The sequence below is a fragment of the Tenrec ecaudatus genome, chromosome 12, assembly GCF_050624435.1.
Source record: "Tenrec ecaudatus isolate mTenEca1 chromosome 12, mTenEca1.hap1, whole genome shotgun sequence".
In the NCBI taxonomy this organism is placed as follows: domain Eukaryota; kingdom Metazoa; phylum Chordata; class Mammalia; order Afrosoricida; family Tenrecidae; genus Tenrec; species Tenrec ecaudatus.
This window is the reverse complement of record NC_134541.1, coordinates 75,315,914-75,388,002: the sequence shown is the minus strand read 5'-3', so window position 1 is coordinate 75,388,002 and position 72,089 is coordinate 75,315,914. Positions and strand designations below refer to the sequence as shown.

Below are 72,089 nucleotides of genomic sequence, written 5' to 3'. Positions count from 1 at the left end.
GCCTAGCGCTGGAGGGAGGCACAGGTCCTGCAGTGTGCTGTTTCTCAGTGCAAGCTTGTCACTGTCTTCTCAGATCAGCCTGGTCCCGGAAGATTCCTTATTCTCATGAAAACTTTTTGTCCTGAAAATTCAGGTGTTTCACCACAAAGTTGCTCCTGAGGAATGCTGTTTCTCAGTTTGAGTGCCTCCAGCAGTCTTTTCTCTCAGATTACTATTGCCCCTAAAGATTTCTGTCTGTCCTGACACCTTTTGGTTCCACTTTATCCTTCAGAGATTCATGAGTCTAAGGGAAATGGTCCATCGCAGAGTTACCTGTGCTGCTCAATGGTATTGACTAACAAATTTATGTTACTACAAATAGACTTAAGGATAGAGATAGGGTTGGTGTTAGATTTAGGATTGGAGTTAGGGTTACATTTAGGGTTGGTGTTAGAAGTAGGGTTAGGGGTAGTGTTATGGAGGGGTAGAGTTTTGGTTAGGGTTGGTGTTAGACAGGGTTAGGGTAAGTTAGGGTTAAGGTAAGGGTTAGGGTTAGTGCTGTTTTAATGGTTACAGTTAGGGTTTGGGTTACGACTAGGGTTGGTGCTAGACTTAGGGTTAGTGTTAGGGTTGGGGATAGGTTTCTTTTTAACAGGGTTAAGGTTGCTGTTAGACATAGAATTAGGGTAGTGGTTGGTGTTAGACATAGAGCTAGGGTTAGGGCAAGAGGTTGGTGTTAGATTTAGGATTAGGGTAAAAGTTCAGGTTGGTGATAGACTTTAGGATAAGGTTTGTGTTATACTTAGTATTAGGGTTAGGGTTGGAGTTAGGCTTAAAGTGAGAATTATGGTTAGGGTAAGAGATATGGGTATTTTAAAGTTAGTGTTGGGGTTAGGGTTAGTGTTAAGCTTGGTGACAGATTTAGGATTAAGGTTGGTGTAAGATTTAGGGTTTGGAATAGGGTTGGTGTTAGACCTCAGGTTAGGCTTAAAGTTAGGGTTAGAGTTACAGTTAGGGTTAGGGTTAGGGCTAGAGTTTAGGGTTAGGGTTAGGGTTAGAGTTAGGATTAAGGCAAAGGTTGGTGTTAGATTTGGGGTTAGGGAAAGGGTTAGTGTTAGGCTTAAAATTAGGGTTAAGGATAGGTTTAGGGTTAGTTTTAGGTATAGGCTTGAAGTTAGAGTTAGGATTAGGCTTGGTGTTAGACTTAGGGTTAGTGTTAGGGTTCAGGTTTGTATTAGATTTAGGGTTAGAGTTAGGGTTGATGTTAGTCTTAGAGTTAGAGTTGGTGTTAGACTTAGGGTTAGTGTTAGGCTTAAAGTTATGGTTAGATTTAGGTAAAGTTTAGGGTTATGGTAAGGTTAGGGTTAGAGTTAGGGATAGGTTTAGGGTTAGTTTTAGGGTTAGCCTTCAAGATAAATTTAGGATTAGGGCTGGTGTTAGACTTAGGTTTTGGGTTAGGGTTATGTGTGGTGTTTGACTATGGTTAGGGTAGGGTTAGGGTAACAAGTTTGCTGTTAGGGTTAGGGTTAGACAGGGTTATAGTTAATGTCAGATTAGAGTTAGGCTTGGTGTTAAACATAAGCTTAGGGTTAGGGTTAGGTTATTGTTTGTGTTTGACTTGGGGTTAGGTTTAGGGTTGGTGATAGACTTAAGGGTATGGTTAGGGTTAGGGTTGGTTTACACTTTGAGTAAGGGTTAGGGTTATCTATTTCTATAGGGTTATCTATTGGTGTTAGAATTAGGGTTAGAGTAAGGGTTAGCGACAAGTTTAGGGTTATACAGTTATTGTTAGACTTATGGTTAAGGTGAGGGTTAGGTCTTGACTTCCAGTTAGGTTTAGGGTTAGGTGAGGGATAGATTTAGGGTTAGGGATAGTATTCGAGTTAGGGTTAGAGTTAGGATTAGCGTTAGATTTAGGGTCAGGGTTGGTGGTAGACAGGGTTAGGCTTTTTGTCAATTTTAGAATTAGGGTTAGGTTTTTTGTAGTACTTAAGGTTAGGTTTATAGGGTTAGGTTTAGGCTTGGTGTTAGACTTATGGTTAGGGTTAGCGTTGGTGGTAGATTTAGGGTTTGGGCTAGGATTAGGGTTAGGGTTGGTGTTAGACATAGATTTTTGGTTTGGGTTAGGGTTAGAGTGGGTGTTAGACTTATAGTGAGGGTTAGGATTAGGGTTGGTGTTAGACTTAAGGTTACGCTTAGGGTTAGGACAGATTTATACTTAGCGTTAGAGTTATGGTTAGAGGTGGTGTTAAGCTTAAAAGTTAGGGTTAGGGTTTGGTCAGTGTTAGGATTAGACCTAAGGTTAGGGTTAGGTTTAGGTTTCTGTTTAGTGTTAGAATTAGACTTGCTGTTAGACTAAGGATTTGTTTGGTGTTAGACTTAGGGTTAGGGATAGAGTTGGTGTTAGACATAGGGTTAGAAGTTAATGTTAGGGTTAATGTTGGTGTTAGATTTAGGGTTATGTTTAGAGTTGATCTTAGGATCCAGTTAGGGTTAGGGTTATGGTAGGGGTTAGGGTTAGACTTAAGGTTAGGTTTAGTGTTAGAGATTGGCTTGGTTTTAGACTTTGGGTTGTTTTTGGTTTTAGATTTAGGGTTAGGGGTAGGGTCTGGGTTGGTGTTAGACTTGGTGTAAGGCTAAGCCTAACACCAACCTAATCCTAACCCTACATCTCACCTAAAGTCTAACAGCAACCCAACTCTAACCTCAACCCTAACCATAACCCTAAGTCTAACTCCAACACTGACCCTTACTTGACTATAACTCTAATACTAACCCAAATTCAAAACCTAACCCTAATCCTAAAATTAACCCTAACCCTGAGTCTAAAACGAACCCTAACCCTAACCATAATGCTAACCCCAAGTATCACACAAACCGTAACCCTAAACATAACCCTAATCCTAACACTAACTCTAACACCAAACTTAACCATAATCCCACCATAGGTCTAACACCAAGCTTAACCTTAAACCTAACCCTAAACTTAAGTAAAACACTAACCCTAAACCAAAGTCAAACACCAAACCTAACTCCAACCCTAAGTCTAACACCAGCAGTAACCCTAACTCTAACCTTAATCCTAAAGCTAACACCAACCCTAAACCTAACTGAAAAACTACCTTAGCCCTAAGTCTAAAACAAACCTGAACACGAACCCTAAGTCTAACACAAACTGTAATCGTAAAACTAACCATAACCATAACCCTAAATCTGTAAACTTCACCCTAACCCTAAGTCTAACTCTAACCCTAACCCTAAGTCTAACACCAACCCTAAACCTATTGGTAAGTCTAACACCAAATGTAATCCTAACCCTAAACCTTACCCAATGACTAACAGCAGCCCTAACTCTAACCATAACCATAACACTAAGTCTAACTCCAACACTAACCATAACTGTAATGCTCAGTCTAACACCAAATCGAAACTTTACCCTAATACTAAGTCTAACTCCAAGCCTAACCTTATCCCTAATCCTAACCTAACATTAACCTTAACCCTAAATCTAATATCAAGCCTACCCCTACCCCTAATCCTAACCCTGACCCTAAACCTCAGTCTAACACCAACCATAAACCTAACCCTAACCCTAATTCTAACACCAACTTTAAGCCTTGGCCTAATGCTAAACTTAATCCTAAACCTAACCCTAACTCTAAGTCTAACACCAAAACTAACCCTAAACCTAAACCTAATCCTAAATCTAAAATCAACCCTACCCCTAAACATAACCCTAACCCTAAGTCGAACACAAACCATAACCCTAAACCTAACTGTAACCCTAACCCTAACTCTAACACTAACCGTAACCCTAACCTTAAGCCTAAAAACAAGTTTAGACCTAACTCTAATCCAAACTCTAACATGAACCCTAAACTTAAGCGCAAAAGTAATCCTTAACCTTAAGTCAAGCAACAAACCTAACCCTAACCGTAAATCTAATACCAAGCCTAATTATAACCTTAAATCTAACTCCAAACCTAATCCTAAACCTAACCCTCAAACTATATAAAACCAACCCTAACCCCAAGTCTACCACAAACTGTAACCCTAACACTAACCATAACCATTACCTTAAATCTAACATCAACCCTAACCCTATATCTAACCCTAACCATAAGTAACACCAAGCCTACCCCTAACCCTAAAGGTAACGCTAAACCTAAAACGAAGACTAACAGACACCATAATCCTAAACCTAACCCTAAGTCTAACACCAACTTTAAGCCTAGACCTAATGCTAAACCTAAACCTAACTCTACTCCTCCCCCTAAGTCTAATACCAAACCTAACCCTAACTCTAACATCAAGCTTAACCCTAACCCTAAGCCTAAACCTAACCCTAATGCTAACCTAACCTGAACCCTAATCTTAAATCCCAAAGCAACCCTAAACCTAAGTCAAACACCAACCCTAAACCTAACCCTAAGTCTAATACCAACCCTAACTCTAAACTTAACCCTAACCCTATATCTAACAGCAAACCCTAACCCTTAACCAACACTAACCTGAAAGCTAACCCTAAGTCTAAAGCCAACCCTAAACCTTACCCTAACCCTAAACCTAAGTCTAACACAAAACATAACACTATGTATACCACTAACAGTAACCCTCAACCTAACCCAACCCTAATACCAACCCTAACCCTAAATCTAACACCAAACCTAACCCCATTCCTAATCCTAGCTCTAAGACAAATACCAAAACTAACCCTAACTCTAACTCCTACCCTAATCCTAAATCTAACACCTAGCCTGACTATAACCATAACCCTAACCCGAAGACTAAGTCAAACCCTAACCATTAAACTAACCCTAAGCCTAACACCAACCTTAACCCTAACACTGACCCTACCCCTAAGTCTAACTGTAACCCTAAATTTAACCCAAGCCTAACCCTAACCTTAAGTCTAACACCAACCCTACCCTAACACTTACCATAAACTTAAGCCTAACCCTAAGTGTAGCACCAACCCTAAATCTAACCCTACATTTAATTCTAGCACCAACCCTACACCTAATCATAATGCTAACCCTAATCCTAAATCGAACACCAACACTAAATCTAATAACAGCCTAAATCTAACACCAATGCTAATCCCAACCCAAAACCTAATTTAAAACCTAATTCTAACACTAACCCTAACCCTAACCCCAACCATAACTCTAAACTTATCCCTAAGTCTAGCATGAAAAGTAACCCTAACCTTAAATCAATTTAGCGTTAGGGATAAGGTTATGACTAGGGTTAGGCTTAGGGTTAGTGCTAGTGTTGGTGTTAAAATTAGGTTAGGTTTAGGGTTTGTGTTAGATTTAGGGTTACCATTAGATATAGGGTTAGGGTTGGTGTTAGATTTAGGGTTAGGTTTAGGATAAGGATTAGATTTATAGGGTTAGGGTTAGGATTAGGGTTAGATTTAGGGGTAGTGATATAGTTAGAGGTAGGATTAGTGTTAGGGTTAAGGTTTGGGAAGTATATGGGTTAGTGACAGACAGGTTTAGGGTTAGGTTTATGGTTGCTGTTAGACTTAAGGTTAGGGTTAGGGATAGAATTATGGTGAGGGTTAGGTTTGGTTATGACCTAGGTTTTAGGATTATGTTTGGGGTTATGGTTTGTGTTAGATTTAGGGTTAGGATTAGGGTTATTCTTAGGGTTAGGGTTAGGTTTAGAATTAGTTTTATGGTTAGGGGTAGAAGTAGGGGTAGGGTTACAGTTGGGTTTTATTTAGACTTAGGGTTAGTTTTAGGTTTAGGGTTAGTGCTAGACTTAGGTTTAGTGTTAGGTTTAGGGTTAGTGTTTGTGTAGGACGACGGGTTAGGATTAGCCTTGGGGTTAGTTTTAGGGTTACTATTAGGCTTAGATTTAAGGTTGGTGTTAGAATTAGGTGTAGGATTAGGGTTGGTGTTAAATTAGGGTTAGGATTAGGATTAGGGTTAGGTTTAACCTTGGGTTTAGCCTTAAAATTGTTTTTAGGCTTAAAGTTAGGTTTAGGGTTGGTGTTAGAGTTAGGATTTAGCTCAGGCTAAGGGTTAGGGTTAGAGTTGGAGTAGAGTTAGAGTTTTAGACTTTGGGTTAGGGTTAGGATTCGAGTTAGGGTTGTAGTTAGGGGCAGGGTTACTTTTTGTGCTAGACTAAGGGTTAGGGTTAGAGTTATGGTAGATGTCAAGCGTAGGGTTAGGGTTAGGGCTAGGGTTGGTGTTAGACTTAGGTTTAGGGTTGGTGTTAGACTTAGGGTTAGGGTTATTGTTAGACTTAGAATTGGGGTTAGGGTTAGGTTTGGTGTTAGAATTAGATTTAGGGTTAGAGTTAGGGTTGGTGCTAGATTTAGGGTTAGATTTAAGCTTAGGTTTGGTATTAGGGTAGAGTTTGTATTAGACTTAGGGTTAGGGTTGTCTTTGGTTTAGGTTTATGGTTACAGTTAGATTTACGGTTAACATTAGTGTTAGTATTAGGCTTAGTCTTATGGTTACGGTTAGGCTTGCTGTTAGACTTAGAAGTTGGATTTATGGTTAGTGTTAGGGTCAAGGTTAGGGTTAGTGTTTGAATTAGTCTTAGGCTTAGATTTAGGGTTATGGTTAGACTAGGTGTTAGATTTAAGGTTAGGTTAGGGTTTGGGTAGGTGTTAAGGTTAAATTTGGGTTAGGGTTACTTTTGGTGTTAGTCTTAGGGTTAGGGTTAGGAATAGTGTTAAGGTTGATATAAGATTTAGGCTTAGGGTTAGTTTTAGGTTTAGGGTTGGTGTTGGTGTTAGACATAGGGTTAGGGTGAGGGTTAGAGTTAGGATTATGTTTTGTGTTAGATTTAGTATTAGGGTGTAGGGTAACATTTAGGGTAGGTTTTAGACCTATGGTTAGGGTTAGCTTTCAGGTTAGGGGTAGATTTAAGTAAGTGTTGGTGTTGGTGTTAGACTTAGAGTTAGGGTTGGTGTTAGAATTAAGGTTAAGGTTAGGGTTAGGGTTTGGCTTAGTTTTAGACTTATTGTTATGGTTAGGGTTGATGTTAAATTTAGGGTTATGATTAGGGTTAGCTTTAGGCTTTGGCTTAAAATTGGTGTCAGGCTTAGGGTTAGGTTTAGGATAAGGGAGATTGTTAATTTAGACTTAGATTTGAACTTAGTGTTGGTGTTAGAGTTAGGGTTAGGCTTATGGTTAGCCTTAGAGTTATGGTTAGGTTAGGTGTTAGACTTGGGTTTAGGTTTTGGATTAGGTTTGGTGTTAGATTTAGGGTTTGGGTTAGTTTAGGTGTTTGACTTTGTTCTAGGGTTTGTGTTACACTTAAATTTAGAGTTAGGGTTAGGGTTAAGATTAAGCTTGGTGTTAGACTTATGGTTGGGTGAGGGTTAGGTTTGGTGTGGGAGTTAGTGTTACGGTTAGGGTTATGATCACAGTTACCATTATGATTACATTTTGTGCTAGATTTAGGGTTGGCATTATGGTTATGGTTAGGTTCGTTTTAGACTTAGAGTTAGGGTTAATTTTAGGGTAGGGATAGGGTTTGTATGGTGTTAGACTTATTCTTAGGGTAGGGTTATGTTTGGATTTGGGTTAGGATTAGGGTTAGTGTTGGAGTTAGACAAAATTAGGGTTAGAGTTAGGGTTGGTTTTACACTTTAGGTGAAATTTTAGGGTTAGGATTAGGTTTGGTGTTAGACTTAACTTTAGGTTTAGGGTTGGTGTTAGACTTAGCGTTATGGTTGAGGTTAGAGTTAGGGTTAGGGTGGGGGTAAGGGTTACATTTACGGGTAGCCTTAGGGTTGGTGTTAGACTTAGGATTAGGTTTAGGGTTAGGTTATAGTTAGACTTGGGCGTAGGGGTCAGGTTAGGGTTTGGCTTGGTGTTAGATTTATGGTTAGGGTTAGTTTTAGGTTTGGTGGTAGAGTTAGGGCTAGGGTTGGGTGTAAGTTTAGGGTGGGTGTTAGCTTTAGCGTTAGCATTAAGGTTATGATTAGTGTTATGATTATGGTTTTTGTTAGACTTAGGGTTCGGGTTAGCCTTGGTTTTAGACTTAGGTTTAAGGTAGTGAGGTAGTTATTTTATTGTGACAACCTGGCTGATAAACACATGGGATTAATTGAAGGGTGGAGAGAGTAATGGCTCGGTGAGCCTTGCCTTTCTTATCTATTGCTCTTTGATCATCAGACCAGTGTGTGGCTGCTTTGCTTGTTCTATGCCTCAATTTGAAAGCTACACTACCTGTGAAACACCTAACTTGTGGACTGTGTAACTGTAATTTGAGGTTCCTTCAAGACCTGCTTCACCCCATTGGAATTTACTTCTCTTGAGCTGGGGACTGTTGGACCCTGTCATCTGGCTGACTTTTGGTGACCTGCCTTGTTGCTGTTTGCTGCCTGTGCCCGGATAGCCTGAATTGCTCTACAGAGGACTATCTGGCACTCTCAAGACTTGAAGGACTGCCAGTGTCTCACAACTGTCTCACAGGAATGAGTTGCACTGAACCATTTGTGCTACTTTATAATTTAATTAACTGTTTATGTTATCTATCTGTATAAATATATATATAAAAGTATTAGCATTCTGGTTTTGTTTCTCTGGAGAACCCTGTCTAACATATTTGGTACCAGGAGTGCTTCTAGAAAAATAAAATCCTAAATATGGGCTTTTAAAATTGGCTCTCCAGCCTGATTAGTTTTAACAGCACTAATAATGCTACTTCAATGCCCCAAAGCATGGACAAGTCTGCTGCTCTTACTAATCCATGGTGTGAAATAGCAAAGCTAGTACCTACAGTAGCACCATCGATAGATGAGGTGCTGGTTAAAGGACAGGCTCTGAGTGATCATATCTTTGATATTTTCCAGGAGTTTTGTCAGGATGACATGTATAGGGAAGCTGGTTGGCTGGTCCTTCTTACAATGGAAAGTGTGATTAAGGAGAGGGATGGTCTCACAGCTTCAGAAGAGCGCCTCAGGTGCAGACTAACAGATTTGAAAGCTTCCATTTGTGCTACAAAGGAGAGCCTTCTCTCCTCTAGTAAAAGACCTGACATTGCTGTGAACCAGATCCAGAGTCTCATTATGTTAGTGGCTGAATTACAACATCAGCTGAATTGCAGACCTAGAGCAGTGTCTGATACCAAAGTGAAGGCATTGATTGGAAAAGTTGGGACCCTGAAACATGGGATGGGGACACATGGGCTGATGATCCAGAAAAGGAGGATATTGAGGCCCTAGAAACAATTGACCCACCCCAGTCAATAGATCCCCCCCTCCCAGCTGAAGGTATTAATTCACTATCAGTAAAACAAACCACACCTGACCAGATTAGCCAAACTCTTCAAGTTGATATGACAGGTGGGGCTGCATCAGTAGCATTGCTTGAGGGAGATGCCTTACAAGATATTGCTGAGAGCACCCGGGAAACACCCTCACCATCAATTATTTCCACTAGACTGGCACTAAAATTAAGTCTCAGAAAGTTGCTAAAGGTGAGGTTGAGATGATTACCCAAGAAGAGGCACACTATACTCGCAAAGATCTGTTCAAGTTTTCAAACACATACAAGAAAAAACCTGGAGAATATCCCTGGGATTGGTTACTAAGGATGTGGGATACTAGTGCATGGAATGTAATATTAGACCGGTCTGAGTTTCTGGATATGGGATCCCTAAGCACAGACTCTTCTTTCAATGTCTCTGCGAGAGAAGCTAAGAGAGGATCTAATTCTTTATTCGCTTGGTTCGCTGAAGCATGGACTGCCAGATGGCCTACATTAGACCATCTTGAAGTACCTGACCTACCTTGGTACACTGTAGAGGAAGGCATTCAAAAGCTTAGAGAATTTGATATGTTGGAATGGATCTATCAGGATATTCCTATAGACGACCCCAAAAAGGGGGGATGTCCTGAGGACATACCCTTTACCACAACCATAAGAAACAAGTTTGTGAGGCGGGCTTCAGCATCTCTTAAGACTCCTGTAATTGCAATTTATGTGCACCAGGATTAACAGTGGGCACTGCCCTAAGCGAACTCCGACATTTGCCCACAATGGGGCTGATTGGTCCCCATGGTGGTAGAGGGCAGGTGTCAGCACTGAATCAACAGAGACAGGGTGGGCATGATAATAACAGACAAGAAGGTTCCGAAATAATCAAAGCAACCTGTCTCGTGTGGAATTATATCACTGGCTACTTAGCCACGGTGTCCCTAGGAGTGAAATCATGGGAAACCTACTAAATATTTACATGATCTATACAGCCAGAAGAATGGTAGATCAGGTGAACAGCAGAATAGAAGTCACGATCACTCAATCAATTCCCAGACCTGAGCCAGTTTACAGATCCCCAACCCCTTGAATGTAGGGAAGGCTGAGTCCCTCTCAAGGAGTGTGCTGCTACATCACCAAAGGTTTTTACTGTCAGTCTTTCTTCTAACCTTCCCCAAAGGGACCTGCAGCCTTTCACAAGAGTAACTGTTTATTGGGGAAAAGGAAATAATCAAACTTTTTGGTGATTACTGGACATTGGCTCAGAATTGACACTAATCCCAGGAGACCCAAAATGTTTCGAAGGCCCACCAGTCAGCGTGGGGGCTTATGGAGGTCAAGTTGTCAATGGAATTTTAACTCAGGTATGCCTCACTGTGGGACCAGTGGGCTCCTGAACCCATCCTGTGGTTATTTCCCCAGTTCCAGAATGCATCATTGGAATAGACATACTTAGTAACTGGCAGACCCCCCATATTGGATCCTTGAAATGTGGGATAAGGGCTATCATGGTAGGAAAGGCCAAGTGGACACCATTAGACTGCCATTGCCTAGGGAAATAGTAAACCAAAAGCAGTACTGCATTCCTGGAGGGATTGCAGAGATCAGTACCATTGGTGTTCTACTTTGACCTATTTATCAAGTGAAATGAAAGGCCTCCAATTTTGAGTGGGGCCCAGAACAATAAAAGGCTCTGCAACAGGTTCAGGCTACCGTGCAAGCTGCTTTGCCACTGGGACCATATGATCCAGCTGACCCAGTGGTGCTAGAGGTGTCAGTCATAGATCAAGATGTAGTGTGGAGACTTTGGAAGGCCCCTATTTATGAATCACAGTGTAAAATCTTAGGATTTTAGAGTGAAGTCCTCTGCAGACAACTACTCCTCTTCTGAAAAACAGTTGTTGGCCTGTTGCTGGGCTTTAGTGGAGACTGAATGCTTCACGATGGGTTACCAAGTCACCATGAGACCTGATCTGTCCATTATAAACTGGGTATTGTCTGAACCAGAGAGTCATAAAATTGGATGTGCACAGCACCACTCTATTGTTAAATAGAAGTGGTATATACAAGATTGTGCAAGTGCAGGACCTGAAGGTACAAGTAAGCTGCATGAGGAAGTGGCCTAAATGCCCACACTCTCCACTCTGGTCATAGTACCTTCCTTCTCCTGGTCTGCACCTATGACCTACTGGGGAATTCCTTATGATAATTTAACGGAAGAATTGAAAATTCATGTTAGGTTTGCTGATGGCTCTGCATGATATGCAAGTGTCACTCATAAATGGACAGCAGCAGCACTACAGCCCCTTTCTGGAATCTCCCTAAAGAACAGTGGTGAACTTTGAGCAGTACTTTGAGCAGTACACCTGGCCATTCAGATTGCCTGGAAGGAGAAATGACCAAATATGACATTCTATAGGTTCATGGGCTGCGGCTAATGGCTTTAGGTGGATGGTCAGGGAATTGGAAGGGGCATGATTGGAAATGGGTGACAAGGAGGTGTGGGGAAGAGGTAATATGGATCTACCTCTCTGAATGGGCCAAGAAAGTAAAGATAATCATGTGTCATGTGAATGCTCACCAAAAGGTTACTTCTGAAGAGGAGGACATTAACACTCAACTGGATACGATGATACACACTGTGAAGACTAGTCCTTCTCTTTCCTCCACTGCTCCTGTCATTACCCAATTTTCACATGAACAAAGTGGACATGGTGGCAAGAATGGGTCTTATGCATGGGCACAGCTACATGGGCTTCCACTTACTAAGGCTGACTTGGCCACTTCCACTGCTGAGTGCTCCATCTGCCAGCAGCGGAAGCCAACATTGAGTCCAAGATATGGGACCATTCCTCGGGGAGATCAACCAGCAACCTGGTGGCAGTTTGATTACATAGGGTCACTTCTGTCATGGAGGGGCCAGCATTTTGTTCTTACTGGAATAGACACCTACTCTGGATATGGATTTGCCTTCCTCGCACACAGTGCCTCTGCCAAAACCACCATTCGTGGACTTACAGTATACTTTAACCACTGGTATTTCCTCCCACATAGTATTGCTTCAGATCAAGCAACTCACTTTACTGAGACTGAAGTGCGGCAATGGACCCATGCCCATGGAATTCACTGGTTGTATCATGTTCCTCATCATCCTGAAGCAGCTGGCTTGATATAATGAGGGAATGGGCTCCTAAAGACACAATACGGTGTCTTCTAGGTGGCAACAACTTGCAGGGCTGGGGCAATGTTCACCAGGAGTCTTTATATACTTTAAAGCAGCAGTCAATATATGGGGCTGGGTCTTCAATAGCCAGGATTCATGGGTTCAGGAACCAAGGGGTGGAATATGGCATGGCACCACTCACTATTAATTCTAGTGATCCATTTGCAGCATTTTTGCTTCCTGCCCCAGGAACCTTTATGGGCTTCAGGCCTGGGGATCCTAGTCCGGAAGGAAGGAATTCTCTCACCTGGAAACACAGCTCTTATTCCACTGAACTGGCAGCTGAGAATGCCCCCTGGCCACTTTGTATTCCTCATGCCTTTGGATCAACAGGTCAGGAGGGGGCCCCCAGACTGATTGGTGTGATTGATCCTGATTACCAAGGAGATATTGGACTGGTCCTACATAATGGAGGTAAAGAAGAATATGTCTGGAATCCAGGAGACCCCTTGCCTGTTTCTGATAACTACCATGCCCTGTGGTTAAAGTCAATGGTAAACTACAGCAACCCTATCCTGAGAGGACATCTAATGACCTAGACCCTCAGGAATGAAGGTCTGGGTCACCCCACCAGGCAAGCAACCACAGCCAACTAAGGTGCTGGTCAAGGGCAAAGATAATACAGAATGTGTAGTAGAAGAAGGTAGTTCTACCTATCAGGTAGGACCACATGATCAATTGCAAAATCAGGGTTTGTGATTGTCACTTTATCTTCTTTATATGTGCCTATTGAATATCTTTCCCTTATTCATGTTTGATGTACCAGATACAATTAGATTCAGTGTGTTTTCATATATATGTATAATAGGTGTATTATTTTAGGTATAAATGTGATTTCATTAATGTCTGGAAATTATATATGGCTAAAGAATTGTGTAGAGATGCCAACTGGTCAAGGGGTGTATTGTGATAGATAGGTTTATTGTGCCAACCTAGCCAATAGAAAACATATGGGATTAATCAGGTCACTGTTTGGAAGACAAAGAGATAAATGGCTTGGCAAGGTGTGCCCCTTGTTCTCTTGCTCTCTGGTGATTAGACCAGCATGTGGTTGCTTTAGCTGGTTTTCTACCTCAGCTTGTGAGTTACACTATGTGTCGGACAGCCAACCCATAAATCATGTGACTAGAGCTTGAGTTTCCTTCAAGACCTGCTTTGCCATGCTGCTGGCATATACATTGCTTGAGCTTTATGCTGTTGGATCTTGACATCTTGCATTGCTTGGGTTCGATATCACATCTAGGGCCTGCTTCCCTAAGCTCCTGAGTTGCTGATTGTTGGGGACCCACCCTGCTGTTTGCTGCTGGTGGACGGACTCTGCCGGTATTGCCTGAGGGAAGACTCAGATGTCTGCTTCCTTTACCTTGGTCCCAGCAGCCCTCATGAGTTAAAGGACTTCCAATACATTAACTATTCCACGGAATTGAGTTGAACTGAGCCCTCTGAACTTCTGTGTGGACTATTTAGCTGTTATATTCATATATATATATATATATATATAATCATAAGTGTCCTGGCTTTGTTTCTCTTGAGAACCCTGCCTAACACAAACCATGAAACACCCTATAACATGGAGGTATCTGGAAAACGTTATGTTGAGTGAAGTCAGTCAATCACAAAAGGAGAAATATGAGTTCACTGATGTAGGAACAAGCAACAAGACAGGCACAAGCTCATGTTTGCAGGACATCCAGTCTGTTGGCCAGGGTGGCTAGACAACCTTGTAGAGTGCCTAACTGGTGCCAATGAACCACACACCATCCTTTCTAGGTATGTATCTTGAAGGTCACTTTGGCAGAGGGCTCCTCATGTCAGTTGGGATCAAATTGTTAACAGAGTGGGAGGGGATGTTGTCTACTGAGTGACTGCATTGCAATACTATTACAAATTTTCCAGACAGGAAGACTCCCCTAACAGCGGGTTGAAGAATACTGATGGGAAAGTCAAGTTAGGTGAGGGGAAAGGGAGCAGACATGTGTGGAGAAGCACAAGCACTGTTGGTAGGAAAAGCTGGACGATCAATTTCCAGGTGGGGAAAAGAATGATTTAAAATATTTGGTGTGGTGTTATGCACTGAAAGGGCCACATTGACTTTGATTTCTGGACACATCCTGGGGCTCAAGGCTAGATGCTGTGGAACACTGGAACATTGAATCCTGGATCTTTGGGGTGCATGGCATGCTCCAGAGGCTTCATCAGTGAGATCCAATGTGGAAACTCCACTGGGAGAACTGGACTCTATGTCATACACACTTGTAACCTGAGGACTTAAGACTGAAAATTCATGGTGTTTGAAGAACTGTAAGACAGCTGTACCAAGATTGTTTGACTGTGGATAGGTGCACAATCATGAACTACCTACATCAATGCCCTATATGCTGCATTAAGATGTATATTATTCTGGCAAACTTGTTACTGACATTCTCAGTAAATATTATTATAAAATTTCCCTGACAATTAACCCCATTTTTTTGGTAAGTAATGTCCAGCCACAAGAGGATTGATTCTGTACAAGTGAATAATTCGAGTTCTGTGACATGGAGTTAACTTACATTGGCCGAATATCCCTCTCTCAATAGTACTTTAAAAATTTAGTACCAGGGACTAATCAATGATAATATTAATGGAAGATCTCATTGCCCTAGTGAAATGATCAATAAAACTCTCTAACATAAATTAGCAAGGAGGTTTCCAAAGGGAGCCAATACAAGATTTAAAAAAAACATAAATCTAGGAATGGGTTTGGGGCTCACACTAAATCCTACCTCCAATTTAAGAATCATTAGTTCTTAAACAATGGCCCTGCCAATAAGACACACCTTAAACTCAAAGTAAAATAAAAATCAAAGGATGACAAAAAAATTAATCAAGTCAATGGGAAGCATAAAAAGGTAGGAGTGGTGATAATAATCTCCGAGAAAATAGATTTCCAGGCAAGTAGCATAACGAGAGACAAGAATGGACACTGCATTTTGATTAAAGGAGCAGTAGAGCAGAAGCCCACTACTTTCTGTCAGACTGTCATACCGAGATGGCTTGTGTGCTGCTGTGATCCTGGAAGCTGTCACTGGTATTTCAAATGCCTGCAGGGTCATCCAAAGTGAATAGGTTTCAGCTGAGCTTCAGATGAAGAACAATGAAGGACTCAACCCCCCACTTTAGAGGAAGAAGCTGCTAACAAGCCCCTCTCTGTGTACATCTTAAAAACTGCTTTGACAGAGGAGACCTCACTTCAGCTGGTGTCAGCTTTACAAGATCAGGACAGGAGATGACCATTTTGTTGCTGCCATACAACATTGCGTTTAGGTTATCCCAAATCAAGCAGAGCATAACCAGACTACCAGATCTAATAAGGAAGCACACAGAGTGTATCCAAACACCCATCATCAGAAGATGCATTAAAAAAAAAACAACCTCTGGTACATCCACATAATGGACTGCTATGCATCCCTAAAAACACAGAAACAGAGAACAACAAAGCTGAATTAAGGTGTAGAGAGAGTAGAATTCTTATACACTGCTGGTGGGTTTGTAAACAAATACAACCACTGTGGAAAGTGATATGGTGATTCCTAAAATATCTGGCAATAGAAATAGCATATGATTCACAATATCATTGCTGAGAATATACCCCAAAGAAATAAGAGACAGATAGTGAACAGATGTATGCTTTCCCATATTCTTTGCAGCACCGTTAACAATAGCAAAAGGCTGGAAACATTTCAAATGTCCTTCAGCAGAAGAATGGATTAAAAAAAAAAAAACCAAAACCTCTGGTACATGCACACAATGGAATATTATGCATAAAACAAAACATCAATGAAACCATGAAACGCCTCATGACATGGAAGGACATGGAAACCATTATGCTGAGTAAAGTTAGTCAATCAAAAAGACAAATATTTTATGCACTCACTACTATAAGGGAAGGTGGGTTCCTACTCTCTGATCATGTTATCTTTGAATCTGGTCTCCCAGGTGACAAGATAAAGAGCCCACCTAGCTCCCAAAACCACATATCACTTCCTTGACACGTACATCTTTAAACCACCTTGACAAAGGGGACTTCACCCCAGGCGGGGTCAGTTTTTTAAGATGGGGGAGAAAGAGAGAAGATAATTCAGTTGTTGCTATATAACCTTCTAAAGTCAACCCAAATCAACAGAAACTCCTATAAGACTAATTAGCGAAATTGAAGGTGGGGGAAGGGGAGCATGCATGTCTTAGAGAAGCTGATTGTATTATTTGGTGGGTAAACTTACAGGATCAAGTCCCATCAGGATAAAAAGTTCAATACTTATTTAGAACTCAAGTGGAGTTTTCAATATACCTGGTACTATGTTCTTAATTTAACACTTTGACCTAAGCCACATCTATAGACTGTTGGAACTTCAGACTCTGTGCTTTCAAGGAACACAACATCTTTCCTAGGTCACACCAGATGGATGTGATATGGAAACCCCACTAAATGAACTGGGCTTTACCTCAAACTCACCTAAATCAGATTTGTAGAGCTTACACAGTCCTTTGAACTTAAAGCTGAAGTACCCTAGTGTGAAAAAAGTAGATGATTGTTATGCCAAGTTTATAGAATGGTGGTCATTGGACTTTGATTCATATCTCTTGCTTGTAGGATACCCAAAGAATGATGATCTGGGACTATCATATATTGATTATTTTAATCCTATACTTGCTTTATTTAAAAACAAAACAACATGTTATTGCCATATAATTCAATATCATACACTTCATTCATCCAGTCACATTAAAAGAGTTGAATAATAATCACTACAATCAGTTCTTAATTTCTTGCCGTCGTTGGTATTAGCTCTCCAATTCCCTTCAATCTCCCTCTCAAACCCACAATAAACCACTGATCCAGTGACTGTCTCTGCAGATTCACCTGTCTTGGATTTCATATACTAGAAATCACACACACACACACACACACACACACACACACACACAAAGAAAGCAACAATAACAAACCAGAGAAAAACTTCAATGGAAAATAAAGCAGGAAATATTAAAGGATCCTCTTTGCCTTCTTATTTCATGTATTTATCTTGTTGGCATCGTTTCTGCCTCCGTGAATGACTGTTACTGAAGAATTAGTCCTGTTACCAATTCCCTTCACTGTTTACCTAGTTTCCAGTCACTGAAGAGGCTAATCTGTAAACAATTCATGTATTGCAGCAGTCTGAAGCCAACCTGTTGTTATTTGCCAACAACTTGATTTCAACCCACAGCAACCCTGTGCACAACAGAAGGAAACACTGCGCGACCCTTGCAATTGTCCTTATGCTGGAGCCCATTGTTGGAGACAGAGGGTCAAACTGGAGCCAGAGTGGCCTTTCTTCTGTTGTTGGAGGGTTGATGTCGTTGCCTCTGTTCTATTTGTTGGAGGTGCTATGCTAAGGTATTGCTTTGTGATTACTCCTCTTTTTTCATGCGTGAGTTGATTGCTATAAATTGACCTCTGTATCCCAAAGGTTTTAGTATGATGTGTTTCACTCCTCATTTTTGCCAAGGAATTTTGAAATTCTTCCCTTGCTTTTGTTCAGTCTCCATTGGTTTGTCATTATGCTTCTCCTCTTTCTATTGTTGATTTCTACTTTTATAGCATTGTGATATGACAAAGTGGATGGTAAGATCTCAAAGTTTTAAATTTGTTGAGTATTGCTTTATGGCCTAAGAGACAATGTATTCTCAAGTATGTACCCTACGTCTTGGAGAAGAATGTCCATTGTACTGTTGTTAAGTGGAGTGCTCAGTATATGTCTAGACATTCCAGGTGGTTCATTGGGTTGTTTAGCACTTCTGTTTCTTTATTGACTTGCTTTCCTGAGGATTGCAGCCCATCGTATAACCACTTTACCACCAGGACTCCAAATGGAAAAGCAGGAGTAGCAATAGTATTCTCTGATAAAATAGACTTCAAGGTGAATAACACAAGGAGAGACAAGAATGAACACTATATGATACTTAAAGGAACAGTATACCAAGAACATACATTGATTAACATCTATAGAAGACCCTCATAATATGTCAACCAAATGCTTACAAAATTGAAAAAAAGAAATGAATAGCTTGAAAATAATGGGAAACTTGAACACACCGCTCTTTCAGGGAAAGATAAATCAGCAGGAAAGAAATGCAATCAAGAAATAAAACCGCTAATCAACAATTCAACCAGTTTGACCTCCTAGACATGTACAGAGCACATCACCTAACAACACACATAACTTCTTCTTAAAGTGCACATGGTAAATACTCTAGAATAGTGCACATGTTACATGTTAGGCCACTAGGCAAGCCTCAACAAATTAAAAAAAAATTAAAAAAAAACTTTGATATCCTACAATTAATTTTTTCAGCTCACAATGCTATAAAACTAGAAAGAACAGAACACACACATGGAAACTGAGAACATACTACTTCAAAATGATTGAGTAATAGAGTAAATAGGGTATGAAATTTTAAAAATTCCCTAAACAAATGATAACAATAACACATCATACTAGAACCATCTGGGATATAGTAAAAGTGGTTATCAGAGGGCAATTTATAGCAATCAATGTAAACATGAAAAAGAGGAGAAATACCAAATCAACACCTTTAAAAAATCATTTTATTAGGGACTCATACAACTCTTATCACAATCCATACATACATCCATTGTGTAAAACACATTTGTATATTCATTGTGCATATCATTCTCAGAACATTTGCTCTCCACTGAAGCCCCTCGCATCAGCTCCACATTTTCCCCACTCCCTATCTACTCCCCCCTCCCTCATGAACCCTTGATAATTTATAAATTATTATTTTGTCATATCTTACACTGTCTGACATCTCCCTTCACCCACTTTTCTGTTGTCTGTCCCCCAGGGATGAAGCTATATATAGATCCTTGTAATTGGTTCCCCCTTTCCACTCTACCCTCCCTCCACCTTCCCGGTATTGCCACTCTCACCACTGGTCCTGAAGAGATCATCCACCCTGGATTCCCTGTGTTACCAGATCCTATCTGTATCAGTGTACACTGTACATCCTCTGGTCTTGCCAGATTTGTGAAGTAGAATTGGGATCATGAAAGTGGGGGGTGGGGGTGGGCCAAGCGTTTAGGAACTAGAGGAAAGTTGTATGTTTCATTGTTGCTACTTTGCACCCTGACTGGCTTGTCTCCTCCCGGCGAGTCTTCCATAAGGAGATGTCCAAACGCTTACAGCTGAGCTTTGGGTCTCCACTCAGCACTCCCCCTCATTCACAATGATATGATTTTTTTTTGTTGTGATGATGTCTGTTACTTGATCCCTTAAACACCTCGTGATTGCCAGGCTGGTATGCTTCTTCCATGTGGGCTTTATTGCTTCCGAGCTAGATGGCCGCTTGTTTACCTTCAAGCTTTTAAGACCCCAGACTCTATGTCTTTTGATAGCCGGTCACCATCAGCTTTCTTCACTACATTTGCTTATGCACCCATTTGTCCTCAGTGACCAAATCCATACCTTAATAACATTTCCAACAAGTAGAATAAGAGCAACCATATAAACTCTCCAACAACGAATGAAAAGAAATCATAAAGATTGGAGCTGAAGTAAATAGATTGGAAAACAGAAAAACAAATGGAAAAACCAATAAGACAAGAAGTTGGGGATGTGAAAGGATTAACAAAATTGACAAAACACTGGCAAACTTAACAAAGAAAAATGAGAACTATGATTCAAATATCTAGAAATAGACATGAAAAGGGTGCTACCAAAATAAATCCAAATGAGATAAAAAGAATAACATAGTATGGAAAAAGTATGTACTCCAACAAGTTTGATAATTTAGAAGAAATGGATACATCCGCTACACAAATTAATACAGACAGATGTAGAAAGTATGAACAGATCACAAACAAAAAAGAAAATAGGGAAGGTCATCAATAAACTTTCAACCAAGATAAGCCCAGACCCAGATGGCTTCGCAGGGAAAGTCTACCGAGTATTCAAAGAAGAGCAATTACTAATTCTACAATGACTATTCCAGAATATAGAAAGGAACAGCAAACTCCCCAACTCATTCTATGTATCCAGCATTACCCTGATTACAAAACTGGGCAAAGACCCCTCAGAAATAGAAAACTACAGACCAATGTCCCTCATGAATATAGATGCAACAATTCTCAACCAAATTCTGTGCAATAGAATCTAATGTATCAAAAAAGTAATTCATCATGACCGAGTATGAGTCATACCAATGATGCAAGGATGATTCAATATTTGAAAAACAATGTAATTCCTTGAACTAACTACAAGCAAAATAAAACAGAAAAACAATGTAATACACTGCATAAACGAAACCAAGACTAAAAAACACATGATCATATTAATGCATCAAAACATTTGACAATATCAACACCCATTTCTAATAAAATTGGAATAGAAAGGAAAACTGTCAACATAATAAAATTCATATACAAACGATGAATGGCCAATATCACATTTAATGAGGACAACCTCAAAACATTGCCTCTGAAAATGGAAATGAGACAATTGTGCTGGAAGTTTTAGCTAGAACCATTAGGCAACAGAAAGAAATCAAAGGATTACAATTGCACAAAGAAGTGAAGTTCTTGATATTTTGCAGACAACATGATTTTATATATAGAAAAATTCCAAGAAATCCACAGAGGACTGTTGGAAATAATTGAGCTATTTGGTCAAGTAGCAGAATACAAGTGTAACAAGCAGAAATCATTCAGATTTCTATAAACCAGTGAACCTAATATAGAACCTAATGGGAAAATATGCGTGATACTATATTACTAATTGGGCACTTCTGACCTAGTTTCTATTCAGCCATTGGTATTCCAGGTCATGTACTATAGACTACAGGGACATTCGACTCTATTATTCTGAGGCATACAACATCCTTCAGAGACCACACCAGAAGGACTCAATATGGAAACCCCACTAAGTAAACTGGGTTTTAATTCAAACTCACCTGTGGCCCTTGACTTAAGGCTGAAATTCCTTAGTCTGAGAAGATGCAGCTGACTGGTATCCCAAGCGTACAGGACTAGTAATCTTTGGACTATGATTTGGATGTCTTGCCTTGAGGGTGCCCAATGAATGGTGGTCTGGGACTACTAATGCTTACTTTTTCAATGTCCTCTTTACATTATTATGACATATATTATTTTGATAGACACGGTTCTGTTGTGAATGAATATTATTGAATGTTTTGCCCTATAACCTATGTACATGACTAAAAAAATAAGGAAAATAGAGAAAGAAGATGTGGAGATAAATAGAAGGAAAGAGAAAAAGAAAAGCAGAAGAGAGATAAAAAAACACACAAAGGAAGTGGAAGAAAAGAGGAAATACTGGAGAATGGACAGGACCTAGAAAGAGAAAACTGTGCAGCTCGTGGTTCTCAGTGTGGGGCAGCTTCCTTGGCGGAGCTCTCAGGGCTGGGGCAAAGTGGCAAGTCAGGTTTGAGATGGAGCTTGTATGAGTCTAGCTGTGGTTTGAGTCATGGACCTAATCTGAAAGCAGTTCATCCAGGCTCAAGTGATTGCTAAATTTGGGTGCTTTATCCTGGAAGGAATTCTTTTAGGAGCAGAAGGTAGCTGGAAACAGGAGAGATGGTTATTCTGGAAGTTCTTGCACACAAAGCATAGCTGGTAACAGCCCACTTGTCCAACTTTGTGCTTTCTATTGTCCTAGTGAGATGGGATCCACATGCCAGCAGGCATGAGGGTGGCGCACTAGGACCCCACTCCACAAAGGTGCTGTTCCAACTTGAGGCAGGTGAGGTGCTGTGTAGAGAAGGATGTGTCGTCAGCGGCAGCAGGAGTAAGGGCGGGGGCTAGCCATTCTTCTGGTCACGAGGAGCAAGTGGGGAACAAGGGAGGATCCCACTTTTTAAAATTCTCAGCTATATGTTTGTGCTGTCAGGCTACTGACTCAATAGAATTCTGCTTCCAAAAGTTTAAGATGGCTGCACCACTCAGCCTAGCAATAATTTATGCCATTTCTTCACTTTGGATGGTTTTGTTCAGCCTCTTATCCTAGTTGGTATTCAATCCATTTTCTCTATCTTCTGCTCTGAAGCTCAGGGTTCCAGGAATAGCATCCATATCTATTCAATTTGGTTTCCTTTGTCTTTGTTATAGAAGACCCGTGTAGCTTGATAACTAGTCTGCCACCTTGCCAGAAATCCCCTTTTATTTTCTTTAGTTTATTTATTTATTATGTTTGTTTTTCTAACTTACTGTGTGAAATCATTAATTCATTTATTTTCCTTTTTTGTCTCTTTTTAATAAGTTGGGATTTAATACATGGTATTTAATATTCCAGATTACAATCATGTCAAGTAGAATTATGTACTTGCTACCACAATCTTTTTCCAAATGTTCTTTTTTCTACTCGGACTCCTTGACATTTTCTCCCTTTTACCAACCCCCACCATGACTGTACCACCATTCCCCTACCCTCAAACCCCTTATTCTACTTGCTGTACCTATAGGTTCATCAATCCTGATTTTCATACCAGGGGGTATCCCCCAATAATGGAAAAAAAGCTCTGATGAGAAGAGCTTTCCTAGTACACATGTTTCCCACTAGGAGAGCAAAGAGAAACTCTCTCTGAATTAGTGCACCCATTGGCATCACCTGTAAGTTTCTCTCTGGTCACAGTGAATTTTTTTCATAAAAGCAGTTTCACTCGAACCTCAGTTTTTGTGATGGCTGATTTAAGAAAGCAGCATGCAACTGTGGGATTTTGTTTCCTACTTGGAAAAAATGCCACAGAAACTGTTGTGATGTTCAACACAGCTTATAAGAGAAGCATTATGGGAAAAACTCAAGTGTATGAGTTATTTTCTCTTTCAAAAAGGTGAAATATTGATTGATGACAAAGCTCCTTCTGAATGTCCGTCAACTTCCTGAACAGACAAAAATATCGACTTGTAGTGCATTTGGAGTTCATTCCACCAGATCAGACTGTTAACCTAGCTTTCTATTTAGAGATTCTGAAAAGATTTCATAATAACATGTGACAGAAAAGGCCTGATTTTGGACAGATGGGGGGGGGGGGATGTTTTACCACCACAACAATGCACCTGCTCATGCAGTCATCTCAGTGCACCAGTTTTTGGCAAAAAAAAACACAACAACATGCCTATCTTTTCCCATACACCTTACTCACCTGACCTCACTCTGTGTGATTTCTTTTTTGTTTCTGTGAATGAAGAGAGACATGAAAGGACAGTGATTTGATGAAGTAGAAGAGATGAAGAAAAATATGAAGGAGGTACTACCAGCCGTCCAAAGAGATCAGTTTGAAATATATTTCCAAGAATGGAATTGCAGATTTGACAAATGTATAAAGTATAATAGAGAATATTTTGAAGGTGATACTGTTTTAAAAAAATCTTTTAAATACATAGCTTTGGGAGAAAAATAATAACAAAATTATGGGATTTTGGGAGGTATTCCTTGTATACCTAAAAATGAAAAATCATATCACACAGCTTTAAGAGGGTGACCCTATATATGCCTATTATTAAAGTAGTTAAAGTTATTACTTTCCTGCTTTGTAGTTATTGTTGTAAGTGCGATTGAAATGGTTCTGACTCATAGAAACCTATGTGCACTACAAGGAAACACTGCCTGATCCTTTGCCACTCTCACCATTATCGTTATGTTTCAGCCAAATATTGCAGCCACTGGGTAAATCTATCTCCTTGGGATGTTTTCCATTTTGTGCAAACATTCTACTTTTGAAAATATCATTTTATTGGGGGCTCATACAATTTTCATCTCAATCCATACATACATTGATTGTGTCAAGCACATTTGTACATTTCTTGCCATCATCATTTTCAAAATATTTGCTTTCTACTTGAGCCCTTAATATCGGCTGCTCACTTCCCCCTCCCTCCCCACTCCCCCCTACCTCAAGAACTCTTCATAATTCATAAATTATTATTATTTTGTCATATGTTACACTGTCCGACGTCTCCCCCACCCTCTTCTCTGCTATCCATCCCCCAGGGAGGAGGCTATACGTAGATTCCTGTAATCAGTTCCCCCTTTCTACCCTACTTTCTCTCCACCATCCAGGAATTGCCACTCTCACCACTGGTCCTGAAGGAGTCATCTGCCCTGGATTCCCTGTGTTTCCAGTTGCTATCTGTACCAATGTACATCCTCTGGAAAATAAATTTAAGTGATCCAGAGAACACATGACTGTTACAAAGTTCTTGGGGAATGGGGGGTGGGAAAGGAAATTTGTATATAAAAAATATACTCCAAGAGTGTGTCAAAGAAAAATAGATTTGCATCATTCCATTGACCCTACACCTTTGAACACAATTAATATAGTTATTTTAAAACCATGATTTTCATATACATTTAATCACACAGAAAATTCTTCACAATGTACTGTCCAATGGAAATAAGTTTATACAACACTACTTATAAAACAGATAATATCTTTCTGTGCATTTATAATTCTGAAAATTTATAGAAGTCATTAAAACTATACCTATATACACATAGAAAATATGCCAAAAGAACAGAAGAGGACTTCAAAAGTTTAATAGAAAATTCATTACATTTTCATTCCATTTCCCAAAAACGTTTAGAAGCCTCCTCATAAACCTCAAAAGGTTAAGGATAGTTAGCTCTAAATGGTGGGATTATGAATTTTAGAAATCTTTTGCTTCTCTCTATGTTCACATATTCCTACAATACTCAAGTATTGCTTTTACAAGTTTTAAAAAAATAATTAAAAACTAATTTAACACAACAGAACTCAAATCTTTTAAGGTTTTGCTAGGAAGCTGTTCAACATTGTTGAAGACCTTCTGTGTCAGACAGGCATTGAGCTCCCTGTATGCACCTGGCAACATAACGTCCAGTGAATAAATCCCTTCACAATCCATAGTACACTGCTCCAGCAGCTCTCCTAGTTGTTCATCACTAACCCTTCCAACGTTACATGGAAAGAAGAGAAAAGTCTTTGTGATAATTCCCTTGATATATTATTCTGGCAAATTGTTTCCAAATAAGAGTATATGAAGACTTGTTCAGGTCAAATGAGATATGGCCAATAACACATATTGTACAAAAGGGCTATATCTGCACCACGACTTATTTCTTATAAACCTACATTGAACCATGCAGAAGTTAGTGTTAAGAGGCCTTAAACTCAGACAGCTTAAATGTAATTCTTTACTCCACCATTACTATCTGTGCAATCGCAGGCAAAGTTCCTTAACTTCTTTTAGCCTTGGTTTACACACCTGGGAAACAGAGAGAATTGTGGCACACTGTTGGGAGGATTAGACAAGACCATCACACATAGTAAAGTCTTAACAAATGTTAGTAATAGATTTTTAGATTTTAAAAGTTTGAAGAGCATGAGTCTCTTGATTGGGAACCTCTATTCTCAAAGCATGATAATCTGGAGAGTTATAAAGAGCATTGCAAGATACAATATGAGTGGAAGAAGAAATTAGGATTATCAGCATATCCTTTCAGAAAACCAGATTAAACGGCATTCAAATTGTTTGGACAGTTAAACTTGTCTCGTTAAGTGCCTCAGGCCTGATTTTCTTCCACCACATGCTTATTTCTCCCTTTCAGGTGGTCTAAATTGTCACTGATCATGACCTGAGGAAACTGGCATGTGAGACAATAAAGGAGTAATGATAATGCTAGATGATACTTAGGAATGATAAACTTTGAGCCATAAAGGATTAACTCATTCATAGATAGCCACTATATTGCTCACAGACAAACCTTCACATGGAAAAACATATAAAGAATTATTTTGACAAGCATAACTATTCTTATTAATTCCTGTTCACAGAGTCCTATTAAATATAGCTCATTCCATCTAGCATGCATGTCTTAGTTTTAAAACTCATCCATCTCTAAATAGAACTGAGTACTGATGTTGAAAATGTTTGCTGCTGAAAATGCTGATAGGGATAAGTGTACAGTTTGAGGAGCAAATATATGACTCAGTGTGAAGAGGCTCAGCCTGGCCAAGCTGGAGATAAATTAAACATAAAATAATGACAAAATTAATTATAACACACTAGATGAACATTGAGTACATGTCTATAATGATATAAATCAATAAATGAAGGAGAAGAAAAGGCAGAATGGTAACTAAAATGGAGGAAAATGGTGGAGATAAAAAAGAGTCAGTTTTATAATCATCAGAGTAATAACTTATTTAGGCAAAAATCAATAATGAGTGTTTAAATTAAAGTCTAAAAAGAATCCAAATATCTAAACATTGTTTACTTTTAATAAAAAGGGCTAAATAATAATCTTCCCTTAATAAAATAACTATGAAACTTCCAATTCTACCAGCTGAAAACTTGGAAGTTTGCATCCAACTAAAGTTGCCTCAGAAAAAAGACCCAGTGATGTGATTCCCAAAATAATCAGCCTTGAGACACTCCATGGGGTGCAGTTGTACTCTGAGATGTACGGGGTTGGTTTGAGTTGTAATTGCCTCAATACAACTCACACAGAAATTGGGGAGGATACTTTTTTTTGGAGAAAGAGTCAAAATTTCTTCCATGTAACCACCGAAACCTCAATCACCTAAGAGGGGAGAGTCCCTTTTGTAAGAATTGTCCTTTGCTCAGAAGAATAATTTTTTACTTAAAATTTTCTTTAAACCAATTTTCACATCTTTGTTCCTCAAACTGTAGATTAATGGGTTGATCATGGGCACCACAGTGGTGTAGAACAGAGAAGACACTTTGCCCTGATTCATAGGCAAAAGAGAAGATGGCTTGAGGTACACGAAAGCTCCCGACCCAAAGAAAAGAGAGACTGCAATGATGTGCGAGCTACAAGTGCTGAAGGCTTTGAGCCTTCCCTCAGCAGAGCGAATATGGAGGATGCTAGAAAGGATGCAGGCATAAGAAATGAAGATGGTAACTGTGGGCACACCGATATCAATGCCTACAACAATGTAAACAACCAGCTCATTCACATAGGTGCTAGTGCAGGATTGCTCAAGAAGGGGAAGGATGTCACACATGTAATGATTGACAAATGTGTCAGCACAGAAGGTAAGTTTTACCATACATGCTGTATGGGCCATGGCCCCAGCACATCCCATTCCATAGACACCTAGCAGAAGGAGCAGGCAGACTTGGGGGGACATAGAGACTGAATACACCAGTGGGTTACAGATGGCCACATAGCGGTCATAGGCCATCGCTGACAGGATGAAGGACTCAGAAACAACAAAGAAAAGAAAGAAAAAGAGCTGAGTCATACACCCTCCATAGGAGATGCTGTTCTTCTTTAAGACAAAACTCATCAGCATTTTGGGGGTGATAACAGTGGAATAACAAAAATCTATGAGGGACAAGTTGAACAGGAAAAAATACATGGGTGTGTGCAGGTGAGAGTTCAGTCTAATCAAAATAATCAAACCCAGGTTCCCCACCACAGTCATGATATAGAAACTTAGAAACAGGGAGAAGAGAGGGATCTGGAGTCCAGGATGGTCTGTTAAGCCTGCAAAGATAAATTCTATCATGGAGGCGTTTCTGGCTGCCATCTTCATTTAAGGCATTCTGTGGGAACAACGAAAAAGAGTTTCTTAGAGAGAAAAGAGAGACACCAAAACTCCCCTTCTAGTCACCTGCTCCATTCTTGAGAATTGCATCCACATTGAGATTTTGAACTTCCGCAGAGATCCCGATGGGTTTTTCTCCCACAGCTCCCAAATGATTCTAGCCTTTGGAGTATTCTCTGCGAGATGGTCCTGCCTCATTCTAAAAAGAAGGGTTCTAAAGAAGATCTTTGGCCCCCTTTATTGTGTCCCTCCAACTCCAGTCTATGATAACTGTGGGCTATAGATGGAACTAGTCTTCTCAGAGGTTGGGGTCAACCCTAATGTGCCCAAGGTGTCTACTTCATGGTCAAGCTCCCAAAGAATGAAAAGGACGGTGGTCTCTCTTAGAATCATTAACGCTCAATGCTGGGAACTTAAGTAAAGCTTCTCCCAGATTAATCACTCACCACTTTCGATCTGGAGCCTCGGTGTTGTATCTTTAGTTCTTTTCCTCAACTGTTCAGATAGAAAATTTCCCAGGTAACAACATAGTGACTTGTTTATCAGAGTCTTCGCTGTCTTAGAATTTTATGTGGACTAAAGAATAAGGTGTCTGGTCAAGGGTTTGCCCAAGGCTTTTCTCCAGTTTGCAGAAGAGAGGTAACCTAACCTAGCCTTTTCTGTCATCAGTGCCAGCCAGTGACAGGAAATGGAGCGATTTTGTTCTGGATGTTGAAGCCTGGGACCTCATTAGTCGTGGAAAGTTAGAGGTCCCTAGTCTATAAATTAACTTTTTAATGACGACATTCTTGCTTATGCCCTTGATAATAATTAAATGGATTCGGGAAATTGTATTTATTTGTTTAATTAGTACCTATCCGCAATAGGTGAATATAACCCTGGGTATACAAACAGTTAAACACGCCTCCTGCTAACCAAAAAGGTGACAGTCTGAGTTCATTCAGAGACATCTTGGGAGAAAAGCCTGGTGAAATAGTTCGCCCAAAATCAGCAATTGAAAACTGCATGGAGCACAGTGCTACTCAGCTGTACATGGGGTTATCATGAGTTGGAATCATCTCCATGACAGCTTGTTTAGATTTGGTTTAGGTTTTAATATGCAAATTGCTGTGTGAAAATAATAATAATTTACCATGTGCTAATCACTTACTCTTTATCCAATTCTCTACCCATTTTAACATTTATCTATAAAGTCCAACAAGTTTGAATCCAATGTCATTTTCTGTATACTGCTTCCTTTAATTTTTTTCCCAAATCCTATGAGACCAGTTTTGTTATCCTCATTTTGGAGATGAAATAATTCCCAGATGTTAAGTTACAAAGGTCATACTCCAACATAGGTATATATGACTCCAAATTGAGTGTTTGTAACAAGGGAAGTTTTTAACGTGCTCCATGGAAGATAATAAGGAGCCCTGGTGGTGCTGTGGGTTTCAAAACCAAAGCCTGATCCACAAGAGAAAAGTGAGGCTGTCTGCCTCCATAAAGACTGATAGCCTCAGAAACCTTTATAGCCTCACAACAAGTCTGAATCAAGTCAATGGGGTTTTTAGGTGCAATATAATGAAATGTATCACAATTGATATATGTATGCATTGTGATAAGAGTTGTATGAGCCCCTAATAAAATGATTAAAAATAAATAAAAAACAAAACAAAAACTTTACAACACATAGAGTTAATGTTAATGTATATATTACCCAAAAAAGTAGAGATTTCAAGATGGAAAGCAAGAGTCTATTAAAAACATTGCTATTAAAACGTATGAAACAACTTACTAAGAGTGGTATGGTGAAACATGCTAACATAATTAGCATAAGTGACTTTCAGTTAATCAATGACTGTAAATATAAAAGCAAAATAAAGTGCTCACAGCAAAAAAAAACAAACAAACCAAAAACAAACAACCCCCCCCAAAAAAAAACAAAAAACAACCAACAGGACCCTTGCCTTTAACTCTCTGATAATCTCTTGGAAAGGAAAAGGCAGTACATAACAAACTAAACATTCAGAAAAGTGGGCAAAGATCCAGAAAAGGTCAGAATAAATGCTGCATGAACTCCAAGATTACTCCCCGTAGCACTTAATATCTAGTTTATCAGGGGACTGTACAATATTTGGTTTATAAGCAAAGCAAAATTCTTCTTTGAACACCGTCAATTAAGAACACTCTTTTCCAAAACTGTTAATTCTTGAAACTCTCCTTGATAGTCCTCCATCCTTGCTCTTTCCATTGTTGATCTTAGCATCCTTTCCTAACAGGCATGCTTTAAAGTGAGCTGAGTGGCCTGCTAGCTTAATTTTAGAGCTCTCTGTTAAATCTGACTATATTGGTTTCCCTGTATTTCTTTTCTAAATATCCTTTGGTATTTTCCTAACCTCCCTTCTGTCATGAAAAACATTACTTTTTTTTGCCCATTTCTCAGTGTTGCTTAAGCTCAGTGATAGCTGATTCATACCCATGTGGCTTTGATGATGAAATTTTGATTGACTTAATTTAGACACATCATCAAACAAGACCAGTCTCTAGAAAAAGGCATTATGTTTGGTATAGCAGAAGGTATCTATCAAAAAAATAAGGAACCTCTCAATGAGATGGATTGACAAAATAGTCACCATATGTATTCAAACATACCAATAAGGTCATCTTGAGTCAGAGACACTCAGAGCCAAATAACAATCCAAGCACAACCTGGAAGCATTACTAAAAAGTATCTAACCCTGTGGTTAACAACACCTGGCTGTATAATTGAATTTGATAATGATATGGCCAGGGTTGTACTTATTATATGCTTATTAAAAATATAATCCCAGTACTTCCACCCATATATAATAAATCAAAATATACAGTGGCTGTACTTTATAATCTTTATTTCTCTTCTAAATCTCTCTTGGTGGCCTGAATATATAGAAAGTTTGGTATTCAGTGATATAATTCTCCCGTTACCTCCTATATTTTCCAGATAGCAAAATTGAAGTCCAATTAGATCATTGGTGGTATATTCCAGAATAAAAACTGAGTCTCCAACATCTCCAGATATTCTATTCAGAAACCCAGGTTGGCCTTTAGTTTGACATAATTAAAATATGGGAATAACTAGGGGAATAGTTGAAGGTCAATGCTGAGTCATACTGGGGAGATTTTCATGCCAATACAGGAACGTGTGTAATCTGTTAGGTAATAGGGTAACCTAATCATGATCAGAGTTATGCTGAGGAAGATCAGCTAGTTTAATGGGGAATATTCTTTATCTTATTATTTAGAAATGATATATTAACTCAAATAACTGCAATAAGAGACAGGACTTCATACCAAGTAACAGGTACATTATGGAAAAAAACCTTTCAAATATTTTTTGTTGTCTTGAGTCAGCTCCGTACAACAGAATTAAACAGTGGAGTATCCCCACAATTGTTTGAGCCCAATCGTGCAGCCACTGAGTCTTGTTCTTTTACCTGCCCTTCTGCTTTATCAAGCAGGGACTGATAGCTCCTGAAAACAGGTTCAAAATATATGAGGCTAAGTCTCACCATTCTCGCTTCTAAAGAGCATTCTGACTTATTTTAACCTACACTCTACTCTGCTTTTTTTTTAACCATGTCCTGAGTTCAGCCCCACCCCACCCCTCAAGCTTTCTGTGTTGAACACGTTTTATGACTAATTTCACAGAATTCAACCAAAATTTTTGGTTTCTATTGTTGTTATGGCAGCCAGTTGTACCCAGGTACAGCCACACAATATGCTTGCTTGCTTTTAAACTTATCTATATCCTGCTCTGTCCTAGAATGCCACAATGACAAAAGTGTGGATTTCTTGTGGGAATCCACTCAGTGATTTTAATGCACTTGCAAACCTGGAAGCCTGAAGAAATTAATATTCCATGGAGCCAGTGCTTAAATTCTAATCTCTTCTGTGTCCTTAGTGTCCCAGGGATAAAAGTATCTCAAAGGTTTCTCAGAGAGATTGATTCAAAGCTTTTCATAAAACACCGTTTGGTCGACTTTTCTTCTTTCCCTGTTCCACTCTTTCTCTTCCCTCCATACCTGTTCTCTGGTATCATTAAAAAAACTAAACTACATGCATACAAATCCATGTCTCCGTTGCTGCTTTTTGAGGGTGAATCCTAAGAAATGAAAAATAAATATTTGGAGTATGTCTTATTAAAATGTCTTCCTCCATGTGAGAAATGGCAGTGTGATAATTAGGGCTTGGCTTGGCTGGGATGAGATTGTTTGACAATTGAGGCCTCCTCCATGATGTGACCTAACAGCAATGTAATAAACTCCATGATGGGATATGCTCTGAGCAGCTAAACTGTTATAAGAAGGTTATAGTGAAGTGTAGCCCTTACTCAGGTCAGAGTCCTGAGAATATTTCTTTTTTTTAAATTTTTAAAGTAGTTTTATTGGCACTTCATCCACAACTCACACAATTCATTAGTTTAATTATATCAAGAATAATTGTACAATCATTACCACAATCAATTTCCAATTTATTCTTGAGATGGTCTTGAAGTTCGGGGTGGGATACATTCAAGGACATACTTTTAGTTTTTCATTTTCTTTACTAACCACTTGAACATGCATATGGACTATCAATGATCTGTTCCACAGTCAGCCACTGCCCTGGACTAAAAGTAAAGTATTATAATCAAAGATGCAACGACACAGAGGTAGGAAACCAAAAGGAAAGAACCCAATCCTCATTTCTCAAGTTGAAAGAACTTAAGAACTTTTAACCTCAAATTGCAATATTGAAAGATTTTACAGGACAAATGCTGAATGACCCAAGAAGAATCTCTGACCCCCCCTCAAAAAAGGTAGAAAGAATACACAGCTTCACTATATTGGAAATAACTAGCTGATGTTCACCCATTTCAAGAGACAGCACACGATCAAGCACTGATTGTATTGAAGGAAGTAGGCCAAGCTATTTTGGGCCTTGAATTCCAATCACAAGACTACAGAAACTGACAAAATACCAATAAAAATAATGGGCTGGTATCTGTCTTCAAAATTTCTTGGCACAGATGATTACTTATAGCACTGCACTTTATTGAAACATTTCAATGGGTATTTTTTCAGCTTTGGGAGCCTTTTTTTTTCTGAGAATATTTCTTATGGGGTGTAGCCAACTTCAAATACAAGTAGATGCTATAGAGAGCTGCGTCACTTCCTGCTGGTCTGGATCCTGGCTCATCAACCTTTGTTTCTTTGGACTTGAGTCCACCATGTTGCCTGCTTGGAGCCATCGAAGACTATCTGACCTTACAATCCTGGATGCCTCTCCATCTACCAGCTGACGACTTCCTAGTTTCTTTTCCTGTTTCCTGTCTCAGCAAATTTTCAAATAGTTCATGAAGTAGTCAAAATTCCAATTTGTGTTACTTGAGTATGTCCAAGCAAAATGTCAAATTTTCACATTTTATTAGTAATTAGCCAGCCAAGAGGACTCTATGTTTTGATCTACTATATTCATAATATGAATTATCTGTGTGATCATTCAGATTGCACTGTTAATGTGATGGAAGGGATCTAGTTTTATCCACTTTTGTATCTTAGAACTACATGTAAAACCTGGATGACAGCAATTATGAGGTTAAGATAAATCATAATTGAAGAATTTAGCAAAGAAACTATCATGTGGAAGAACTTTGATAAATCTTATCAGTAATTTATATATACTAAATATAAATTATATGTAGGGAATGAGACAGAGATAGGGGTGGTGAAAGCTACATGATCCTGAAAATTATGACAGAGGAGCCAATATAACTTTGAAAATGAGGTTTTACAGAAGTAGTTACCAAACCAAAACCAAACTCACTGTCATTGAGTTGATGCCAATTCATAGCAAATTTATAGGACAGGGTAGAACTGCCCAGGTGAGTTTTCAAGTCTATAACTCTTTACAGGAGTAGAAAGCCATGTTTTTTCTCCCATGGAACATCTGGTGGCTTTGAACTTCTGACTTTATGGCTACCATTCCAATTATAACCATTACACAACTAGGGCTCCTGAAGAAATGGCAGAATAAATTTTTTTTATTCAAAACTTTCTCTATAGCTCCTTTACTTAACCCAGAAAGACTCTCAGCTTTTTTGAGTATTCCACCCTGTCTCTACTTCCTTTCTAAGCACCAATTTTATAGTTTTCAAATAATCATCTCAACCACACCACGAAGTCCAAATTGTGAAGTCAAATGATGTTTCATTTATGCCTCCGTGTTCATTTTCTGGATCCATTTCTAGGGTCAGTGGAAATTTCTCCTTCCGCGCCGCCCACAGCCATAATTAATGCTTGTTCTGCCTTCTCAGTGAGAAACTCACAAACTCAGATCCTATGAAAGCTTGAGAGGATGATTTATATTACAAACCCTTTTCCTGACATTCTTATTTGAAAGAAAATGGAATTTTAGCCAAAAAATAAATATATAATTATGACATTTCATTCAGCATTAAATTGATGAGAGGCACAATTTGGTCAGGATGAAGCTGCTGAAGTCATGTTTACTGTTGTTATTGGGTACCATTCAATTACTTTAAACTCATATCAACCCTATAGTGTAGAACTGACTCAGCGGGCTGTCTTTTATCCCATTAGTAGTTATCTATCCTCCACTTGACAAGCCAATTACAAATCCTTTAGGAGCCTTCTGTGTGTGTGGGGTGGGTGGGGTGGTGTTGACATTTTCTAATTCTCCAGGTCTTGCTAGTCTCCCCATGGGGGAATATATTTTAGTTACTGCTCAGTAATGAGGCTTCAAGTGTATACTTATGAATTTCCCATAACATTTAGTCTCATTTCTATTGTAATACATTCACAGACTAAATAAACAAATCATAATTAAACACCTGAAGTGAGCCCCACAGGAAAAGCTCCCCTTGGGGCACAAAAGTAAATATACAATTAAGTCCTTATTTTTCTTTAGGAATCTTAGAGGACTCTTGTTTGGATGATTGAAAAACTAAGGGTTTGTGTTATTTCAGAGCTCATTTGACTAGAGCAATCATGTCTCTTTTAACAAGTCTCAAGTTCAAACTTCTAGGAGACTTTTTTTTTTGTGTTTTGCTTCTGGTATATTTTTCTTTCTTTCTTTTTTTTAAACAATTTATTGGGGCTCATACAACTCTTATCACAGTTCATACATCTACATACATCAATTGTATAAAGCACATCTGTACAGTCTTTGCCCTAATCATTTTTTTCTCCTCTTTTCTGTTTTTACATTTTATTAGGGACTCATACAACTCTTATCACAATCCATACATATACATACATCAATTGTATAAAGCACATCCATACATTCCCTGCCCCAATCATTCTCAAAGCATTTGCCTTCTAGGAGACTCTTAAGTGCATGGGGTTTACTCAGTATGCACTGACAATTACTACACATACGAGGAGGCCAAACAGACCTTGCAGTTTTATAAAAAGGAGTACAGAATCTGTTCAGGGAGCTTTAATCTCACACCTGAATGGTCATCATTTGAAATATCTTCAGCCTCTAAAAAGTAAATAAAATTAAGCTTACCTACCAATTGCATATAGGATCTACTCTATGGCAATGATTTTTGTTTGTTTAATTTTTCTTTTGGTTTACTAGTTACACAGTTCTAGGCTATGTTTAATCTTAACCTACATTTATTATTTTAAAACTCTTCAATATACACATTCATACATAAATGACATATATATTCAATATAAAATCTATCGATAAGAATGAACTTGGAAGTATAATTGAAGGTAAAAAATTTTTTTTAAAGCAGTTGCATTTGTGTCAAATTTGACTCATAGAAACTTTTCCTCAAGGATGTCAACGGTTTCCATGGGCCTCCATAGGGTTTTCTTTTTCGTTTTTTTTAAATGGTGTATTTTAAAATTTTTAGCAGTTTCATTGACATATAATTCACAGATCATACAAATGAAGGTTTAAAGATATTTTTTAAAGTTGTGAAATCAACCCAATCAATTTTAGAACATTTTCTTCTCTTGTACCCAGTATTTTATTTCCCCATTTCCCCCAACTCCTTTGCCATAATCCGAAAAAAACTATTAATACAGTTACTTTCTCTATAGATTTACCTAACCTAAATTTTATATCACTGAAAACATAAAATAAAAACTTTTAAACACTTAACAATAGCAAAACAAAACAGATAAACTTCAATCAAGAAGAAAGCAGAAAATATTAAAAGCCTGAACAAATTTAATGACTCAGAAAGGAGAACAAATGATAAGGGGTTCAATTTTAACCTAACTACATCTGCATTAGTCCACTTTCCAGTGTATCCAGTCTTACAGCAAGGGTATTCACTCCCCTGGTGATGGTCAGAGGAGATTCACTGGAGGCTTAGTCCATGTGGGGACCCTGCAAATGGATTTCAGCTTTCACTGTCATCCATACACTTCTGCAAAGTGAGTAGTCAAATTTTAAGCTCTAATACCATTAATTTCTCTGGTCTTGTATTTTATTATTTATAATTCTTGGATCACACATGACGTGTTTCCTCAATGTGGACTTACCTGTCACCACACATAGATGGCTACTTGTTTTGAGACAAATCTTTAAGACCCTAGATAGTTATCAACTGCTTCTTCTCACACTAGAGCATCTCAGCCTTAAGTCCAAGGACTTAAGTTCCTTTACTCTGCTATGGATGTGTTTAAGGTGAAGTTCACTTTGCTCTGTGGGGTTTCCAAACTGGATCTTTGTGTTTTTGCTTATGAAGGATGTTGTGCAACCAATGTCCTGGTTGTCTACAGCACTAGGTCTGGGTCCAAAAAGACTGGGTAGAAACTAGATAAAAAGTTCCCAGTTAGGAACATAACCCCAGGTATATTCTCCCACCAGAGGTCTATATAAGTAATGTCGAGGTTTCTGATCCCTCATGTTCAGTGACTAATCCCATCAAGGTGTTTGGTTATGTCTAAGAGATTTTCATAACTTTTTCTCCTGTATGTTCCACCACCATATTTATGGATATATTTACACCCAAAGTCAACACACATTTTCAAATATTCCCTGTCAAAATTATGTATGTCTACTCCCACCCTCCCTCTCACACTTGTTCAGCTTGTGTGTCTATCCAAACTTCAACAAACGAAAGAAAGAATCAAATAAAAAAAGCAATAGAATCTGAAGAATACCTGAGGATGATATGGGACACCATGAAGAAAAATAATATACTTATCATTAGAATAATGGAATAGAAACAAACAAATCTACAGATAAAAATACCTTATATACTCAAGTATAAGTGGTCCCGAATATCAGCTGAGGAACCTAATTTTACCACAAAAACTGCATTAAAAATATGCTGATGGATTGTGATAAGAGTTGTATGAGCTCCCAATAAAATGATTTTTAAAAAGAAAAAAAATGTGCTGAAAACCTCAGCTTATATTCAAGTATATATGGTAATAAGGGGAAATTTTTACTGATATCATTAAAGAGGAGAGGAGAACCATCCAGGAAGCAAAGAGAACTCCAAATAGGTTAGATACGAAGGGGTGGGGGGGGGCAGGAGGGCGAGAATCAAAATATATGAGGGGTATATAAAAAATTCGCAAAGAAGCTCTGCTGGGTGGAGTTTTTGTAGTACATATTTTCCCCACTAGGTGACCATCAAGCAACACATTGTGAGTTAGTGCACCCAGTGGCATCACCTGGGAAGGTTCTCTCTGATTATAGGGAATTGTTTAATAAAAGTGGTTTCACTCGAACCTCAGTATTTTTTTTTGTGTGTGTGATAACCAATTTAAAAGAATAGCGTGTGGCTATAAAATTTTGTTTCTTGCTTGGGGGAAAAAGTTTTAGAAACTATTTTGATGTTGAACACAGCTTATAAGGTCAACACTATGGGAAAAACTCAAATGTATGAAGGTTTTTCTCATTTAAAAAAAGGTGAAATGTTGATTGATGACAAACCTCATTCTGGTTGTCTGTCAACTTCCCAATGGAAGAAAATGTTGACAAAATTCATGCACTTGTGCATGAAGAACAAATAAGGACCATTGAAGGGCTGGAGTTATCTGGATTACATTGGTGCTCGGTTCAGTGGATTTTAAAGAAGATTTGTGAATGAGAAGGGTTGTTGTGAAGTGTGTGCCTCTGGTTCTGACTGACCAGGAAAAAGTGTCAAGTGGAAACATGCTGTGCTTTGAAAGAACAGCTCTGAAGTGACCCGGGCATTTTTCCCAATGTCTTTACTGGTGACAAGACATGGTGTTATTCTTATGACCCCAAAAGCAAACATCAATCAAGCTTGTGGAAGATGCAATCATCACCTCACCCAAAAAAAGCTCATCAAGTAAAATCACAGATCAAGACAATGCTCATTTGTATTTATGTTTTTTGATGTGAGGGGGATAGTGCTTTTTGGAGTTCATTCCACCAGGTCAGACTATTATCAAGTTTTCTATTTAGAGGTTCTGAAAAGATTGTGCATCAGTGTGAGACAAAAAAAGCTTTATTTGTGTCACATTGTTGCCCCACGCACCTTACTCACCTGACCTCACTCCGTGGGATTTCTTTTTGTTTTCATGAATAAAAAGGGGCATAGAGGATAGTGATTTGATAACATAGAAGAGGTGAGGAAAAAAATGAGGGAGAAGCTGTCAGCCATCCAAACAGATGAGTTTGAAAAATGTCTCCAAGAATGGAATTACAGATTTGACAAATATATTAAGTGTAATAGAGAGTGCTTTGAAGGTGATACATTTGTTTTGTAAAAAATAAACGAGTGAATGAATGAATACGTAGCTTTGAAAAAAATCCGTGTTTGGGGAGGTAACCCCTCATATAGTAGCCAAATTATCCAACGTCAAGGAAATGGAGAGGATGTTGAGAGATTCTTCAGAAAAAAACAATCACCTGCAAAGGGAAAAAGATAAGAAGCTCAAACCTCTAGGTAGAAACCATGTGCACAGAAGGGATTGGAGCAACATATACCAAACTGAAATAAAAACCCACCTACAAAGAATCAAATATCTATTAAAGCTACGGAGCAAATATCAAAGACAAATAAGGTACTTCCGGGAAGATGGTGATGGAGTGACACATACCAGAGGGAATGCAGAATTCAGCCCAGGAGAGTTGCTTAGAGGGAAATTCAACACTGCTGGAATGCAGGAGGAGCATCATAAAGATAAGTAGGCACAGACCTATGGGGCTTTAGGGGGCTGGGGGCTTTTGGCTTATCTCAGTAGAGGCTGGCTGGGGCTAGACCTTGCCCTCGCCACTTTCTCTGCTGAAGCCGGACCATTTGGGTGGACTTGGTCACAACACAGCCACAGTTTGCCACCGCCTGCCTCAGAGAAGGGACTCAACCCTTGTAGCTCCATGGGCAGGGGTGGGGTTCAGCTACATTGTTACTTTTATTTCCATCTCTTCTCTCTATCTGCCCTCAGTCTTGGATGGCTGAACAGGGGCTTATTCTCAACACAGCCACAGCTTACCTCGGTAGCTTGCTGTGACAGCTTCTGGGTGGGGACTACACCCTTGCAGCTCTACGGGCAGGGATCAGGGTTTGGCTACATTGTTGCTTTTGTTCCCATTTCTTGTCCCTATCTGCCCACAGTCTTGGAGGGCCGCTCATAGGCTTTTTCTCAACAAAGCCACAGCTTTAGCTGCCGCCACAGCCACAGCTTGCAATGACAGCATGCTGCCACAGCCTCGGGGCAGGTACGAAACCCTTGCAACACCATGGGAAGGGATCACAACTTAAATACAGTGTTGCTTTTGTTTTCAACTCTTCAATATATCCCCACACAGTCTCAGCACACTTACTTTAAATTATTTCCCTTCTCATTGTCTCTTTCCTGTTCTCTCACTCCACTGATGACCTCCAGAGCACTCCCCGTAGCCTAAGGCATTTATGCCTGTACCACACCCAGCTAGGTGAGCTCCACCCTGTGTAGCTAGCCAGAGGGTGGGGAAATTCCTGCTGACCTCCACCAGGGGATATTCTGCCCAACTTCTTATCAGGGAATTCCTGCCTGTGTACCTGGGACTCTAAGGCAGCTAGGTCAACACTCATCAAAATTCTAAGCTGTTGCAGGAACCTCTGCCCAACCTCCACAACACCAAATCAGGCAACCCAGAAGCCTTTTAGAGCACTCCCCTGAGAGGGAAGCCACAGGAGGGTAAAGTAGTAGGTTAATTCCATAGTGAAATTAGCTGTAGGCAGTTTGAAGAAGCATTCCTACAAGTCTCCCAGAGAGAGCCAGTGCTCTTTGACTCCCTGGAAAATGGCACCTAATTCCTCTAAAACAACGCAACACAAACAGCCATCACCCCCAATGACCTCAATGAGAAAAAAAAAACCCAGGAGAAAACAAAATGAAATAGCAGAAGATATCCCGAGCATAACGACATGCATAGAAGCAGACATTGAATTGCCACAGAAAGAAATTTTCAGAATGCTGCTGGAGTCATACAGGATGTGAGGGAAACAATACAGAAAAAGGACGAAGTAATAGAGGAGTTACCAGTCATACACCAAAGAGAAATACAGGAGTATATAGGGAGGAGATAACATAAACCAGTAGCAGGAACACAGAACTGGAGAATCAACTGGATGAAGCAGAGACCGCATCAGTGACTTGGAGGATGCCAAGCAGGCTTTAACAAATGCGAACAAAAATCTAATAAGGTCATCAGAGAAGCTGAAGGAAACTTAAGAGCTATGTCTGATGCTACGAAGCGGAACAACATTAGAATTATTGACTTACCCGGAGAAGACTTAACAAAGAAATCAACTGCAACGATAGCGAGAGAATTCTTGGAGGAAAACTTGCCCAGCTTAATGAATAAAAACCAGGCAACCATTCATGAGGTTGAAAGAACACCAGCTAGACTAAATCCCAAGAAGAAGTCACCAAGGCACATAATAGTTAAACTATTCAACTTTGAGGAAAAGGAGAAAATCATGAGAGCAGCGAGGGAAAAGCAAGCAATCACATATAAAGGTTCCCAAATAAGAATATGCCCATACCTATCAGCAGAAACTATGAAGAAGAGGAGACAGTAGAGTAACATATTCCAAAAATTGAAGGAAAACCATGCAAAGCCAAGAATACTCTACCCAGCCAAATTATCGATAAAGATAAATAGAGAAGTAAGAGTCTTCCCACACAAGGAAAAACTCAAAGAATACATTAGAAGAAATCCAGCCCTACAAAATATCCTTGCCAACCCATTATGGGCAGAAGAACAACACTCACCAAGCATAAATAAGGGAGCGCCACATAGAACAACCTCACCCAGAGGGCAACAAAGAGAAAACAGACCCCAAGATAACATTGGCTTAAGGAGAGAAATAATTCAAGAATGATATGCACACACACAGATGTACAAGACACTAATGAAAAAGAAAAGTGGGAAAATACCCACCACAAAAGGTATAAGAAGACATCACAGAGTCCACAGATGGAGATAATAATCCTGAATATCAATGGCCTGAACTCAGGCATTAAAAGATTGTCTAGCAGACTAGCTAATAAAGCACAACCCATCAATCTGCTGCCTATAGGAGATACATCTCAAGGCTACAGACAAAAGTAGCCCGAGAATAAATGGCCAGAGAAAGATATATCAAGCAAATAACAATTCACAAAAAGCAGGGGGTTTCAATCCTAATCTCAGATAAAATTGACCTCAAAGTGCAAATTATAAAAAGAGATAAGGAGGGACACTATATAATGTTCAAGGGAATGGTAGACAAAGAACCACTAAGCATTGTAAACATATATTCCCCAAATGAGACCCGCTGAATACGTCAACCAAATACTGCAAAAGAAGAAAAACGTAATCACAGTCTCAAGAATTATAGTGGATTACTTCAATACAAGGCTTCCTAAGAAAGATAGATCACAGGAAAAGAAACTCAAAAAGGAGGCTAGAGATCTAAACACTACAGTTAGACAATTTGACCTGGTAGATATTTACAAAACTCTTAATCCAAATAAAAAAATTCTCATTCTTCTCAAGCCCACAGAGCACATATTCGAAGATAGAACACATGCTGGTGTATAAGGCAAATCTAAATAAAATTAAGCACATTGATATCATACAGATATCTCTCTCTGACCACAGTGCCATAAGGCTGGAAATCAACAAAAGGAAGATGAAGAAAACAGAAGCAAATAATTGGAGGATGAATAACTCTCTACTGCAAAAGGAGTGTGTACTGGCAGAGATCAGAAGTTAAATTAGGAAATTTCTAGAAACCAATGACAATGATCACATGACATACCAAAACTTATGGGACACAGCAAAGACAGTCATCAGAGAAGTTTCATGACAATACATGTACACCTGAGAAAGGAAGAGAGACTCATGTTTGATATGCTGATACAAAATTTAAAACAACTAGAGCAGAGTCAGCAGTACAGTCCTACTAATAGCAAAAGAGAAGCAATTATTAAAAACAGGGCTGAGATTCAGGAGAGGAAAAATAAGAAAGCTATGGAAAAATTAATGCAGCTAAAAGTTGGTTCTTTGAAAGGATAAACAGAATCGACAGACTGCTGGCAAACATAACCAAAGAAAGGAGGGAACAAATTTCAATAGCAAGAATAAGGGATGAAAGAGGGGACATTACAATAGACCCTAGTGAAATAAAAAAGATTAATTACATAGTACTACGAAGGATTGTACTCCAATGAATTCAACAATTTGGAAGACATGGACAAATTCTTGGAAAAATAATCCCTCCCTGGACTATCCTCGGTGGACGTCCAGAATCTCAACAGACCCATAGGAATAGAAGGAATAGACAAGGTTATCAAGGGATTGCCAACAAAAAAAAATCCCCTGAAGCTGATGGTTTCACTGGAGAACTCTACCAAGCATTTAGGGAAGAACTAATACCAATCCTACACAAACTCCTCCAGAACACAGAAAAAGATGGCAAACTCCTGAACTCCCTCTATGAAGCAAGTATAACTTGATACCACAACCGGGCAAAGATCCCACAAGAATCAAGAACTACAGACCAATCTCCCTAATGAACATCGATGCAAAAATCCTTAACAAAATACTAGCTAACAGAATAGAAAAGTACATAAAACAAATAATTCACCATGATCAAGTGGGATTGATAGTGGGATGCAGGGATGGTTCAACATTTGAAAGACCATTAGTTTTATTCGGACCATTGACATGAAAAACTATAAGAACCACATGATAATATCTATAGATGCAGAAAAAGCATTCAACAACATCCAACACCAATTCCTGTTTAAGACACTTGAGAAGATCGGATCAGAAGGAAAGTTCCTCAAGACAATACAAGCTATATATGAAAATCCAACAGCCAAAGTGGTAGTCAATGGAGAAAAGACTAACACAATCCCACTGAAAAAGGGACCAGACAAGGATGCCCCTTGTCCCCACTCTTATTTAATATAGTGCTGGAGGTTTTAACTAACAGCATAAGACAAAGAAAGACATCAAATTATTTGTCTGAGTAAGGAATTGGTGAAACTATCATTTGCAGATAATATGAATTTCCCAAAAGCTCCACAAGGGGAGTACTGGAAGCAATAGAGGAGTTTGGCAGAGTGGCAGGATACAAGATCAACAAACAGAAGTCCATTGGACTGCTATACACATCGGATAAGACCACAGAAGAGGAGATCAAAAAGGTGGTACCCTTCACAATAGCCAAACACACGTTGAAATACCTAGGGATAGGGCCCACCAAGCACAGAGGACGATAGCCCAGCTCTAAGGGCCGATTGTAAAGAGAGGACAATACAGCTGGCTCCATGGCGAGATGCGACATCCTACACTGACCCATGCCTTGCATGGGACAGCACTTGAGACACAATGGGGGATGTGCGACTGAGCTGACCCCACCAAACTGAGGCAAACACTGGGGACGTGCAATGGAGCATAAACACTGAAGACGAATATGTACATAAGTAAGTGTGGTGAAAAAGGCTGATGGTGCCTGGCTACTGAGAGATATAGCGTCTGGGGACTTGCATAGTGCTATGAGTCAGTGAGGGATGTTGTGTCTCCTAGTGGGGCCAGCCCTATGGTCATTTCTGTGCTTTGACTGCTCTGAGTTGGAATATCGTCCCCAGGGCTTGGTAGGCTAGGATGTGTTCCATTGTCTCTTTGTCCCCCTTCATTTGCTCCTGTGTGCTCTGTTCAGACATGTTCTTCTCCCTGAGCTGTAGCTTCAGTGCTGTACTCTGAAGTGAATTCTTCTGCAGGATGTGGAGTAGTGGGGCTGTCCATGTAGTTGGGATTTGGACCAGATTCTGATATCTCTGTTCGTTCCCTGCTTCATGCCAGTATGTTGCACTCATCTCTTGGAGCACCAGGTTAAAATCTGGTCCCTCCAGGTATAAGGCATCATGCAAAAAAAAAAGATATAAGTGTGTGTATGTATGTGTATATGTATATATGTATGTGTCTATATGTATATATATATATCATATTAAATGAAGGGGGAAGTGCAGAGTGGAGACCCAAGGCCCAAGTGTCGACCAATGGAGATCCCCTCATAGAGGGGTTTAGGAGAGGAGATGGGTTAATTAGGGTGTGAGGTAGTAACGATGAAGAACACAGCTTTCCCCCAGATCCTGGATGCTTCCTCCCCCCAACTACCATGATCTGAATTCTACCTTGCAGGGCTGGATAGGGCAGAGGTTGTACACTGGTGCATATGAGGGTTGGAGGTACAGGGAATCCAGGGTGGATGATACCTTCAGGACCAAGGGTGTGAGGGACGATGCTGGGAGAGTGGAGGGTGAGTGGGTTGGAAAGGGGGAACTGATTACAAGGATCCACATGTGACCTCTTCCCTGGGAGAGGGACAGCAGAGAAGGGGGGAAGGGAGACTCGGGATAGGGCAAGATATGACAAAATAACGATGTATAAATTACCAAGGGCATATGAGGGAGGGGGTAATGGGGAGGGAGGGGGAAAAAAAAGGAGGACCTGATGCAAGGGGCTTAAGTGGAGAGCAAATGCCTTGAGAATGATTGGGGCAGGGAATGTATGGATATGCTTTATACAAATGATGTATGTATATGTATGGATTGTGGTAAGAGTTGTATGAGTCCCAATAAATTGTTAAAAAAAAATCTGGTCCCTCTTTCCCTGTGGAGATATAAACAATAACCCCCCATTGGGTGGGTTTGTGCCCTTTCCCCCAGAACCCATGGAACTTGACACTTTCATAAAACTATTGAGCTATATATAATGTTTAAACGCAACAATGACATAATCATATCTGTACCTAACAGGATAAAACTAAAATGCATGCAATTAAATATGTCCCAACTTCATTTAAGCATAATGTTTTATAAGTGAGCAAAACAATGTTCTATGCGTACTGTTGCAGTTAAGTGAACACCTACACCCTAATCCTATAATCCTATGAATATATCCCCCCATCTACGAAAGATTGTATGTCAGCCACTTCATGGGTATCCAATTTCTATACTGCCCACTTATAATAAACTGGTACTCTGAGGAGACAATCATGTTCTTTTATGTGAAGAGGAATCTGTGAATCCACATCCATAAGTAAAGTCAAATCAGGACAGGTCCATAAAGTCGCCAGCAACATACATGAATTCACGGGCTCAAAAATCTTTTCTTCATCTGGTCATTTTCTGGTCAACTCAATGTGGATCACCTCATTTAGCCTCAACAGGGTGCCCATTGGTTGCCTCACCTTTAGATGATGGGGAATGTCACAAATTCTCAACAACCCAACCACGCTTTTGCTAAGTCATCAACTTCAGAACAGTCAAACCACTCTCATCTTCTCTTCTCGTCCCTGTGAACCAAGTTCAAGCATGTCAGTGGGCAGACTCAACCCATCTCTTTATTGCTGCATTTCTCTCACTTCCACTTATCACGTGGATCCAGGTGGTCACTTGACAAATATTTCAGGCTGTCTGCAGGCTCCTCTTAATTTTAATTTCCAGTCATAGAGAAGAGAGTATCTTCCTGGCTCCAACATTTTTCCAGCTTTTGACACAAAACACTAGTTCAAAATTTAAAAATCCAGAGTTCTTTATTCCCCTTCTGTCTTTCAATAGGCCCTAAGCAAATCTCGTCACCTTCAAATGTCTTGAGCACTCAAGACATTGGGTGGGGCTTATCCTTTCAGAGTTTTTTGAAGGAGTGTCCTAAACCACTTAAAGAATCAAATTGATGGCTCTAACTGTGATCATACAAACTCTCTATACTACCCAATAATAATTTTCATCAATAATTATATGAACAATAGTCAAAGGAAAATAGTATAAAAGCCAGATCCTAAACTTAATTCTTAAAACAGTCAAGTTAAATCCTTATCGATATTATCTTAATCCTGATCTAAAATTGACTCAGTGATATGAAATATGGCCTTAGGCCTCTGACTGAATCAAGCCAGGGCCAGGCCATTTTGACCTTCTGTCAGCCATTTTTATTAAGCAGCATGTTCTCTGAGAAATTCGAGAGGTGATTTTGCCACCAAAGCTCAAGATTAACCTTTATCACAATCATTTTCACCATTTTAGACGTAATTAACCGAAGACAATATCTAGGAATCAAAAATTTAAATTCCCATATTCCTTCCAGTGAACTGAGATATTTACAAACATTTAAACACAAATTTTAGCTAATTTTAACAAATGGATACATGTCTGTAATCTACAGTCTACAGATAATAAAATTATAATTTAAAAAATTATGGTGTTAAAAGAAAAAAAGTTGAAGTGACATGTTGAAAAGAAAGTTGAAGTGACATGTTGAAATACAAAAATTACCAGGCCAGGATGAGCATATGCTAGTAAAATTATTGGGCGTTAAAGAAAAAAAAAGCATTTCTTTTCCATGTATGATCAAAGAGATTAAATTAAGAACCTTGTAGTCCTAAATTTCCTAATTCTGTTTGAAAAGACCTAGAGACAGAAACTAGCCCCATAGTAATAAACCTCTCCAGAACATAATTTATGGTCTAGAAATAACACTTTTCCATGGAAAGAAACTAAGTTTCTTAGAGGATTAGTTGATTTCCCATTTGAAGAGTGAGATGCATAGTAAACACAAAGCTTTTGATCTATCAGACAGCAAGGCAGGTATTAAAGATTAGTAGGGTTAAGTCAAAATTTTCAAATGTACATTTGTCCACAGAACACAAATAGAAAAAAATCATCAAAAGATTATTTCAATTGATTGAAAAATAATAGACAAATTATCCAACTATAAGGAAAAGGAGAAGATCATAAAAGTAGATAGAGAAAGCAAATAGTCACATATAAAGGTACCCCAATAAGAGCAAGTTCCTACCTATCAGTGGACATGATGAAGAAGAGGAGAGAATGGAATAACATATCCCCAAAATTGACGGAAAATATCGCAAACCCAAGAATACTATACTCGGCAAAATTATCTATTAAGATAGATAGAGAAGAGTCTTTCCAGACAAGGAAAACTCAAAGAACACATTAAAGAAATCAGCCCTACAAAACACCCTTGCTGAACCAGTATGGGCAGAAGATCAACAATCACTGAGTGCAAATTAGAGACCATCATATAGAAAAACTCCACTCATAAGGTGACACAGAGAAAAAAATAATATTGGCTCAATAGTGGAAAGAAGACAAAAATGAACCATATCCACACACAACACAAGCGGATAAGATAGGGAGGTAGGAAAACACCCAACACAAAAGGTACAAGATGACATCACAGAGTTCACAGATGGATGTAATAACACTAATTATCAATGGCCTGAACTCAGGCATTAAAAGACAGAGGCTAACAAACTGGCGCAGAAAACATAACCCATAGATCTATTGCCCACATGAGACACATCTCAAGCTTGCAGACAAAAACAGGTTGAGAATTAAAGGCTGCAGAAAAATATAACAGGCAGATGGCAATGTAAAAAATAAAGCAGGCATAGTGATCTTAATATCTGAAAAAACTGACCTCAAGATACAGGTCATAATAAGAGACAAGGAGGGGCAGTACAGAATGATCAAGAGAACAGTAGACCAATAACCAGTGAGCATAATAAATATATATGTGCCCAACGAGACTTGTGAAACTCATAAATCATACACTCCAAAAGATGAAAAAAGAAATCAAAGGCTCAACAATTATACTTTGTGACTTTCATACACCATTCTCTGAAAAAGATCACTGGGAAAGAATATTGAAGTAGTAAGATTGCTGTGCCAACCTGGCCAATACACACATGTGGGTTTAATTGAAGGGTGGAGAGATAAATGGCTCAACAAGCCTTGCCTTTCTTGTCTCTTGCTCTTTGATCATTAGACCAGTGTGAGGCTGCCTTGCTTGTTCTTTGCCTCAATTTGCAAGCTACACTACCTGTGGGACACCTAACCCGTAGACCGTGTCACTGTAATTTGAGGTTCCTTCAAGACCAGCTTCGCCACACCAAAAATAAGCTATTGAATTTGCCCCCCTCACCTAAGGACTAAAAAGTAGGCACAAGGCTTAGTGGGTCTCTTCGGATTTTGGAGGCAACATATTTCTCACTTGGGTGTTCTACTTCGACCTATTTATCAAGTGACATGAAAAAGCCTCCAATTTTGAGTGGTGCCCAGAACAAGAAAAGACTCTTCAAAAAGTTCAGGCTGCCGTGCAAGCTGCTTTTCCACTGGGACCATATGATCCAGCTGACCCAATGTTGCTAGAGGTGTCAGCTGTAGGTAAACATGCACTATGGAATCTTTGGAAGACCCCTACTAGTGAATTATAGCACAGACCATTGGGATTTTGGAGTAAAGTCCTGCCATCTTCTGTAGACAACTACTCCCCCTTTGCAAAACAGCTTTTGACATATTAATGGGCCTTGGTGGAGACTGAATTCCTCACCATGGGCCACCAAGTCACCATGAGGCCTGAACTACCTATCATGAGCTGAGTATTGTATGACCCACAGAATGATAAAGTTGGACATGCGCAGCAACACTCCATTGTTAAATGGAAGTGGTATAAATGAGATCGGCCAAAGCAGGACCTGAAGGGACAAGTAAGCTACATGAAGAAGTGCCTCAAATGCCCACAGTCTCCACTCCTGTCACATTACCTTCTTTCTCCCAGTCTGCACCTATGGCCTCCTGGGGAGTTCCTTACTATACTTTAAGTGAAGACCAAAAAAGTCATGCTTGGTTTACGGATAGCTCTGCACAAAATGCAGGTGCCACTCATAAGTGGACAGCAGCAGCACTACAACCCCTTTCTGGGATCTCCCTAAAGGACAATGGTGAAGGGAAATCTTCCCAATGGCCAGAATTTTGAGCAGTGCACCTGGCCGCTCAGTTTGCATACAAGGGGAAATAGCCAGATGTGAGACTGTATACTGATTCATGGGCTGTGGTTAATGACTTGGCTAGATGGTCAGGGAATTGGAGGAACATGATTGGAAATGGGTAGCAAGAAGGTTTGAGGGAAAGGCATGTGGATAGACCTCTCTGAATGGGCCATGAAAGTAAAGCTAATTGTATCACATGTGAACGGTCACCAAGGGATTGCCTCTGAAGAGGAGGACTTTAATAATCAAGTGGATAAGATGACACACACTGTGGAGACTCGTCCTCTTCTTACCATTGCCACTCCTTTTTTCACCCAATGGGCACATGAACAAAGTGGACATGGTGGCCGGGATGGAGGTTATGCATGGGTACAACAATATGGACTTCCACTCACCAATGCTGACTTGGCCACTTCCACTGCTGAGTACCCCATTTGCCAGCAGCAATAACCACATTAAGTTCAAGATATGGGACCATTCCTCGGGGAAATCAACCGGCCACTTGGTGGCAGGTTGATTACATAGGACCACTTCCATCATGGAGGGGGCAGCATTTTGTTCTTGCTGGAATCGACACCTACTCTAGATATGGATTTTCCTTCCCTGCAGGCAATGCTTCTGCCAAAACTACCATTCTTGGATTTACAGAATGCCTCATCCACCGGCATGACATCCCACAAAGCATTATTTCAGACCAAGAAATTCACTTCACAGCAAATTAAGCGAGGCAATGCATCCATTCCCATGGAATCCACTGGTCATATCATGTTCCTCATCATCCTGAAGCTGCTGGCTTGATAGAATGATGGAATGGGTTCCTAAAGACATGATCATGCCATCAACTAGGTAGCAACAACTTGCAGGGCTGGGATAATGTTCTCCAGGAAGCTGTATATGCTCTAAACCAGTGGCCAATATATGGTGCTGTGTCTCCAATAGCCAGAATTCATGGGTCCAGGAACCAAGGGGTGAAAGCTGGAGTTGCACCACTCACTATTACTCCTAATGATCCACTTGCAGCATTTTTGCTTCCTGTCCCTGCAGCCCTGTGTTCCTCAGGTCTGGAGGAACTGGTCCCGAAGGAAGGAACTCTCCCACCCAGAAACACAGCACGGATTCCACTGAACTGGCAGATGAGAATACCTTCTAGGAACGTTGGGTTTCTCATGCCTTTAGATCAGCAGGTCAGGAAGGTTGTCACTGTACTGAGTGGTGTGATTGATCCTGATTATCATGGAGAAATTGGATTGTTGTTACATAATGGAGGTCAAGAAAAATATGTCTGGAATCCAGGAGATCCCATAGGCCAACTCAGTGCTACCATGCCCTGTGATTAAAGTAAATGGTGAACTACAGCAACCCAATCCTGAAATGACTTATAATAACACAAACTCCTCAGGAAGGAAGGTCCGGGACACCCCACCAGGCAAAACACCACAGCTTTTGAGGGTAAAGGTAATACAGAATAAGTAGTAGAAGAAGGTAAATTCTACCTATCAGTTATGACCACATGGTCAATTGCAAAATTGAGGTTTGTAATTGTCAGTGTATTTTCTTTTTATGTGCTTATTGCATACCTTTCCTTTTTTCATGTATGATATATCAGATACAATTGAACTCAGTGTGTTTTCATTTATATGTATGATAGATGTTTGATAATAAGTATGTGTGATTTCATTAATGCCTGGAAATTATATAATTATATATGACTGAAGAACTGTGTACAGGTGCCAAGTTAGCAAGGGGTGGATTGAGGTAGTTAATTTATTGTGCCAACTTGGCTGATAAACACATGCTGGATTAATTGAATGGCGGAGAAATAAATGGCTCGGTGAGCCTCGCCTTTCTTGTCTCTTGCTCTTTGATCATCAGACCAGTGTGCGGCTGCTTTGCTTGTTCTTTGCCCCAATTTGCAAGCTACACTACCTGTGGGACACTTAACCCATGTACCGTGTCACTGTAATTTGAGGTTCCTTCAAGACCTGCTTCACCACACCATTGGAATTTACATCTCTTGAGCTGGGGAGTGTCGGATGCTGTCATCTGGCTGACTGTTGGTGACCTGCTTTGCTGTTTGCTGCTTCTGCCTAGGTAGCCTGAATTATTCTGCAGAGGACTACCCAGTGGCCCTCAAGACTTGAAGGACTACCAGTGTCTCACAATTGTCTCATTGGAGTGAGTTGAACTGATCAATTTGTACTGCTTTATAATTTAATTAGCTGTTTGTTTCTTATGTTATCTATCTATCTATCTGTATAAATATATATAAAAGTAATAGCACTCTAGTTTTGTTTCTCTGGAGAACCCTGTCTAACACAAAAATCAACAAGGAGGCTACAGATCTAAACAGCACAATTGGACGACTTGACTTGATAGATATTTTCAGAGCTTTCTACCCAAATATAAAAAAAATCACGTTCTGTTCAAGCCCACATGGCACATATTCGAAGATAGATCATATGCTGGGATACAAGTCAAACATGAGAAAATTCAAGCACATAGAGGTTATACAGATGTCTGTCTCTTATCACTGAGCCGTAAGGCTGGAAATTAACAGAACAGTAAAGAAAACAATGGCAAACACTTGGAGGATGGATAATTTTCTATTGCAAAAGGAGTGGGCATTGACCCAGATAAGAGATGAAATCAGGAAGTTTCTAGAAACCAATGAGAATGAAAATATGACATACCAAAACCTTTGGGACACAGCAAAGGCATTTATCAGAGGAAGGCTGATAGAAATAAATACACACATGAAAAAAGAAGAGAGACTTGTGGTTGACATGCTGGCACAAAACTTATACCAATTAGAGCAGAGTCAACATAACAATCCTATTAATAGCAAGAGGATAGAAATAATAAAAATCAGAGCTGAGATACATGAGAGAGAAAAATGAGCAAACCATGGGAAAAATTAATGCAGCTAAAAGTTGGTTCTCAGAAGGAACTAACAAAATTGATAGACTGCTGGCAAACCTAACCAAAGAAAGGATGGAACATATGTCAATTGCAAGGATGAAGGATAAAACAGGGGACATTACAAAGGACCCTAATGAAATCAAATGGATAATTACACAGTACTATGAAGGCCTATACTCTAATGAATTCAACAACTTGGAAGACATGGACAAATACTCGGAAACCTAATCCCTTCTGAGACTATCCCAGATGGATGCTAAGAACATCAACAGACCCATAACAATGGAAGTAATAGACAAGGTTATCAAGGGATTACCAACAAAAAAATCCCTCGGCCAGATGCGTTCACAGGAGAATTCTACCAAACATTCAGGAACTAACTGACACCAATGCTATACAAACTCTTCCAGAACATAGAAAAATATGGAAAACTTCCAAACGCTTCCTATGAAGCTAGTATAACTCTGATACCTAAAGCGGGAAAAGATACCACAAGAATCAAGAACTATAGACCAATACTACTAATGAACATTAATACAAAAATCCTTACCAAAATACTGACCAATAGAATACAAAATCATATTAAAAAATAATTCACTATGACCAAGTGGGATTCATACCAGGGATGCAGGGATGGTTCAACATATGAAAGAGCATTAGTATTATTCACCACATTGGCAGAAAAAAAATGATAAGAACTGCATGGTTATATCGATAGCTATGGAAAAAGCATTTAAAAACATCCAACACCCATTCCTGTTTAAGACACTCAAGAAGATAGGAACAGAAGGAAAATTCCTCAATATTTTAAAAGTTATGTATGAAAACCCAACAGCTAACATGATAGTCAGTGGAGAAAAGACTAGAACAATTCCACTGAAAAGGGGGAGCAGACAAGAATTCCCCTTGTCTCCACTCCTATTTAACATAGTACTGGAGGTTCTAGCTAACAGCATAAGACAAAGAAAAGACATCAAAGGTATTTGTCTGGGTAAGGAAGAGCCAAAGGTATTCGTCTGGGTAAGGAAGAGCCAAAGTTATCTTTATTCTCAGATGATATGATTCTATACATTGTAAATTCCACAAGTAGAGTGTTGGAAGTGATAGAGGAATATATCAGAATGGTAGGATACAAGATCAACAAACAGAAGTCTATCGGTCTGCTATACACATCAGACAAAACTACAAAAGAGAAAATTTAAAAGGTATTAATCTTTACAATAGCCGAGCACAAATAGAAATATCTAAGGATATACCTGACTAAAAAAAATAAAAGATTTGTATGAGGAAAATTATAGAACACTATTACAAGAAACCAACAGTGAGCTTAACATATGGAAGAATATCCTATGCTTGTGGATTGGAAGACTCAATATAGTAAAGATGCCATTTCTGCCCAAGGTACTATATAAGTTTAATGCTATCCCAATACGAATACCACCATCCTTCATCAAAGAATTGGAAAAAATGATTGCCAGTGTCATATAGAGAGGGAAGAACCCCAGAATTAGCAGAGAACTCCTGAAGAAGGGCAAAGTGGGAGGGCTTGCTCTACCTGACTTTAACATGTGGAATAATGGCCACAGTAGTCAAAACCGTGTGATACTGGTATAATGACAGATATTCAGAGCAATGGAAAAGAGTTGAAGAGCCAGAAATAAAAAATATCAGCAAATAGGCAACTGTTTTATGATAAGGGTCCAAAAATATCAACTGGAAAGCGGATTCCCTCTTCAATAAATGGTGCTGGAAAATATGGATATCAACCTACAGAAAAATGAAGCCATACTCTTACCTCACTCCATGCACAAGAATAAACTCAAGGTGGATCACAGACCTTGAGGTAAACCCCCAAAATATTAGGGCCATTAATGAGGGTATTGGGACAAACCTGAGAACCCTGGCACAGGGAATACATAGGCTATCAGAATTAGGGAAAGCCACAAATTGACAAGTGGGATATACTGAAGATAAATCACCTGTTTACATTGAAAGAATTCACCAAGGGAGTAATGAGAGAGTGGGAAAATATCTTTATCAATGACACACAGACAACGGTCTTATTACCAAAATCTACAATACTTTGCAAGCTTATAATAAGAGAAAAACTAACTTCCCACAGATGTGGTGGGCAAAGGACCTGAAAAGAAGTTTCACAGGGGCAGAAATCCAAATGGCCAATAAACATATGAGAAAATGTTCCCAATCATTAGCCATAAGAGAAATGCAAATTAAAACAACTATGAGATACCACCTAACACACTCAAAGATAGCCCAATTCAAAAAATCAGAAAGTGACAAGTGTTGGAGGGGTTGTGGTAAGATAGGAACTCTCATCCACTGCTGGTGGACATGTAGGTATGTACAGCCACTATAAAAATTGATTTGGCGATATCTAAAACATATGGAAATTGAGCTACCATATGACCTAGCAATCCCCCTACTGGGCATATACCCAGAAGAGGCAAGAAACAAACCACGGCCAGACATATGCACTCCAATGTTCATTGTGGCACAGTTCACAATTGCAAGGAGTTGGAAACAATCTAAATTTCCATCAACAGAAGAATGGATTAAAAAAACTGTGGTACATACACACAATGGAGTACTATGCATCATCACGAGAAAGCAGTGACGAACACATAAAGCATATTGTTGCATCAGAAGAACTGGAGGAAATTATGCTAAGTGAAGTAAGCCATGCACAAAAGGACAAGATCAACATGATTCCGCTGAGGTAAACCTAAAAAATGCAAAAGGGGCATAGGGGAAAAGGTACTGTATACAAATATTCCTGGAGTGAGGTCCAGGTAGTATGGAAGAGGCCAGACCAAATCCAGGGGTACATATAGTAGCCAACTAAAAAGGAGGAGGAGGGAGATAGAAATGCATAGTGGAGGCACAGGGCACTAACCCACCCAAGGGGAGGTATTGTTTATATCTCCACAGGGAAAGAGGGACCAGACTTCAACCTGGTGTTCCGAGATGTGAATGTAGCATGCTGGCCTGGAGCAGGGAGCCAGTAGAGGGGTCTGAGGGGCCGGCTCCAATCCCAACTACATGGACAACTGCCTCTTCCCCAAGAAGAATTTATTTTAGAGGATAGCACTGAAGCTGCATCTCAGGGAGAGGGACATTTCTGATCAGAGCACACAGGAGCAAATGTAGGGGGAGGAAGAGAGAGTGGGGCACAACTTGGTCCACAAAGCCTGGAGGACAATATCCCCTCAGAACAGCCAATGTACTAAGTGGACCGTATGTCTAACCACACTATGAGACATGACGTCCCTCAGTGACCCATGGCCCTACAGGAGACAACACTGGCGACTCAGTGTTGGGACTGACCTTGTCTGACCCCAGCACATGGAAGCAAAACTCTAAGGACTTGTGAAAGAGCAGAGGGGGGAGCAAAACAGGGAAGTCCCAGGGAGTGTCAAGGATAGACGTCAGGGGCCAGAGTATGGCAACCCATCAGACTCGACTGGAGGACACTCCTAGAGGTCAAAAAAACAGACCTTGAATTATTTACAGGTTTTTCTTTTCATTTTAATTTTTGGTCATTGTTTTTTTTGTTGTCATTGTTGTGTTTTCTTTTGTTGCTTCGTCTTTCTTTTTGTGTGTGCATATTATTATCTCAGCAGGTCTATTCAGATAAGATAGGCTGGATGAACAGTCTTGAGGAGAAAACAACAGGATCGATGGTTCCGCGGGGACATGGGTGAGGGGGAGGTGGGGGAAAAGAGGTGGTGTTGACCAACCCATGGACAAGGGAACAACAAGTGTTCCAAAATTAGTGGCAAGGAGGGTGTGAGGGGCCTGATAGGGATTGATCAAGGGCAATGTAACCGAGAGAAATTATTGAAACCCAAATGAACGTTGAGCATGATAGTGGGACAAGAGGAAAGTATCAGGAAATAGAGGAAAGAAATAGGAGGCAAAGGACATTTATAGGGGGTCTAAATTCAGGCATGTACATATGTAAATATATTTATATATGATGATGGGAAAATATATATATGTGATATATTTATACATTTAGTATTAAGATAGCAGATGGACATTGCACCTCCACTCAAGTACTTCCTCAATGCAAGAATACTTTGTTCTATTAAATTGGCATTCCATAATGCACACCTTCACGGCCCGATCGCTGAAGACAAATGTTTGCACAAGCAAATGTGTTGAAGAAACTGATGGTGCCTGGCTATATCAAAAGATATAGCGTCTGGGGTCTGAAAGGCTTGAAGATAAACAAACAACCATCTAACTGAGAAGCAACAAAGTCCACATGGAAGAAGTACACCAGCCTGTGTGACCATGAGGTGTCATGGGATCGGGTATCAGGCATCAAAAAACAAAAAATCATATCATTGTAAATGAGGGGGAGTGCAGATTGGGTACCCAAAGCCCATCTGTAGGTAACAAGATATCCCCTTACAGAAGAGTCACAGGGAGGAGACGAGCCAGTCAGGTGCAGTGTAGCAACGATGAAACATAACTTTCCTCTAGTTCCTAAATGTTTACTCCCCCGCACTATCATGATCCCAATTCTACCTTGCAAATCCAGTTAGATCAGAGGATGTTCACTCATACAGAGAGGAACCAGAAACACAGGGAATCCAGGACAGATAAATCCCTCAGTACCAGTGGTGAGAGTGGCGATACTGGAGGGAGGAGGGAAGGTGGGGTGGAAAGGGGAAACTGATTATAAGGATCTACATATAACCTCCTCCCTGTGGGACAGACAACAGAAAAGTGGGCGAAGGGATGGAGATGTCGGGCAGTGTAAGACATGACATAATAATAATAATTTATAAAGTATCAAGGGTTCATGATGGTGGGGGGGCAGCAGGGAGGGAGAGGAAAAAATGAGGAGCTGATACCAATGGCTTAATTAGAAAGCAAATGTTTTGAGAATGATGAGGGCAACAAATGAACAATGTGCTTGATGTACAAATGCATGAATGTATGGAATGTGATAAGATATGCATGAGCCCCCCCCAATAAAATGATTTAAAAAAAAGAAAGATAAAATGTTTAAGTTGGTGAGTTTATAGTGATACTGAAGCCCAATAGGATAGGCGCCCAATTCATTTATTTCCTAAAATTAGAAAATGAAGTAGACCATTTAAAAGCAATAAGCAACATGAGGGATACTGGTGGTGGTGTAAGTGTTCTTATTTTAGCTATGTTGATAGATACATGGAACCGACACATGTGTTAAATTGCATAGAACTAAATAAACACACACAACTGAGTATAAGTACAACCGGGGAAATATTAATAAGATTCAAAACTGTATCACTATCACCATCCTGGCTGTAATTCTGTACTACAGTTTTGTAAGACATTACCATTTATATAAAGGACACGTAGAATGTCTTTGTTATTTATTATAACTCCACATGCATCTATAATTATCTCAGACTTAATTTTTAGAAGTGTTGCACCTGCTTTGATGTGTCCAGGGGTTCTTGGTCTCGTGGACTGAAGAAAGGGCTCACAGACCACAAACATCAAGCAGGAAGGAAAGAAAACCACCTGATGAAGCCAGTAGCAGCTCTAGTGATTTGCCACCAAAAGAGTTCTGTCTAGGGTTGTTTGTTTGTTGAATGTGGGATGCTTGGCCTGTCTGTGTCTACAGGTTATGAATGGATTAATCCATGACCTGGTCATTTGTCTCAGGTCCAAACATAAACCCAATCATGCGTTGGCCATGGCTGGAGTCTTGTATAGGAAGTAAGGAGGTAGAGAGTCATCAAAAGGAGTCATGGAGTTGCTGACTTTGGAGTTTAAAATTAGCCTAGGCCGTGGCAATCACCCCTCCAGACATCCTGCCACTCCTGGTGCTTCCCACTGGGCCTCTCTTCCCTCTCTACCTTCGGGCTCTCTAGCTCCTATTCTCAATAGCTTTATTAACAACATATTAACAGTGATATATTCTTGAATAATATTAATTCTTTTGAATGTTTATTACTTATCATGAAAATACATGAATGAAGAGTCCGTATGATTCTATGTTCTTATGCCTTTTAACCATCAGCCATTCAATTCTACCAGTCTACAGATAGAAGTGTCAGGATGAGAAATTCAACATTCCTTACCAATTTAATATACCTTTACTGAAATTATACTGTGTATTTCATAAAATCATTGAATTTGGTTTTTAAAACCCTTTAGAAATAATATTTTAAAGCTAGTTGGTTGTGCCTGATGATAAATATTTCATTATGGGATAGTAATAACTGATAATGTTGTTGATTATCACCAATTATAATCATCACTGATGATGATGTTGTTAGTAATGACTAATGTGTGGTGGTGGTGCTGATGATAATGAGGCTTTTGTAGTAACATACCACAGTGCTAAAATTAGACAGAAGCTTCCCAATCTATGAAATAACTCTCCCAACTAAAGGAAAATTAACACACCTGAAAAACAAAAACATGAGGCACAGGTGGAAACCATGATTCTAACTGCTCCAGTGGTAAAGTCCTCAGCCTCTGGAGTAAACACTTCCCAAGAGAGGTTCTGCGTATAAGATCCCAAGACTCTCAACCTTGGTGACTCATTCTTTAAGATTGTGTCAGCCCCTTTGATTAAGTATAAATTAAAAAAAAAACTTACCAGTGCCATTGAGTGGATTCTGACTCTTAGCAATCTTATAGAGGGTTTCTGAGACTGTAAGTCTTCTCAGGAGCATACAGATTCATCTTTTCTCCTCCTGGCAGCTTGAGTAAGTATAGGACTAAATATAAATATTTTCTGACACTTAGTTCCTGATTGTTGAAACTAAAGAATTCCCTAAAAATTCTAGAAAACAGAGCCCCATTTTTTCCTCAAGGCAGGCAGATAACTGCAGATTTAAAACACTTGTAATTATTTCCCCCTAAACTCTTGTTTCTAGGTAGTCTCTTTACAAACATGCTTCCCTTTATCTTTCAATGTTTTTCTTTTCTTTTATGGTGGAGAGTGTTCTGTGTTCTCATTAACAGCAACCTGAGCATCTGATGACCTGGTAAAACAAGATTTTGCTATGGAATGATGTTCATATAGGCACCACACTGCACTGTGAAGGGTGTCCACTCTGCTCTGCTTTGTAAAGCATTTTGACTTTTGGTAAAGGTGTATTACAAGTGAATTTTCTATGTTTCTTATTGTTTCACAAGGGTCAAATTGGGAAAGAGAGCATATATATTGTTATCTAGAAGAATATTGCTTTTTCCTTTGTAATAAAATAAGTTTCCATTAGCCAATTCTGCCAGTAGTGAAGCTATTTGTGTCAGAGTAGAGCTGTGTGCCACAGAATTTTTAATAGCTAACTTTTTAGAAGCGTATAGCTAAGCATTTCTCCCAAGGTGGCTCAGGATGGACATAAATCACCAACTTTTCAGATAGCAGCTAGGTATGCTGTTCCTACTATGCAAGGACTTCTTTCTTGGTTGTAATAAGTAGAAATAATATTTTAAAATCTTACTAGTTATGATGTCAAATACATCACTGTCAATAATTTAACACAAAGAATTTTTATAATGAATTAGAGATATTCTTGTCTTCACAACAATCCTAAGGGTTTGAAAACCTGTAAGAAAAAAGAATATCATTAATGCCAGAAATCAGGTGAGGAAATGTGTTTTAAGTGATACACAAAAAGTTACATATATAAGAAAATCTAGTAGTATATGTACCACCAATCTTAGTCTGTGGATAGTCAGAAAATGGTGCTTTTGCTGTTGAGTGCCATCAAGTCAGTTCCGATTCATAGGGACTCTGTGTACCTCAGAACAAAATATTGCCCAGTCCTCCCCCATCCTCACGCTTCCTCTAATGTGTGAGCCCATCATCGCCGCCACTGTGTCAAACCATCTTGTCGAGGGCCTTCTTTTTCACAGTCCCTCCACTTTATCAAGCATGATGTTCTTCTCCAGGGACGGGTCTCTCCTGACAACATGTCCACCGTATGAGACAAAGTCTTGCCATCATTGCCTCTCTTAAGAGAGGCCTTCTGGTAGACTTGTTGGTCCTTTGACCAGTCCATGGCACTTTCAATAGTCTTTGCCAACACCATAATACAAGTGCATTGATTCTTCCTTAGTCTCCCTTATTCAGTATGCAACTTTCACATGCATATGAAGCTACTGAAAATACCGTGGCTTAGGTCAAGGGCACTTTAGTTCTCAAAGAAACCTGCTTGCTTTTCAACACTTTAAAGAGGTTTTGTGCAGCAGAGCTACCCAGGGCAATACACTGTTTAATGTCTTGACTGTTGCTTCTATGACCACTAATTGTGGATCCAAATGAAATTCTTGACAACTTCAATCTTTTCTCCATTTATCATTACATGTTACATGTAAGTTATTTTAGGTTAGTTATATTTCCATTTTTATACTAAAAACAAAACAAAACTAATTACCATCAAGTTGGTCCCTGCTCACAATGATCCTATACAACACTGTAGAACTACCTCCTTTGGGTTTCTGAGACTATAACTCCTTATGGGAATAGAAAGCCTCACCTTTCTACCTCAGAGCAGCTAGTACTTTTGTTCAAACCGTGGTTATCAGCCTAATGCATAACTACTCCTTTGTAATTAAAAATGCACCAGAAATTATCAATATCCATCCTCTAATTATTCTCCAAAATTTTAACAAATTTAACTGACTATATAAATAATGTGCTGCACTATGATTTCCACAGCAAAAAAGTTTAACTTTTAATGCTTTGATTTTGTAGAGTATATGTATATTGCATATAATAGAGGGTATATATAATTATATGTAATATAAAATGGTATATATAATAATATATTTTAATATAATAGAGGGTATATAATACAGGGTATATATCTCATGCACATACTGTGACATCAAGTCATAAGGCACACTCAACCATAACAATGCTTCATAGCTATAGGTATGCAGATTTATGACTACCAATCAGAAGTAAAGTAAGAAGATCATGATCAGGAAAATAGATTTAAGTTTGAATTTCAAGTTCATAACACTTAAAAATATGAATTAAAATCCTGCTCTAAATATATTTCTCCCTCATACCCCAATTTAAAAAAAAACATTTTATTAGGGGCTCATACAACTCTTATCACAATCCATACATATGCATACATCATTGTATAAAGCACATCAGTACATTCTTTGCCCTAATCATTTTCAAAGCATTTGCTCTCCACTTAAGCCGTTTGCATCAGGTCCTCTTTCCCCCCTCCCTCCCCGCTCTCCCTTCCCTCATGGGCCCTCGATAATTTGTAGATTACTATTTTGTCATATCTTGCCCTATCCAGCGTCTCCCTTCACCCCCTTCTCTGTTGTCCGTCCCCCAGGGAGGAGGCCACATATAGATCCTTCTAATCAGTTCCCCCTTTCCAAACCACTCACCCTCTACTCTCCCAGTATCACCCCTCACCCCCTGGTTCTGAAGGTATCATCCACCCTGGATTCCCTGTGCCTTCAGCTCCTTTATACGCCAGTGTACAATCTCTCCTCTCTATCCAGACTTGCAAGGTAGAATTTGGATCATCATACCCAAGAATTTTAAGAGGAGCTTGTGAGATTGATCTTTGAAAGAAGTGTATAATTCATAATACATTTTACACAGATTACAAATAATATAAAGAAGCAAATAAAATAGTAGAAATGTATGCTTTTAGATTCTCAGAGACAGAAATATCTGTACATACTATAACCGAGCAATAATAGTTCTTGGTTTCTAGAGAATGTGTCTGTCACTTGAGTGCTTTACCACTAGGGAGATAGAAGTGACATGGTTATGACACTACAATTTTAATATAATAATAATATAATAATTACTGTTTTGTCACTTACTATGGGCAATACTATTTGCCAATATATAAGCTGCACCACTTACCAACTAATTAAGTAAATATTTCTGTTTGTAGAACCTAAGTATTAACACATTTTAAATATTTGAAGTGATTGCAATATGCAGCCAACATTGAGAACCATTACCTTAGGGTCTCAATCCCAAATACTAAGAACAAATTCTAGTGACCTAATAACAACTGAAAGGAGACCTAGTAGCATAGTGGGTTACATGTAGGGCTGATAACCACAAAATCAATAGTTCAAACCCACCAGAGATGAAATTTTCTCATCCATTAAAAATATATAGACTAAGAAACCTAGAGGGACATTTCTATTCTGTCCTATATGATCACTATGAGTCAAAATCAACTTGATGACAGTAAAAGTGAGATTGACAATGCACACTTTAATATGAACAAGTTAAATGAAAGAAATGCATCTAAATATGCATGTTGTTCTTCGGTGCCATGTGACCCTATGCAACCAAACAGTCCACAGTCCTGTGACATCTTGCAATTTTACCTATGCCTGAACCCATTGTTGCAGCCACTGTGTGGATTCATCTCTTTAAGAACTTTCCTCTTGCCTTGGGGGGAGAAGGCAGCAGTAAGCGAACAATGCTATAGACAAGGGAATAACTAGGTGATTAAAACCAACAACAAGGAAGATGTAGAGATCCTGGGGGTGTCGGAGCAGCATCAATCTAGCTGAGAGGAATTACTAAGAGACAGAAGAAGTTCAAGCATGATGGTGGGGCAGGAGGAAGGTAAAAGGAAACAGAGGAAAGTTCTAGGAAGCAAAGCTCTGGATAAAGGTATAAGCATAGGTGTGTACGTATATAAATATATTAATTCATAAAATGGAAGTATTGGCATATGTACATATATTTATATGCCAATACACCAAGGTGGTGGATAGACTGCAGGCCTCTGCTTGTGCAATGCAAGAACAGTTTGTTCTAACAACCTGGCATTTTATGATGCTCAACTTCCCGATGCGATCACTGAAGACAAAATGGGTGCATAAAGAAATGTGAAGAAAGTGAATGGTACCCAGCTATCAAAATATATAGCTTCTGGGTCTTAAGGGCTTGGAGTTAAACAAGCGGCCATCTACAAGAAGCAACAAGCTCACTTGGAAGAAGCACACCAGCCTGTGTGCTCATAAGATGTCCATGGGATCAGTTAATAGAGATCAGAAGACACCAAACAAACAAATGAACAGAGAAAACCATATTGGGGTCTCTGAGCAGAGACCCCAAATCTAATGGGAGATCAAGTTGTCCCAGAACCATTATTATAGTGACCATCCTTTCATAATTGATGGGTTTGACCACCCTCATCACACATTAATTGACAGTAGCTATGTGCACTCATTTCTGGATTATTTATTCTATTCCCTTGATCTATAGACCTATCATTACACAGGTGCCAGTCTGTTTTTATTATTATTGTTACTGTAGCTTTTTAATATGTTCTGAGATTAGGAACTGCGTTCTCCTAATCTATTCTTCCTTTTAAAGTTGCTTTAGCTATTTGAGACTCTGCAATTCTACATAAATTCAAGGATATCCTTTTCCATTTTTATAAAGAAGGTTGTAAAAATGTATAGGATTATTGTATTAAATTTATAGATGGTAGTAGTTAATATTGACATCTGGTCAGCACTAAGCCTCCTATGTCATTACTTGACATGGATGAACCTTGAAAACATTGGACTGAGTGAAATAAGCCAATCACAAAAGGTCAAAATTATTTTTGTATGATCTCACTATGGTTTATCTAGAATAAGCAAACATGCAGTAGTTTAGTAGTGGTTAGCAGAGGTGGAAAACTGGTAGAAAAGGGGAAACATTGTTTAGAACATGTTTCTGATGGTTAAAAAACTGGCAACAGATATTGGTCTTGGTTGTACAACATGATTGATATAATGAGCCTCACTCAGTTGTACACATGAAAATGGAGAATTAAATAATGTTATGATATCTGCATTTTTACAACAATAAACGAAAGAATCTAGGATCCCTAAGCTTGAGGCAGATATTCAAAACCAGCTTTACCAGGAGAATTTCACCCTTTAATCATGCTTCTCTTTCCTCACCTCCCAGACTTCTAACTCCAGGAGAATGGCTGCAGAAAATCACTCTACAGTTACAGAATTCATTCTAGGAGGATTAGCAAATCGACCAGAGTTCCAGATCCCTCTGTTCTTTCTCTTCCTAGGGATCTACATAGTCACCATGGTGGGGAACCTGGGTTTGATCACACTCATTTATCTGAATTCCCAGCTTCACACTCCCATGTACTTTTTTCTCAGAAATTTATCGTTTGCAGATATTTGCTATTCCTCTGTTATTACCCCTAAAATGATAGTGAACTTTGTGTCAGAAAAGAACAGCATATCTTATGTGGGGTGCATGTTACAGCTCTACTTTTTTCTTGTGTTTGTCATTGCTGAATGTTACATGCTGACAGTAATGGCTTATGACCGCTATGTTGCCATCTGCAATCCTTTACTTTATAACATCATCATGTCACATCAAATTTGCTTCCTGCTAGTGGCTGTGGTCTACCTCATGGGGTTCATTGGCTCAACAATAGAGACTGGCCTCATGTTAAATCTGTCGTATTGTGAGATCCTCATCAGTCACTACTTCTGTGACATCCTTCCTTTAATGAAGCTCTCCTGCTCTAGCACCTATGATATTGAGATAACAGTTTTCTTTATTGCTGGATTCAACATCATAGTCACCAGCTTAACGGTGCTTATTTCCTATGCCTTCATCCTTTCCAGTATCCTCCACATCAACAGCAAAGAGGGAAGGTCCAAAGCCTTCAGTACTTGTAGTTACCACCTTACAGCAGTTGGACTGTTTTATGGATCTACTGCATTCATGTACCTAAAACCTTCCACAGCCAGTTCTTTGGCCCAGGAGAATGTGGCCTCCATTTTCTATACCACAGTGATCCCCATGCTCAACCCCCTAATTTATAGCCTACGGAACAAGGAGGTAAAGGCTGCCGTGCAGAGAACACTGAGAAGAAAAGTGTCTTGATGAAAATTTATTAATCTTTCTAAACATTATAAGTAAATTGTAATTAATGCCAGATAAAAATCCAACCACGAATAGGCAGTGATTGTTGCTCTACAAGGTTGCTCTGCAAGGTGAAGTTCTTTTCTTTCTCTCTTCCTTCCTACCCCCTCTCATGTCTTACTATCTGTAACCAGTTATGGTCATGTTTTCTTTCATTTAGGATCTATTCTCTCCAAAAGGAGACCTTTGTCAAACATTCAATAACTTATAGTTTAACATAAAATTTAAATTTTCCAGATTGTGTTTGAGATTCATTCATTGCCCTATTAAATTTATAGATAAAATATTACTCAAACCACTTGTAATGTTTTTCACTTGGGAGTACACAAAGAAGTGAAAATTGAACTTAAAAGTCACCAAGACTGTGGGGCCGGATCCAATCCCAACTATATGTACCCTCCCCACCCCAACCCTTAGAAAATGCACTTCAAAGGACAGCACTGGGGCTATAGCTTGGGGAAGGGAGCACATCTGATTAGAGCACACAGGAGAAACAAAAAGGGATGGAGAGGGAGGGGAGGACATCCTGGCCTACCAAGTCCTGAGGACGATGCTCCTGCTCAGAGAAGACAACACACAGAGGATCATAGGGCCGGTTCTATCGCAAGACACGAGGTCCCTCACTAAACCATAGCACTGCGAGGGACAATACTGGAGACACAATGCAGGAATTGTGCACAATCTGACCCCATCACGCCGGGGCGAAATTCTAAGGGCATGCCACAGAGCAGCAAGGAGACAATGTGATGAAATCCCTGCGGAATACCAAAAGTAGACTTTGGAGACAGAGTGTGGCACCCCATCAGACTCGACTGGAAAACACTCATAAAGGCCAACAAGCAGACCATGAACTATTTATAGGCTTTTCCATTTTTGTCAGTGGCTTTTTTGTGTGTTTTTTTTTTGTTATTGTTTTGTTGGTCTTGACTTCCTTTGTTGTTTTATTTGGCTTTGCCGGGGTTTTGTGCTTATTAATGCATCTGCACCTCTATCTAGATAAGATAAGTGGAATAAATAATTCAGAAATGAAAAGCACGGGACCCATGCTTCCAGGGGGATATGGGAGAAGGGAAGGTTAGAGAAAGAAAGGGGGTAGGGAACCAGCCCATGGACAAGGGAACAACAAACGAACTAAAATCAATGGAGAGAAAGTTGTAGGATGCCTAGTGGAGCTTAATCAAGGGCTATGTAGAAGCAAGGAATTACTAAACGTGAATGAAAGCCAAACATTATGGAGGGACAGAGGAAAGTAAAAGGACATAGAAGAAAGAACCAGGAGGCAAAGGACATTTATAGAGGTCTAAATACAGGCATGTACATATTTAAATATATATATAATTAGAGGGGTATAGAAGTATGTACACATATCTATATGTTAAGAATTAAGGTTGAAGATGGACATTGGGCCTCAACTCAAGTACTCCCTCAACACAAGAACACTTTGTTCTGACAATCCTGGAATCTGTGGTGCTCACCTACCCAACATGATCGCTGAAGACAAAATGGGTGCATAAGTAAATGTGGTGAAGAAAGCTAATGGTGCCTGGCTGTCAAAAGATATAGTGTCTGGGGTCTTAAAGACTTGAATATAAACAAGCAACCATACAGCTCAGAAGGAACAAAGTCCACATGGAAGAAGCACACCAGCCTGGGTGATCATGAGGTGTCGATGGGATCAGGTACCAGGCATCTAAGACCCAGAACAAAAATCATACCCAAGGTGAAGGTGGGGGCGCATGGAGTGGAGACCCAATGCCCATCTGTTGAAAATTGGACATCCCCCTGCAGAGGGGTCACAAGGAAGATATGAGCCATTCAAGGTACAGAATAGCACCAATGAAACACACAACTTTCCTTTAGTTCTTTGGTGTTTCCTTTCCCCAACTATCATGACCTCAATTCTACCTTACAAGTCGGATTAGATCAGAACATGCACAAGAGCCTGCAATATAGCGAATCCATGATAGATACCCACTCCCCAACACGGCCAACAATGAGAGTATAAATACCAGGAGGACTGGGGAGGGTGGGGGGAGAAATGGGGAATCAATCACAAATATCAACCTATAACACCCTCTCAGGGGGATGAACAACAGAGAAGTGGGTGAGGGGAGATGGATGACAATATAAGATATGAAAATAATAATCTATAACTTATCAAGGGTTCATGAGGGAGGGCAGGTGGGGAAGAAGGGGAAGAAATGGGGAGCTGATATCAGTGGCTCAAGTGTGAGGATAATTCTTTGAAAATGATGGCAGCATATGCGCAAATGTGCTTGACACACTGGATGAATATATGGATTGTGATAAGAGATGTAAGAGCCCCCAATAAAAGTATAAAAATTTTAAAAATTCACGAAGAATTGATACACAGACAGTCCCATTCTCATCTAGATTTCTCCCTCTCTGTTCTTTTACATCTCTCTATTGCACCTCAAGAACTGCTGCCTGATTCCTTTATTTAACTGTCGTAACACTAGTGGCTATTATTTTTAAATGCTTACTCTAAACAAGGCAACTGTTCTAAGTACTTAACATGCACTGTTTCAATCACACCTTACAAGTAGGTACTTTCTTGACACATTTACCAGATATGGAAGCTTGACTTAGTAACTTACTCAAGTTCACATAGTTGATAAACAAACAACAGTGGGATTCAAACTCAAGGACAGACAACCCCAGATCCTAAAGTCTCATCCTCTTCACTTTAGGTTTACAGTCTCGTTAGACTGCCCATTGATCCTGGCCTAATTGTGCTCTTCCATTATGAAATACCATCCAAAATCATTTATTAAACCTACTCTTATTATCATCTGGTCCAACTTCTCTCTCATTATAGACTTCTTTCTTTGATTTGACTAGGGATAAAATATGTCAGTTTTCCAAATCAACCTTGTTTGCTTTACACTTTCCTAGTTTCATCACTAAAAACCCCGTGACCTGGGAAACCTCTCAGTCCTAGGCAAAAAAGGACAGGAGTCCATCCTTGATTACTCATTGCTTCAAAATATTGCCTGCTCAAATAACTGACACATCTACAACCCTCACCCAGTAAATACAATTTCCATGAGATAAAGTATCTTTCCCTACTGTTTATAACAATATTAAGGATACATTTCAACCTACACAGTGCAAACAATGTATCCTATTGAAGCTTATAGCTATTTGGGGCACAATAATATATCAATTAGTGGTTTATTTTAGTAGACATAAATAGCTCTGTTTATGATGAAAAGAATTCATTACAAGGAATTACACGCTTACAATTTGGGAGTTATAAAGTGATGCGGAAGCTGCACATTACCTGCAATCAGGGAAAAAATGTCTTACATTCATTTAACGGGTAAATTAACAACAGAATAATGGTATGAGCACCCAGCCTAGAATTTGAGAACTTTTCAGAAATACAACACTTTGGGTCCCAACCCAGACCTGCTGAACTACTGAATTGGGGAAGGTAATCTGTGTTTTAATAAGCCTTAATGTGATTCCTTTAATGAAAGAAACCAGTTTTATAGCACTTCATCTACATATCATTCAATTCAATATTACACTAATCATTGTACAAGAATTGTAAAATCATTACCACAATCAATTTTAGAACATTTTATTCTTCATTGTACATATTAGTGTAATTATTTTTTAATCGTGGCAAAAACACACACATCAAAATATTCTCCAATTGAACCACTTTTACACATATAATTCAGTGCTATTGATTATATACTCTTCATGTGTGCCACCATTATTGCCATCTTTTTCCAACTTATTCCACCACCATTAACATAAACTCAATGCCTCCTAAGCAAAAACTCTTCTTCCTTCACCCATGGTAACCTTTGGTCAACTTTGTTGTTGTTGTTTAAGTAGTTTTCTTGATTTCAAATTCACATATCATACTCTTCATAATTAAGTCACTTTTTAAAGTAGATTGGTCCATTTTCATGGACTTAATTTGATTTTCCAAGGAAGTTCTCCTCTGATTCCTGTGGATTGATTGTTGATTTGTCACAGCCTTGTCTTAATGCTGTATGGAATCAAGTGAATGGTCTTCTCCCTTTTTCTCCTTCTTGAAGGGGTAACCCCAGCTGATGTGAGGTCTCCTCTTTTGGGATATTTTTATGAATTACATATCAGGGGGTGATGTATGGTTCATAGTCAATAAGCAGACTTTCGGCTAAGGTGATTCTTAAGGAGCCCTGGTGGTATGGTGAGATAAGTTTTGGACTACTAATAAGGTGGTCAATGGTTCAAATCCACCAGCTACTCTGAATGAGAAAATCGAATCTGTCTGCCCTTATAAAGCTTTACAGATACAGAAACAAGGTTGCTATGAGTAGGAACTGACTTGATGGCAGTGAGTTTTTCTTTCTTTTTTTTTTTTAAGTAGGGTGATTCTTAAGGGATTCTGGTGGTACACTCAATCTAGGTTAAATGTTGGGTTGACAACCACAAGGTCAGTAGTTCAAATCCACTATCTACTGGTTGTGAGAAAGATGTGGCTGATTGTTTCTGTAAAAATTTAGTTTCAGAAAACCCAAGGAGCAGTTTTATTCTGAATTGTATATCTGCTATGAGTCAGAATGGACTCTAAGGCAGTGAGCTCCATTTTGGTTTGTCTGTTTGCTTGGTTGGTTGGGCTTTGGTTCTTGTTTTGCTTTATTTTCTTATGTCATTCATAAAAGGAGCCCCAGAGTGCTGTGGTTAAAACACTAGACTGCTAACAGACGTGTCTTCAGTTCACCCTAAAAGATGCTGTACTGGAGAAAGCTCTGGCAGTCTGTTTCTGTGAGGATTTACAACCTAGACACCCATTTCACTCTGTCCTTAGAGATTCACTATGAGTTGGAATAGATTTAATGGCAATGGGTTTTAAACATATATATAGTCTGTTTGTTTTTATAGAGTGATTCTTGTAGAAGGTGATTGAAAAGAGCAAGTCCCTCTAAAAGATAGACTGATGTGGTGTCTGTAACAATGGATTCAAACATATCTACTATTGTGGGGAATGACAAAAGACTAGGCAACATTTTGTCCTTCATATATATATATATATATATATATATATATATATATATATATATATATATATATATATATATATACATACACAGGCCATCTACCACAACCAAGGAAGAAGATCTAGGAGGGGAGTGCATCCTTTGGACCTGGGGTTCCTACAGTGAGATGCTGCTAGGGCCAAGGGAAGATTACTGTCAAGACATATAGAAATCACCAAGAAATGCCTGATCTACAGAAGCTGAAAGAAGACAAAAATTGTTCTTGCAGTGGACAGAGAAAGGGAGTATTCTCCTAGAGGAGGCACTCTGAAACTGGATTTTTAGTCTCCTCAAGCACACTAATCTGTCTGTTATAATGTGGTAGCTTGAGTTTTGCCATGATGTTGGAAGCTTTCACTAGTATTTCAAATATCAAAGGGTGTCCTGTGGAGAACAGGTGTAATACTTAGGTTTTGGGTCAACTTGGCCTGGCTGTGACTCTGTGTGGTCCATGTCACAGTCTGATGCCATCTCCTAGGGGAGGGGCCTATTTGACATCTGTAAAAGATGCTGTGGAAAACTGGTTCTTTAGTTCCTGCTGACCTGGATACTGTGTAATGCATCTTGGGATCTGTGCTGGAAACTCACAATATTGCCTGCTGACCCTGAAAGCTATTCATGGCCTCCCATAACACCGGATTTTCCAATCTGCCTCAACCTCCACCAGCCTCTAATACTCTGACTTCCTGTTCCCTCAGCCCCAGGTAGCCATTCCCGTCAGGGAAAGCTACCAGCATTATCTGACAAACACTGGACTTCACTGACTGCTTCTACAATGGTGGGAGTTATTTTTCTTGAGATAAACGTCTTTCTTTGTTAGTGGTATGGCTTTTCTGGAGAAACTAGCCTATGAAAACAGGTTTAAGGGAGCTTCCAGACTAAGAAAAGGTTAAGAATAAGGAATAGGTGGTCACTAAAAGGTATTAGCCAGTGAAAATGTTATGAATAGCAGCAGAACATTGTCTGATATATTGCTGGGTATTTGTATCTTTTCTTATTTTTTAAAAATTTCTTTGTTAATCTTTTCAAAGAACCAGCTTCTTGCCTAGTTTTTTCCATTTTTTTACATAACTTTTATTTCTGCTTTGATCCTTGTGATTGTGTTGCTGTCCTTGTTCTAGTTCTTGAAGATGTTATGTTAGGGCAATGGTTCTCAACCTGTGGGTCGCGACCCCTTAGGGGGTGGAACAGCCTTTTCACAGGGGTTGCCTAAAACCATCGGAAAACACATACTTCCGATGGCCTTAGGAACTGAGACACAGCTCCTCTATCCGTCTCCAGGTGGGTCCGCCCACATGCAGATACACCCACATATGTGTACCCAGCGTGCACGCTGTTACCCATGCTATACCATGCTTCATGACAAATTTTCATTTATTTGTGATTAGAAAGAAATATTTCATATATAGTTACATTTGTGATTAATCACTATACTTAAATTATGTTTAATTTGTAACAATGAAATGCATCTTGCATATCAGATATTTACATTACAATTCACAACAGTAGCAAAATTTCAGTTATGAAGTAGCAACGAAAATAATTTTATGGTTGAGGGTCACCCCAACATAAGGAAATGTATTAAAGGGTCACGGCATTAGGGAGTTTGAGAACCACTGTGCTAGGGTGCTGATACTAGATTTCTCTTTTTGCATGTATGAATACATAGCTATAAATTGGCCTTTGAATATTGCATTCACTGGGTCCCAATGGTTTTTGTATGTTGTGTTATCATTCTCATTTGTCTCAAGGAATTAAAAAAATTCCTCCTTTATTTGCTTTATGACCCAGTAATTTGGGGTTATTATGTTGTTCAATCTCCATGTGTTTGCTT

At 39.3% G+C, this 72,089-nt stretch overlaps 2 protein-coding genes across 4 annotated transcripts; one reads left to right on the top strand and one right to left on the bottom strand.

Moving 5' to 3' along the window:
• Nucleotides 1–27,090: 27,090 nt before the first annotated feature.
• LOC142422544 (olfactory receptor 8B8) lies at nt 27,091–35,105 on the bottom strand. Of its 3 annotated transcripts, none has more exons than XM_075527911.1 (2): nt 35,094–35,105; nt 27,091–28,023 (listed from the first exon to the last, which is right to left on the bottom strand). In XM_075527911.1, the coding sequence occupies exon 2, from the start codon at nt 28,021–28,023 to the stop codon at nt 27,091–27,093; it is 933 nt and encodes a 310-aa protein (XP_075384026.1). In that variant the 5' UTR covers nt 35,094–35,105. The 3 variants fall into 3 exon arrangements, with proteins under 3 accessions (XP_075384026.1, XP_075384023.1, XP_075384025.1); XM_075527908.1 differs by lacking the exon at nt 35,094–35,105 and adding an exon at nt 34,417–34,430 and having other exon boundaries at nt 27,091–28,012; XM_075527910.1 differs by lacking the exon at nt 35,094–35,105 and having other exon boundaries at nt 27,091–28,053.
• A 29,061-nt stretch (nt 35,106–64,166) lies between these two features.
• On the top strand, nt 64,167–65,156 carry LOC142422543 (olfactory receptor 8A1). The gene has a single exon (XM_075527907.1). It carries the CDS (start codon nt 64,227–64,229, stop codon nt 65,154–65,156), a length of 930 nt encoding a protein of 309 aa, XP_075384022.1. The 5' UTR covers nt 64,167–64,226.
• The last annotated feature ends 6,933 nt before the right edge of the window (nt 65,157–72,089 follow it).

What these genes read in the sequence shown, in the direction of transcription:
- LOC142422543 (XM_075527907.1), top strand. Translation starts at nt 64,227, where the DNA reads ATGGCTGCAGAAAATCACTCTACAGTTACAGAATTCATTCTAGGAGGA.
- LOC142422544 (XM_075527910.1), bottom strand. Translation starts at nt 28,029, where the DNA reads ATGAAGATGGCAGCCAGAAACGCCTCCATGATAGAATTTATCTTTGCA.